Genomic DNA, 61,302 nt, shown 5'->3' with positions numbered 1-61,302 from the left:
TGACTGTCTGGAAAGACATCTGGAAGTTTAACCTGCAGCTAGGTGGCACCATAGTGCGCAGAGCGCCAGACCTGGCGTCAGAAATACCTGAGATTAAATCCAGCCGCAGACACTTCCTGTGTGATCCTGGGGGCAGATCTCTTAGCTTCGGTTTGCCTCCGTTTCCTCACTTGTAAAATGGATAAAATAACGGCACGTACCTCTATGGTTTGTGGTAAGCGTTAAATTAGATAGTACAGGTATCCCTTCCACATCAAAGTGTCCCGTCTGCCCCGCCCCCCCCCCCACAATCTAGAAAGTCCCTATAAAAACATTTGATCCTCCCTTTAATACCAAAGAAGTCTGCATTTTTCTTCTTTTATGGGGTGTGTACTGTGTGTGTGTATATATATACTTATATATATATATATGGGGTATACTGTGTATATATATATTATGGCATTAAAATATAAAAACTTGTTGCTATTATCCAATCATATATATATTATATATATATATATATATGTATATATACATATACATATATATATACATATTATTTGTTTCTGAGTTTCTAAACCTTTTCTGGGTCCTCTGCTGGCCTTTGGGTGTCATCTGTGGCTTGCACAAAAATCCCCTCCAAATTCCCACCCTCTCATTTCTTATGCTGATCTGCAAAATATGAAATCCTTGATAGAGAAAGTCACCATGTGGAAGGAATACCTGTATTTTATAAAGTGCTTGTACTTTATAACAGGATCAAGTGCTATACTTTATATAGTAGTTATACTTTTTTAGTAGTACACATAGCAGATGCTATTTACATGGTTATTTCTCTTCCCCTGATGCCCATTAAGGGGAAATAATTTGACCAACCTGCAGTCAAATAGCTAGAAAATAACAGAGCTAGAGCTAACACCGTGGGTTAATACAATACAAGCTCATTCTTCTCCATTTCTCTCAGGCTTGCCATCTCTAAAGGGGTTAGATTCAATTAGGTTCTTTTTAGCTATAATATTCTGACAACTAGGAGCATAGATTTTAAAGTAGAAAAGGACCTTAGAGGACCATGATCCAACTTCTTCACTTGAAGGATGAGGAAACTGAGTCCCAGAGAGAGTGACATAAGCAGCAAATGGCCGTATCAGGATTTGAACTTGGTATTTCTTTTCTTTTTTTTTTAACCCCCTATCTTTCATCTTTAGAATCAATGCTATGTATTGGTTCCAAGGCAGAAGAGAGGTAAGGGGCTGCGGCAATATGGGTTAAATGACTTGCCCAGGGTGACACAGTTTGAACTTGGGATTTCTGACTCCAAATCCAATGCTCATTCCATTATATGTTTGTTTTGATGGAAAATTGTGAATCTTGCTTCTCTTTCTTTAAGTGTCTCCTCCCAGGGCCTGAAGACCATCATCTTTCCTCCTGGATGGGAAACCAGAGGGAAAAATAAAACCAGGGTTAAGATGACTTGAGAAATTCCAAGCTGGCCCATGCCTTAGACTCTACACTCAGCCTAAAGCTAAAGCCAGTTTGAGGAAACCCCTGATAATCTCAGGAAGCTATTAAATGTTTAAACTCTTCTCATAAACTTTGCCAAAGGGCAAAGCACTTGCTGATAGAGATTAGTGTCCTGGACTCAGCCTGTACCACCCTATTTGCCACCCATTCGTCTATTGCGTGTCTAGGGCACACCCTTCTTGGCACCCCCTAGACTTAATACCCACAAAGCCACCCTGCCATTCAGCACAGTGGATAGAGTGTTGGGCCTGGAATTGAGAAGATCTGAAAAAACCTGGCCTGTGCCAATCGTAGGCAAGTCAATTCACTTCTGCTGTCTCAGTTTCCTCTGTCAGAGAGCCATGATAACAGCACCTGCCTCAGAGGACTGTGTTGAGAATTAAATAAATTAACTACTGTAAAAATGCTTATTAGAGGGCTTGGCATGTAGTAGGCACTTGATGAGTGCTTATCTCCTTCCCTCCATTATGCTCTGGAGGGCAAAGTCAACCTGTGCTGGTGGTTAATGTCTCCCAATGACTTGTGGTCATCTAATGTCCACTCATCGCTCTTTGGTTGGCTGTGGATCTTTCTTTTCATTTAATTTTAATTTTATTTACTGATTTGTTACTTTAAAATTCCCTGTTAACTCCCTGCACCCTTTAGAGAAGGCATCATTTGACAAAAAAGCTATTTGTCTATATAAAACTATACCTTATTTATTTCTATTTATCAGTTCTTTCTCTGGAATCTTTGTTAAGAGGACTGGGGCAGGGATTTTTAAACTGCAGGTCATTGTCAGTGTCCTTTGTGGCTGACTGTGAAGATAATTTTAAGGTTGTGACTTAAAATCTAGATTTAATTGACCTCCAGGGGAAATCCCAAATAAAATAACCCAAGTCAGTCTGGAAATTTATGGTAATTGAATTAATATAGAGGGAAAGGAATTTAAGGGGAAGGAGGAAAAAGGATATAGGATTTCTCCTGCCTGGCCAATGTAAAAAATGGAGACTTGAACCCAGGACTCCAGTCCCCAGAAGTCCTTGCTCACTTCCCAGAATGCTTTGTAATCACACTGAATTCTCACCTGGGTGAGATCACAAATTATTATTTAAAGGAGTTCTCCGCCTACTGAGGTCTCTTGCTGTTTCCACTTGCAAGCAGACAGGTCTCTTTCATGATGTAGGTGAGGTTGTGAATGGGCTCTTCTAGGCCTAGACACGTGCTTTTCTTACTTGTATATTCTTAATTTCTCAACCTTTAATAAACTCTAAAATTATAATACTTCTAGCAGAGAAACTAATTTTAACTGTCACAGTTATTTTAAATGATGATCTTTTTTACATTCCCCCGTGTTGTGGGTGTTTGTGTGCCAGGGGTGAGTTTAAAAATTCCCACCTCAAGGTCTCTGAAGAAGATTAGAGGCTTCTAAGAGGATAAAGTTGGAAAAGTAAAGGAGGGAAACTCAGCCAGAAACTCACCACCAAACCAGACAATAGCTTGTAGCAACGCTAAGATGCCTAAAGGCCCAGCACACTGCTATCAGCCAACTCTCAGCCGCAAAAGGTACCAGAGAAAGGGAATGAGCCAATATATAGACCTTTCACCCTTGTGTCCCCTCCTTTAAATGTCCATTCTTTTAGAGTTCTCATCTTCTTTGATTAGATTATATCTTTAGTTACTTAACACTTCTTTGTTAAGTTCACCTTTTGTGAGTTACTTAACCTTTTTGTGATTAATTTAACCTTTATAGTTACTTAACACCTTTTTGTATTAAGATCTTCAAATAGACTTATCTTAAAGTTCTAGCTTCACTATAAGGTAAGAGTTAAGTACCTTCATTGTTCAATCAGGAGATTACAACTTTATCTTCCCCTAAAGTACAGTCTAAGTAGGGTGGAGTAATTTAGAGTTCCCAAGACATTCCTGATTTTGTTAAACTAAGTATCTTCATTGTTACAATCAGAAAATAGCTAAATATAATCTTCACATAGCCCAAGCTTCTGCTCAGCTGAAAGTAAGTGATTTCTTTCTCCCTGAAATTCATAGAACTTTGTGGATCAAGAACTAACCTTGCAACAAGGAAGACACGGATTCCATTCTCCCTTCAGACACAGAATTGCTGAGTGACTTTGGAGAAGTCACTTAACCCAAGTACTCTAGACAATTCCAAATATTAATTGTAGAGAAAATATCCATCTGCATTGGCAATGGGAGTTTCCTCACCCAAGAGTGCCCTATACCAATTAAATCACAAGTCCAGAACTTTCATCTTTCCTGGAAATTTCCTCTGCCATACCAGGAGAGTTCTACCTGAGGACTTTTAAAATTTTATTTTCTTTTTTTAAACCCTTACCTTCCATCTTTGAATTAATACTGTGTATTGGTTTCAAGGCAGATGAGCTGTGAGGGTTAGGCAATGGGAGTGAAGTGACTTGTCCAGGATCACACACTTGGAAAATGTCTGAGGCCAGATTTGAACCTAGAACCTGCTGTCTCTAGGTCTGACTCTCAATCCACTGAGACACCTAGCTGCCCCATGAAGGCTTTTTTTAACCCTTACTTTCTGTCTTAGAATGAATACTGTGTATTGGTTCCAAGGTAGAAGAGTGGTAAGAGCTAGACAATGGGGTTTAAGTGACTTGCCCAGTTTCACACAACTAGGAAGTGTCTGAGGCCAGGTTTGAACCCAGGACCTCCCATCTCTAGTCCTGGTTTTCTGTCCACTGAGCAACCCAGCTGCCATCCCTTCTTCTTATTTTATTTTATTTTTTTTTTGACAACAGGTCCATCCCTCTTCCCACTGTACTATTCCCATGTTATATGCCTTAAGGAAATCAGTTGCATCTGTTTATTTTCTTTGCTACTCAAAGATAGTCCTTATTTTTAACACATTCCACCAATGTTCTAAGAGCCCATGTTTAGACAGAGTGTGATGATGGAATCACGTGCTCATGAGCTGTGTCAGTGGTCACAGGAGTGCATGCCAGACATTGAGCACAACCCATGAAAAGGCGCAGAGATGAAAGATGCAGTTTCTTGTGTAAGGAATAGAAAAAAGGGCCAGTGTGGGTAAGGAAGTAATATATAATAAATTTGGAAATATAAGTTTAAGCCTGATTGTGAAGGATTTAAAAAAGTAAATGAAGAAGCTTATAGCTGAACCTAGAGGCAATAGGGAGTCACTGGATTTTGAGTAGGGAGAGATTGCATGGTCAGATCATGGGGAAATCACTTTGGTAGCTAGGAGGGAGGCAGAGATTGGAAAGGGAAGTCTTGAGTCACCAAGGCCAATAAGGAGCTTATATTGAATGCAGGGAATAGGCAGAAAGCCAACTGAACTCTCTCATCATTCGCCTTCAAACAATTTAATTCCTCAAATCACATTTTGGAGCAACAAAGCCAAAAAAGGTCAAAGGGAGACATCCTTCCAGCATAAAACAACTTAGGAGGTCCACAAAAGAGTTCTGCGGGACTTCCGGTTAAGATGGCAGCTTAGAGAAAGCTCAAGTTCAGATCTCCGGAAAAAACCTTCCCGACCGATCTCAAACGATAAGCTCCTAAGGCGCCGAAATTCAAAACGATCAACAGCACAGACCCTGGGAACCCTCCTCCTGGACCTGGACCCGGTTCAAAAGGTACAGCTCCCCTCAAAAGCCAGAACCCGAGATCCCTCGGACCTCAGGGGTAGGAGCGCAGAGTCCAAGGCTCCCGGAAGCCGCAGCCCTGCCGGCTGGGCTCAGAGAGCAGAACCCTCAGGGCCTTCTACAGTCCCAGTGAAAGTTACTGCCTGGGGCTTCCGCTGCAGAGAGCTGGTCAAAACAACAGCAACCCTCAGGGCGGGCAAGACAGCCTCACGGGCTGGATCCTGCTATCCAAGTCTCAGTGAAAGTCCTTGCTCTCGGAGCTTGGGTTAGCTGCAGCCCATCCCCCGCAGGCCGACGAAACAGCCTCACGGCCAGCAATTCTGAAGGCAACTTCCTGAAAGCAACGTGGTCCGACCCTTCCATCCCAGTTCCAGTGAGGCATATTCAGTTTACCCCAGGGAAAGTCATAGAACCATCTGCCCAGGACTAAAGCCTCTGAACACCAGACAGAGACAAGAAAAGCCAATCCTCCACATTCAGAGATGGAAAACTCCACAGAAGCACAGAAGCCCCAAAATACCAAGAAAAATAAGAAGAAAGGGGCGACTTTGGACACATTCTATGGAGCCAAAATACAAAATACAGAGCAGATAGAAGATAATATAAAAGAAAATGCTCCAAAACCTTCCAAAGGAAATGGAAACTCTCCACAAACCTATGAAGAATTTGAATCAGAAATGACCAAAAAGATGGAAGCCTTCTGGGAGGAAAAGTTGGAAATAATGCAAAAGAAACTCACGCATCTACAAAACCAGTTTGACCAAACTGTAAAAGAAAACCAGGCTTTAAAGGCCAGAATCAGGCAGCTGGAAGACAACGATCGTGTAAAAGAGCAAGAATCAATAAAGCAAAGCCAAAATACCAAGAAATTAGAAGAGAACATAAAATATCTCACCGACAAGGTGATAGATCTGGAAAATAGGGGGAGAAGGGATAATTTAAGAATAATTGGACTCCCAGAAAAGCCAGAAATAAACACCAAACTGGACATGGTGATACAAGATATAATCAAAGAAAATTGCCCAGAGATTCTAGAACAAGGGGGCAATACAGCCACTGACAGAGCTCACAGAACACCTTCTACACTAAACCCCCAAAAGACAACTCCCAGGAATGTAATTGCCAAATTCCAAAGCTATCAAACAAAAGAAAAAATCCTACAGGAAGCCAGAAAAAGACAATTTAGATATAAAGGAATGCCAATCAGGGTCACACAAGACCTTGCAAGTTCTACTCTGAATGATCGTAAGGCATGGAACATGATCTTCAGAAAGGCAAGAGAGCTGGGTCTCCAACCAAGAATCAGCTACCCAGCAAAACTGACTATATACTTCCAAGGGAAAGTATGGGCATTCAACAAAATAGAAGACTTCCAACTTTTTGCAAAGAAAAGACCAGAGCTCTGTGGAAAGTTTGATACCGAAAATCAAAGAGCAAGGAATACCTGAAAAGGTAAATATTAAGGAAAGGGGAAAATGTTATCTTCTTCTTTTACTCAAACTCTCTTCTATAAGGACTACATTTATATCAACCTATGTATACTAATATGTGGGGAAAATGTAATGTATAAATAGGGGGTAAAGAAAGACCAAATAGAATAATGGTTCTCACACAAAGATTCATATGGGAAGGGGAGGGGAAGAAAACTCCTATAAGAAGGAGAGGAAGAGAGGGGGGGGGGGGGATTTACTTAAACCTCAATCTCAGGGAAATCAACTCTGAGAGGGAAAAACATCCAGATCCATTGGGATCTTGAATTCTATCTTACCCAACAAGGGTAAGGAGAAGGGAAAACCAAGGGGGGGAGGGGGAGAGGGAGAACAAAAAGGGAGGGAAAGAGAGGGGGGAAGGGGAGGGAACAAAAAGGGAGGGACTAAAAAGGGAAACATCAAGGGAGGGGACAAGGGGGACTGTTTCAAAGTAAATCACTGGACTAAAAGGTAGAGCCGAAGAAGAAAAGGTTAGAATTAGGGAAGGCAATCAAAATGCCAGGGAGTCCACAAATGACAATCATAACTTTGAACGTGAATGGGATGAACTCACCCATAAAACGTAGACGAATAGCAGAATGGATTAGAATCCAAAACCCTACCATATGTTGTCTTCAAGAAACACACATGAGGCGGGTTGACACCCACAAGGTCAGAATTAAAGGATGGAGTAAGACCTTCTGGGCTTCAACTGATAGAAAGAAGGCAGGAGTGGTAATCATGATATCCGATAAAGCCAATGCAAAAATAGACCTGATCAAAAGGGATAGGGAAGGTAATTATATTTTGTTAAAAGGGACTATAGACAATGAGGAAATATCATTAATCAATATGTATGCACCAAATAATATAGCACCCAAATTTCTAATGGAGAAACTAGGAGAATTGAAGGAAGAAATAGACAATAAAACCATACTAGTGGGAGACTTAAACCAACCATTATCAAATTTAGATAAATCAAATCAAAAAATAAATAAGAAAGAGGTAAAAGAAGTGAATGAAATCTTAGAAAAATTTGAATTAATAGACATATGGAGAAAAATAAATAGGGATAAAGAGGAATACACCTTCTTCTCAGCACCACATGGCACATTCACAAAAATTGACCATACATTAGGTCACAGAAACATAGCACACAAATGCAGAAAAGCAGAAATAATGAATGCAGCCTTCTCAGATCACAAGGCAATAAAAATAATGATTAGTAATGGTACATGGAAAACCAAATCTAAAACCAATTGGAAATTAAACAATATGATACTCCAAAACCGTTTAGTTAAAGAAGAAATCATAGAAACAATTAATAATTTCATCGAGGAAAATGACAATGGCGAAACATCCTTTCAAACCTTTTGGGATGCAGCCAAAGCAGTAATCAGAGGTAAATTCATATCCCTGAATGCTTATATTAACAAACAAGGGAGAGCAGAGATCAATCAATTGGAAATGCAAATGAAAAAACTGGAAAGCGATCAAATTAAAAACCCCCAGCAGAAAACCAAATTAGAAATCCTAAAAATTAAGGGAGAAATTAATAAAATCGAAAGTGATAGAACTATTGATTTAATAAATGAGACAAGAAGCTGGTACTTTGAAAAAACAAACAAAATAGACAAGGTACTGGTCAATCTAATTAAAAAAAGGAAGGAAGAAAAGCAAATTCACAGCATTAAAGATGAAAAGGGGGACAGCACCTCTGATGAAGAGGAAATTAAGGCAATCATTAGAAATTACTTTGCCCAATTATATGGCAATAAATACACCAATTTAGGAGAAATGGATGAATATATACAAAAATACAAACTGCCTAGACTAACAGAAGAGGAAATAGAATTCCTAAATAATCCCATATCAGAAATTGAAATCCAACAAGCCATCAAAGAACTTCCTAAGAAAAAATCCCCAGGGCCTGATGGATTCACCTGTGAATTCTATCAAACATTCAGAGAACAGTTAATCCCAATACTACACAAACTATTTGACATAATAAGCAAAGAGGGAGTTCTACCAAACTCCTTTTATGACACAAACATGGTACTGATTCCAAAACCAGGCAGGTCAAAAACAGAGAAAGAAAACTATAGGCCAATCTCCCTAATGAATATAGATGCAAAAATCTTAAATAGGATACTAGCAAAAAGACTCCAGCAAGTGATCAGAAGGATCATTCACCATGATCAAGTAGGATTCATACCAGGGATGCAGGGCTGGTTCAACATTAGGAAAACCATCCACATAATTGACCACATCAACAAGCAAACTAGCAAGAACCACATGATCATCTCAATAGATGCAGAAAAAGCTTTTGATAAAATACAACACCCATTCCTATTAAAAACACTAGAAAGCATAGGAATAGAAGGGTCATTCCTAAAAATAATAAACAGTATATATCTAAAACCAACAGCTAATATCATCTGCAATGGGGATAAACTAGATGCATTCCCAATAAGATCAGGAGTGAAACAAGGATGCCCATTATCACCTCTACTATTTGACATTGTACTAGAAACACTAGCAGTAGCAATTAGAGAAGATAAAGGAATTGAAGGCATCAAAATAGGCAAGGAGGAGACCAAGTTATCACTCTTTGCGGATGACATGATGGTCTACTTAAAGAATCCTAGAGATTCAACCAAAAAGCTAATTGAAATAATCAACAACTTTAGCAAAGTTGCAGGATACAAAATAAACCCACATAAATCATCAGCTTTTCTATATATCTCCAACACAGCTCAGCAGCAAGAACTAGAAAGAGAAATCCCATTCAAAATCACCTTAGACAAAATAAAATACCTAGGAATCTATCTCCCAAGACAAACACAGGAACTATATGAACACAACTACAAAACACTCGCCACACAACTAAAACTAGACTTGAACAAATGGAAAAACATTAACTGCTCATGGATAGGACGAGCCAATATAATAAAAATGACCATCCTACCCAAACTTATTTATCTATTTAGTGCCATACCCATTGAACTACCAAAATACTTCTTCACTGATTTAGAAAAAACCATAACAAAGTTCATTTGGAAGAACAAAAGATCAAGGATATCCAGGGAAATAATGAAAAAAAACACACATGATGGGGGCCTTGCAGTCCCTGACCTAAAACTATATTACAAAGCAGCAGTCATCAAAACAATTTGGTACTGGCTAAGAAACAGAAAGGAAGATCAGTGGAATAGACTGGGGGAAAGCGACCTCAGCAAGACAGTATACGATAAACCCAAAGATCCCAGCTTTTGGGACAAAAATCCACTATTCGATAAAAACTGCTGGGAAAATTGGAAGACAGTGTGGGAGAGACTAGGAATAGATCAACACCTCACACCCTACACCAAGATAAATTCAAAATGGGTGAGTGACTTAAACATAAAGAAGGAAACCATAAGTAAATTGGGTAAACATAGAATAGTATACATGTCAGACCTTTGGGAGGGGAAAGGCTTTAAAACCAAGCAAGATATAGAAAGAATCACAAAATGTAAAATAAATAATTTTGACTACATCAAACTAAAAAGCTTTTGTACAAACAAAACCAATATAACTAAAATCAGAAGGGAAACAACAAATTGGGAAAAAATCTTCATAGAAACCTCTGACAAAGGTTTAATTACTCATATTTATAATGAGCTAAATCAATTGTACAAAAAATCAAGCCATTCTCCAATTGATAAATGGGCAAGGGAAATGGATAGGCAGTTCTCAGATAAAGAAATCAAAACTATTAACAAGCACATGAAGAAGTGTTCTACATCTCTTATAATCAGAGAGATGCAAATCAAAACAACTCTGAGGTATCACCTCACACCTAGCAGATTGGCTAACATTACAGCAAAGGAAAGTAATGAATGCTGGAGGGGATGTGGCAAAATAGGGACATTAATTCATTGCTGGTGGAGCTGTGAAATGATCCAACCATTCTGGAGGGCAATTTGGAACTATGCCCAAAGGGTGCTAAAAGAATATCTACCCTTTGACCCAGCCATAGCACTGCTGGGTCTGTACCCCAAAGAGATAATGGACACAAAGACTTGTACAAAAATATTCATAGCTGCGCTCTTTGTGGTGGCCCAAAACTGGAAAACGAGGGGATGCCCATCAATTGGGGAATGGCTGAACAAACTGTGGTATATGTTGGTGATGGAATACTATTGTGCTAAAAGGAATAATAAAGTGGAGAAGTTCCATGGAGACTGGAACAACCTCCAGGAAGTGATGCAGAGCGAGAGGAGCAGAACCAGGAGAACATTGTACACAGAGACTAATACACTGTGGTATAATCGAACATAATGGACTTCTCCATTAGTGGCGGTGTAATGTCCCTGAACAACTTGCAGGGATCCAGGAGAAAAAAACACCATTCATAAGGAAAGGATAAACTATGGGAGTGGAAACGCCGAGAAAAAGCAACTGCCTGAATACAGAGGTTGAGGGGACATGACAGAGGATGGACTCTAAATGAACACTCTAATGCAAATACTATCAACAAAGCAATGGGTTCAAATCAAGAAAACATCTAATGCCCAGTGGACTTACGCGTTGGCTATGGGGGGTGGGGGGGGGAGGAAAAGAAAATTATGGAAATGATCAAATAAAATATATTTAAAAAAAAAAAAAAGAGTTCTGCAACACCCGGATGGGAGCCAGCACACCAGCAAGAGCAGTAGCCAGTGGCCTTGGAGGTGCTCAGCAACAGCAACTTCAGGAGCTCTTAGGTCAGAGATAGTAAGGGGTCTTATAACTGGTCAGAAAGAGATTAGAGAAGACCCTTTGCTATCACTGGGTACAGCTGGTACTGCTTGGCATTTCTATTGTCCACATGCAGTTCTGAGGCCCAGAGGAGCACCAGTGGTCAGTCAGAAGGGATCAGGGACCCAGGTCCCAGGCAAAGAGCAGTCTAGCACTTGTGGCTGCAGGAGAGCAGGAGACCTGGTCACAGTTCCAAATCCAAGAGGAATACTAGTGCTTTTGGCTGCAGAGAAGCAGGGGCCTTTTCTAGGTAAAAACCAGAGCACAGATCAAGAGAGCAGTGACCATACCTCTCCCTGGATCAAACCATATTGAAAGCACTGAAAACTTATAGACCTCTAGAATTAGCTCTGAAAATAGCAGCACCAAAAAGTCTAAAGTTTGGGATAATGTCCAACCCAAAGTGAGCAGAGCCTAATTTTAACATAAAATTCAAAGTCAAGAAATACACTGGCATCAAACTGTACTATAAAGCAGTGGTCATCAAAACAATATGGTACTGGCTAAGAGACAGAAAAGAGGATCAGTGGAATAGACTTGGGGTAAGTGACCTCAGCAAGACAGTCTATGATAAGCCCAAAGGTCACAGCCTTGGGGACAAAAATCCACTACTTGATAAAAACTGCTGGGAAAATTGGAAGACAGTATGGCAGAGATTGGGTTTGGATCAACATCTCACACCCTACACCAAGATAATCTCAGAATGGGTGAATGACTTGCATATAAAGAAGGAAACTATAAGAAAATTAGGTGAACACAGAATAGTATACGTGTCAGATCTTTGGGAAAGGAAAGATTTTAAGACCAAGAAAGAGTTAGAAAAAAAAACACAAAATGTAAAATAAATAATTTTGATTACATTACATTAAAAGATATTTGTACAAACAAAACCAATGCAACCAAAATTAGAAGGGAAGCAACAAGTTGGGGAAAAAATCTTCATAACAAAAACCTCTGACAAAGTTCTAATTACTCAAGAGTAATTACTACTAATTACTACAAGAGCTAAATCAATTGTACGAAAAATCAAGCCATTCCCCAATTGATAAATGGGCAAGGAACATGAATAGGCAATTTTAAGATAAAGGAATCAAAACTATTAATAAGCATATGAAAAAGTATTCTAAATCTCTTATAATCAGAGAGATGCAAATCAAAACAACTCTGAGGTTATCACCTCACACTTAGCAGATTGGCTAACATGACAGCAAAGGAAAGTAATGAATGTGGGAGGGGATGTGGCAAAGTTGGGACATTAATGCACTGCTGGTGGAGTTGTGAATTGATCCAACCATTCTGGAGGGCAATTTGGAACTATGCCCAAAGGGTGCTAAAAGACTGTATGCCCTTTGATCCAGCCATAGCACTGCTGGGTTTGTACCCCAAAGAGATAATAAGGAAAAAGACTTGTACAGGAATATTCATAGCTGCACTCTTTGTGGTGGCAAAAAATTGGAAAATGACAGGATGCCCTCCAATTGGGGAATGGCTGAACTAATTTGTGGTATATGTTGGTGATGGAATACTACTGTGCTCAAAGGAATAACTGGAGGAATTCCATGTGAACTGGAACAACCTCCAGGAATTGATGCAAAGTGAAAGGAGCAGAACCAGGAGAACATTGTACACAGAGTCTGATACGCTGTGGTATAATCGAATGTAATGGACTTCTCCATTGGTGGCAATGCAGTGATCCTGAACAACTTGGAAGGATTTATGAGAAAATGAGAAAGAAAAACTATCCACATTCAGAGGAAAAACTGTGGGAGCAGAAACACAGAAGAAAAATAACTGCTTGATTACATGGGTCAAGGGGGATATGATTGGGGATGTAGATTCCAAATGATCATCCTAATGCAAACATTGACAACATGGAAATGGGTTTTGATCAAGGGCTTGTAAAACCCAGTGTAATTGTGCATCAGCTACAGGAAGGGATGAGGGGAGGGGAGGGAAAGAATATGATTCTTGTAACCAAGGAATAATGTTCTAAATTGACTAATTAAATAAAATTTAAAAAAAAAGAAATAGACTGGCACAATGAGTAAACAAAAAGAAAGAAAGAAAGAAAGAAAGAAAGAAAGAAAGAAAGAAAGAAAGAGAGAAAGAGAGAGAGAGAAAGAGAGAAAGAGAGAAAGAGAGAAAGAGAGAAAGAGAGAAAGAGAGAAAGAGAGAAAGAGAGAAAGAAAGAAAGAAAGAAAGAAAGAAAGAAAGAAAGAAAGAGAGAGAGAGAGAAAGAGAGAGAGAGAGAGAGAAAGAGAGAAAGAAAGAAAGAAAGAAAGAAAGAGAAAAAGAAAGAAAGAAAGAAAGAAAGAAAGAAAGAAAGAAAGAGAAAAAGAAAGAAAGAAAGAAAGAAAGAAAGAAAGAAAGAAAGAAAGAAAGAAAGAAAGAAAGAAAGAAAGAAAGAGAGAGAGAGAGAGAGAGAGAGAGAGAGGGGGAGGGAGGGAGGGAGGGAGGGAGGGAGGAGGAAGGAAGGAAGGAAGGAAGAAGAAGAAAGAAAGAAAGAAAGAAAGAAAGAAAGAAAGAAAGAAAGAAAGAAAGAAAGAAAGAAAGAAAGAAAGAAAGAAAGAAAGAAAGAAAGAAAGAAAGAAAGAAAGAAAGAAAGAAAGAAAGAAAGAAAGAAAGAAAGAAAAAAAGAAAGAAGGGAGGGAGGAAGGAAGGAAAAGAAAAAAGAAGAAATTGAGCACAAAAAGTTACTATGGTGGCAAAGAAGACCAAGACTTAAACTCTGAAGAAAATAAGCAAAGTCTTGAAGAAAATTGCTAATTAGACCCAAGTTCAACAAGAATTCCTGGAAGAGTTAAAGAAACATAAGAATGATAGAGGAAAAGTTGGGGAAAGAAATGAGAGTAATAGAAAAAACTATGAAGAGAAAATTAACAATCTGGTAAAAGACCAACAAAATTGCTGAAGAAAATAACATCTTAAAAAACAAAATTGGTCTACTGATAAAAGAGGCACATAAATTCACTAAAGAATATTTTAAAAAGCAGGAAAGGGGGACAGTTGGGTAGCTCAGTGGATTGAGAGCCAGGCCTAGAGATAGGAGGTCCTGGATTCAAATATGTCCTCATTCACTTCCTAGTTATGTGACCCTGGATAAGTCACTTAATCCCTTCTCCTAGCCCTCACTGCTCCTCTGCCTTGGAACTAATACACAATATTGATTCTAAGATAGAAGGTAAGGGTTTGTTTGTTTGTTTGCTTTTTTATGGTAGTGCCCTTGACAAAAATAGGGAAGTTTATAAAGGGAATGAGTGTGTGAGTGTGTGCTTGAGAGCTGTGATGCTTAGACTGCCCCTATTTCTTCTGGGCTTTGAGTTTTACTGAGAAGGCTTTGCTGGCATCTGTCTTATAAGGCAGGTAGTGCCAAGGTTATCTTGATTTTAGAGATCAATCCATATTGCTTACATATATGCCTGATCACCCAGAGACACATGACTACAATCATAACTTTATACACATTTTCCAGTGTGAATTTAATATAAATTGTGGCCCCTTGTTCTGTTCAAAAACCCCTTTTTGGTTGATATCAGCCCCATCCTTTGAGCAACCACACACATTACTATGGGAGGATGCCAGAGGGCTGCAGAGCTTCCTGGCTTAAGGAAGGAGCCGGCAGAAGTCCCCCCAGTGACAGATGGCATGTCCCAAAGTCAAGACCTGGATCTGGACTGAGGATGTGCCTGGTCAATTAGAGTCCCAGGAGGAGAGGAGTAAACAGGATTTATAAGAAAGTGGCACAGGAAGCCGGCTCTCTCTCTCCCTTTTCTGGAGCAGTTAATGCTTGGCATACACTGCCTTATCTGGAGTCCAGCCAGTCACTCAAGTGGATACAGCCCGGCCACTTGGAGCTCAAGCAGAGGAAGTGTGGAAGAGGTTTTTAGTTAGGTGCAGCCAGGTAATCACATGATCTTTCTCTCTTTCCCTCTCTGTGTCTCTGTCTGTCTGTCTCTGTCTCTCTCTCTCTCTCCTTTTTGTCTCTTCTCTCTCCTTTCTCTCTATCTCTCACACTCTCTGTCTACCTCTCTGTTTCTTTGTCTCTCCCTTTCTGTGTCTCTGTTCTGTCTCTCTCCTCTCGCTGTTTCTCTATCTGTCTCTCTCCTTTCTGTACTTTCTCTCTTTCTGTTTCTTCTCTCTGTCTTTCTCTGTGTCTCTCTCTGTCTCTGCCTCTCTGTCTCTGTCTCTGCCTCTTTGTCTCTCCCCCTCCCTTCCTCTATTCTCCTTTTCTACCTTTACTAATAAATAATTATAATTAGTATACAGGCTTCAGATAATTTTTATCATAACTGTACCTAATGATATATGGACACATGTACCTATTTACAAGTACACACACATGTGATTATTAATTTTTATGTTTTTAAATTTTTAAGTAATTAATTTAGAATATTTTCCCATGGTTACATGATTCATATTCTTTCCCTCCCCTTCTCCCAATCCCCTCCTGTAGCCGATGAACAACTGCACTGGGTTTTACATGTGTCATTGATCAAGACCTATTTCCATATTATTAATATTTGCTGTAGGGTGATTGTTTAGAGTCTATGTCCCCCATCATATCCCCATCAACACATATATGTGATTATAATGGAATACTATTGCTCCATAAGAAATGATTGATGAACAAGATGATTTCAGAAAAAATTGGAAAGACATATGAATTGATGCAAGGTGAAGGGTGCAGAACCAGAAGAACACTGTAAACAGTAACAGAAATGTTGTACAATGATCAACTGTGAAGGACTAAACTATTATCATCATTGCAAAAATCCAAGACAACCCCAAGGTCTCATGATGAAAAATGCTATCCACTGCCAAAGAAGGAACTGTTAAGAGTTTGAATGTATATCAAGCCATACCATTTCTTGCCTTATTTCCTTCATGATTTTTTTCTTACATGTGTGATATACCTTCTTTCACAATATGAGGAAAATGGATGTGTGTATTGTATGACAACACTGCAATAGCCTATATCAGATTGTTTACTGTCTGGGGAGAGGAGAGAGGAGGAAGGGCAGAAGAAAATTTGCGTTGCAAAACGTCAAAAAACAATTATCAAAAAAAAAAATTTGTTTCTACATCTAATTAAAAAATAAAAGGAATAGAAATTTTTAAGCAAGTACACAAACACAAATTAACTCAGAAACACATATATAATAATTACACCTTCTCTTCTCTCTGCATCTCCTCCTCACTACCTATGCACAGAGAGAAATTAAACTGCACTCCAATGCATCTCTTTCCCATCTCCCACCAGTGCCCAACATATAGTGACAAGCAGAGCATCTCTGTCACACAGCCCAGGGAGAATTTTGTCTCCTTAAATTGGTGCAAGCTACCTCAGGAAACCTCAGTCAAGCACTGCAATTTAACTACCACAGTTAGATGCAAAGTTTGGGGAAAACTTGGTCCAGACCAGGAAAATCTTACTCTGTCAAAGGTCTAGGTGGCTCAGATTCAGAAGGAGAACAGTAACAACTTGGGGAAATCAGGAAAGGCTTCATGAAGGTGGTGACCCTTGAGCAGACACTGGGAGGAAGCTAAGGATTCTAGGAGGTAGAGGTAAGGAGGGAGAGACAGCATTGCAGGGAATGGAGACAGCCTGTGTGGTGGCATGCTTAATAAACACCTGTTGGATTGAGTTGAATTGTTTTGAATTGAATGTATGCCAAGCTGGGTAAATGCCAGCTTCTCTTCTCTCTCCAAAATGGACCCACACCCTGAGTTATGGAACAACATTAACAGCTTTGTGAATCTGTGTGTTCCATCTGAGACCATCATGGGCCTTTCATCACAGATTAGTCATGGTTGTATAGATGAGACTGAAACCAATCCAGGATGCTTGGCATCTCCCAGCCTGTTCTCCATGCATGGCCTTACTCTGCTGGCTCTTTGAAGATGTTTGGGAAGTAGTATGATGCATTGAAAAGAGCATTAGCTCCAGAGTCAAAGGATCTAGGTTGAAATCCCAACCTGTGTGTCTTTAGGCAAGTCACTTAACTTCATGAACCTCAGTTTCCCCAGCTGCAAAAAAAACAAACAAACAAACAACAAAGGTTGGCTTCTGAGTCCCAACCCTGTAATCCCAATGAGCCTCCCTGGGCTGCCATCTCTTCATATATTCATGAAGGAACTGAATTAAATGACCTCTAAGATCACTTCTCATTCCAGATTTATAGGAATAGGCACTGAACCTGTGGTTTCATGGGGCTCAATAAATATTTCTTATTGATTTGTGATTTGTTTAAAGGGGGGCATTCTTTCCACCAACATAGTTAGAAATCCTTCACTGTCTTAGGAGGTTTCATGAATTTGTGGTGTGCCCCACACCATTTATCCTCTGTTGGCCAGTCTTTGATGATGAGCCTCTTTATACTTAGGCTGGTCCTTGAGTGATTGGCACAGTTTATGCTAGGCTAATAGTTGGATATTTTACAGACCATGAGGTCTTTCTAAGACTTGCCCCAGCCAATAAAGGATTCAAGAGCCCAGAGCCCCTTCTGCTCCATGTCATGATGAGACATTGGAGGATGACTTTAATGGAGGCAGTACATTTTAGTTGGATTTAATAGATTGATAATGATTGGATAAATAGACAGAAAAGATGGGCAGAAAGAGAGAAAGATGATTGGATGGCTAGATAGATGATTATGAGAAAGAGAGAGAACTTATTAAGCACTTAATGTTTGCCTGGCACTGTGCTGAACATGGGGAGACAAATACAAGGAAACAAGATAGTCCCTGCCCTCAAAAAAGCCACATTCTAATGGAGGAAGACAGCACATAAAGATGACCTGAATAGTGTGGTGGGAAGGAGGAATGCAAGAGTTAGAAGCATGTTGTGAAGTTGGCTAAGAAATGGCATGGAACCAATGTAACCAAAATTAGAAGGGAAGCAACAAATTGGAAAACAATCTTCATAACAAAAACCTCTGACAAAGGTCTAATTACTCAAATTTATAAAGAGCTAAATCAATTGTACAAAAAGTCAAGCCATTCTACAATTGATAAATGGGCAAGGGACATGAATAGGCAGTTTTCAGCCAAAGAAATCAATACCATTAATAAGCACATGAAATATGTGTTCTAAATCTCTTATAATCAGAGAGATGCAAATCAAAACAACTCTGAGGTATCACCTCACACCTAGCAGATTGGCTAACATGACAGCTATGGAAAGTAATGAATGCTGGAGGGGATGTGGCAAAGTGGGCACACTGATTCATTGCTGGTGGAGTTGTGAATTGATCCAACCATTCTGGAGGACAATTTGGAACTATGACCAAAGGGTGATAAAAGACTGTCTGCCCTTTGATCCAGCCATAGCACTGCTGGGTTTGTACCCCAAAGAGATAATAAGGAAAAAGACTTGTACAAGAATATTCATATCTGTGCTCTTTGTGGTGGCAAAATATTGGAAAATGAGGGGATGCCCTTCAATTGGGGAATGACTGAACCAATTGTGGTATATGTTGGTGATGGAATACTACTGTGCTAAAAGGAACAATAAAGTGGAGGAATTCCATGGAGACTGGAACGACCTCCAGGAAGTGATGCAGAGTGAGAGGAGCAGAACCAGGAAAACATTGTACACAGAGACTCAATCGTATGTAATGGACTTCTCCATTAGTGTCAGTGCAATGTCCCTGAACAACCTGCAGGGACCAAGGAGAAAAAAACACTACCCACAAGCAGAGGACAAACGGTGGGAATAAAAACAAGGAGGAAGGACAATTGCTTGACTACAAGCTATGGAGGGGAATATGAAGGAGGAGAGACTCTGAATGAACCCTCTACTATGGAAACCAATAGCATGGAAATGGGCTCTGGTTGAGGAAGCATGTGATACCCAATGGGGGGAGGGGGGAAAAAAGGTAATCTTTGTTTCTAATGAATAATGTTGGAAAATTACCAGATAAAATAAACACTTTAAAAAAAGAAAAAAGAAATGGCATGGAAGCCCAGTTCCCAGAAAGATAAGGCAAATAGTTCCCCCCTGGTTTCCCTAGTTTCCAACCTCATCCCACCCCTGATGGGAGGAGATGAGGATGATGGCCTGAACATAGGTGTCATGGTAAAGAGATGACAGAGAAGTATGCATGAGATTTTTATCTGAGCATAACTAGCTAGAGAAAAGTCCTGGTGACAAAGAGCTCTGTGTCCATTGTCCATGGAGTGGAAGGTCCAACTAAATTTGGATGCAGAAGAAAACTAACTGTACTCCTTTTTAGGGAAATTTAGTGGGAAACTCTGTATGAGAAAGTAAGGACTTTGTTATTCCCTTAATAGGTAAATTATAGCAATAGATAAGGAATGTCCTTAAAAATACCATAGCATGTTGTTTGTGTCATGCCAATTGTCCTGTCTTACCTTGTATTCCAATTATTTGTTTACTTGTCAAATCACCTATACCAGACTACCAGGACAGGGCTATTTTTGCTCATCAAAATAGGTCCCTTAGTACCTCTATTACCCAATAACATCGCCTCCTTTGAGGGTCATTCAATCTATATTTACTACCCAAACAAGATTCTGGTGGTTGTTATCTACCAGCCTCCAAGACATTCTCCTTCCTTCCCCAATATATTCAATACCTTACTCATAGTCTTTCTCACTTCCTCAACTCCTACCTTCACACTAGGAAATTTCTACATACTTATGTATATATATAAAACATATGTTAAAACATGTACATGTTGAATACTGTTGCAAGGGAATGCTTAGTGCATAAGAATCATTCACAAGTGCATGAGATCAGAATCTTTCCTGGAGCCTGGTGGAGTGGAATCCCTGAGGGACAGTTGAGCAACAGATTCTCTCTCTGAACCTGGGAGAGGAAGGAGACCGGTGTGTTTTTTCTGAAGCAGCTAGAGAATCATCTTTCAAGGTACAAGTCTGTGACTATCTTTTGCTGTGGATAAGAAGTCAGACTTCAGTCTTCTGATGGACAGACATTGAGAAGCTATACAACTGGGGAACTACGATTTGTGAACATATCTTCTGGGATTCTTGGATTTTGCTCACCAAGGACTCTTTTGTAAGATACTGGTCCCTGTTAGACTTTGCCTTTAGATAACTTAGAGATTAGATAGAATGAGTCAGATAGTATATATATTTATTGGGTAAAAGAAGTTAAGATTTCTCCCTTATCCCTTTCCTTCCTTTCTCCCTTCTCCCTCTCTACTAAATAAAATCAAAATATTTAAATGTTATTCCCCTTGTGTTAATTCCCTAAAACCCCTCCAAATCTAATTGTACTATTTCAATACATAAATACATCTCCAAATACCTCACAATTCTTTAATTTACTCATTTTCCTACACCTTCTTCTCAGCTACTCATATAGTCATTCCAATCAGCTCCATATTCAAGCTCTGAAAATCCTTCATTTGATCAAAATTTGTTGTCATTTCACTTCTCCCTCTGCCTTGCAGCTCTAAATCCTATTCTTCATCCATAATGTGACCTCTAATCCCTTGACCCTTTGGCTCTTTCTTGGGCCCTCACCTCTTCACTGGCCTATATTCTCCTCCCTTCCTCATTTTGACTTCTTGGTGAACCAGTTCAGCTCTGCATTGTCCTCCTCTTCTCTGAAATCACTTGACCCCTTCTCTTATGAAAGATGTTGCCCTGCCAAACCTCAGCCTTGAAGTACTCTCACTTCTCACTTTCTACTACCTTCATTTCTACCTATATATCACTAAATAAAATGAAGAAAAGAATGAACCCATGCTGACCATGTTCTCTACAAATTTATGTTCCATAATCTCATGGACTCTCACCATAATGGAATTTCCTTGCACTTCTCTAATCAATTCATTTTCCCACTCAGCACAGAAGCTTTCCAGAGATTTCTTATACTTCCTCAAGTTTTCCATAGTGCACTGTCTTCACATCTTCCCAGCTGAGAATCTTCAGGCTGTTTCCTGGTCTTCCTCATCCTCAAAAAACCACCTATCTCTGCTGTTGTCTCTCCTCCCTAAACTCCTTGAGATAATTTATATTAAGTATCTTTGCTTCTCGTCTCATTCTCTTCTTAATTCTCTGTAGTTTGGCTTTGAAATTGATCATTCAACTGAAACTACTCTCTCCAAAGTCAGCAATGATCTCTCTCTCTCTCTCTCTCTCTCTCTCTCTCTCTCTCTCTCTCTCTCTCTCTCTCTCTCTAAGTTACCAGTGCATTTTTAAATGAGTTTTTATTGATATTTTCTGTTTCTTACATCACAGTAGAATCCCATGTATCCTGCTCTGTCTCCCTCCCAGAGAACCACCCCATATCACAAATAGTATTTTTGGATAGGAAAAAGAAAAATAAAGTTAGTGAAATTAATCATTATATTGAAAAGGTTTGAAAGCACGTGCAATGTATAACACCTGTGGACCTCCCTTCCAGAAAAGGATAAGTTGAATGTCTTTCCATACCTCTTCATCTGAGATCCACTTGATCTTTTTTTTTCAATCTATGTGTTAATTTAATTTGGAAGATCTTTGCAGAATTTTTTCTCTTTATCTTCTAAAACAAATATTAGCACATAAGCTACCATTATTTTCATATATATGGGTCCTTTATTTTTGTTATTTTATGTGTAACATAACAATAATATAATATATATCATAAATTATCATAAACGTACTTATCCAAGAGAAACAAATTCTTACATTAGCTATGTCCAAAAAATGTTACTTATCTCTACTTTTCATCCCATTCTCTTAAAAAATCTCTCATCTTTTTTGATTCCCCCTCCTTCCCCTCCCTAAGAAATCAGGTAATATGACATAGGTTGTACTTGATCTCTATAATTTTGTTACAATTATTTTTTATTTTTTAGTATGTCATTTGTCCTTTCCATTTGTATTGTTGTAGTTACTGTGTATATTGTTTTCTCAATTCTGCTTACCTCACTTTGCATCAGTTCAAATAGATCTTTCCATGCATCTCCACTCATACACATATTTTCTTACAGCAAAGTAATATTCTATTATATTCACATACCACAATTTATTTAGCCATTCCCCAATTAATAGATATCTGCTTTTTTCTCATTTTTAGCTATCAAAAATGCTTCTATAAGTATTTTGGATAATATTGGGGCTTTCATCTTATCAATAGCTTCCTTGGGGTAAAACTCCCTGATGCAAAAGGTATGGATATTTTAGTCACTTAACTTAAACAATTCCAAATTTCTTTCCAAAATAGTTGTACTATTTCACAGCTCCACTAACAATGAATTAGTGTCTATCATTCCACAATCGCTCCATCAGAGACTGCTGACATATTTTGTCACTTTTGTGTTTCACTTCTCTGAATATTAGTGATTTGGGTCACATACAGTTGTGAATACTTTGCAATACTTTTGAGAACTATTTATTTGTATTCTTTGACCACTCATCTATTTGAGAATAGCTATTACTCATATGTCTATGAATTATTCCTATATCTTAGATACTGTTGCAATGGAAGTAATGCTTAGTGTATAAGCATGATTGGCAAGTCCTCAAGATAGAATCTTCAGAGTTGACAGGATTCCAAAGCTGTTGGAGAGACAGTTTGTCCAATGGAGTCCAGAAGAGAGAGACGCTTTTCCACTATCAGGTTTCCCTGATAGCTCCAAACCCTTTTCAGAGTAATTTGATTCAAAGATGTTTTTTACCCCATTTCTCCATATCTTTTCTTATCCTAGATGAATCAATATTGTCTTTTTCAGTTTTGTGTAATCAGAGTTACCTATTTTATCCTTTATAATTGCCTCTATCTCTTATTTGTTTAGGAATACATTTCCTACCCATACTTGTAAGAAGTATATGATCACCTTCTCTTCTAATTTTTAAGTTTAATCTTTAATATTAAGCCCACATATTCATTTAGAATGTATTATGAAGTGTGATGAAAGAGCTGTGCCTATTTTCTACCAAACTGCTTTCTATTTTCCTAGAAGTTTTTATCAAATAGGTAGTTTTCCCCCGGATGATTTATATTTTCCAAGTTATCAAACACTGAGTTATTGAGTTTAAGTATTTCTGAACCTCCCTTGACTAGTCTGCTTCATTGATCTGTCTCTGTATTTTTGAGCCAATACTGATGAGTGATGCTTTATAAAACAGTTTGAGGTCTAGAAATGCTGTTCCCACTTTAACCTTACTTTTTTTCACTATTTCCCTTGATATTTTAGATCTTTTTCCCCCCAAATGAACTGTTATTATTTTACTAAGTTCTATAAAGTATTTCCTTGGTAACTTGATTGGTATAGCATTGAAAGTGTAAATTAATTTTGTATTTCCATTTTTATTACATTTTATTATGTAATGGATGATATAGCCCTGAACACTATAGCTATTTACTAAGTTATTCTTTATTTTTTAAGAAGTATTGTGGTAAGTCTTTTGTGTGTTTTGGTAGGTTTATCTTCATATGTTTTATGCATTTTGTAGTCATTTGGAATAGTATCTTCCTTTTTATTATTGCTTCTAGTGTTTTGTTACTATTAAACTGAAATGCTGTTGATTTTTGAAGATTTATGAACCTTAACTTTTCTGAAGCTATTGTCTCAATTAGTATCTTCCTGATCCTCTTCCTTTTAGACCTCTCTATAGACTTTGGCACTGTCAGTCACTCTTCTGGATGTGCTTTTCTCTCTAGATTTTTTGTGCTACCGCTCTCTCTTATATCTTCTTACCCATGTGACTGCTCTTTCTCTCTCAGTCTCCTTCTGGATCTTCAGCTGGGTCATGCCCAAGTCTCCCCCAAGACTGTCCTGAATCCTCTTCTCTTCTTGTCCTATACTCTTTTGCTGGTTAATTCCATTAGCTCCCATAGATTCAACTATCATATCTATGCTGATAATTAACAGTTCTACTTATCCAGCTCTTGAATAACCGTTAGCACCACATCTTTGACTGTCTACTAGATATCTCCCATTGAATATGCCGTAGATGTATTAAACTCAAAAACTAAACTCTTCCCACCCCTGACCCTTCTCCCTTTCTAATTTTCCTATTATTCTCAAGATCAACGCCATCCCTCCATCGCACAGGCTCACACACCATATGTCATTCTCAGCTACTCCCTCCGTCTCATCTCCTCTATCCAGTCTACTGCCAAGTCCTGTCCATTTTACCTTTGCAGCACCTCTCATATGCTTCCTTTTCACTGATACTCCCACCACCCTGCTCAGCTCATGCCTGGACTATTGCAATAGCCTGCTGGTTGGTTCCCCTCACCTCAAATCTCTCTCCACTAGAGTCCATTCCCCACCTGGTTGTCAAATTGATCTTCCTGCCCATGTCACTTTCCATTCACTCCCTATTCAGTAAACTCCAGTGGCTCCCAATCAACTCCATGATCAAACATAAAATCCTCTGTTTGGCATTTAAAACCCTATATAACCTGGTCTCTTCTCACTTGTCCAGGGTTTTTACATCTTACTTCCCTATAACATATATATATATATATATATGTATATATATATATATATATAACAAAGTACAGTAGGAACTCATTTCATGCTACTAATATGTTCCAAAACTTTTTGAGTAAGTTAGAAATCATGCAAAATGGGGAGCCCCATTATTTAATAAATCTGTCTTATACAAATATACCTAGGCACATTATGATTTTTTTAGACTTATCAGAGCTATCAGCATTGTTCTTTGGGGCCATTATTAATAACGAAATAGGGCTAATGAAACAAAGAGAGGCAGTAACTCTGATGTGGACATGACTTATTATAAGCAAGAACTCTAAACAAAGACTAATGCAGAAGCTGATTGTCAATGTAATGACTCACACTATCACTTCTCAGAGTGAGAATGAGTGTGATTGAGTGAACTGTGGTGGAGATTTTTACAATGTCTGGGGAAATGGCATAGATTTAGCCTGTGATTAAAATTTTTTATTTTATGTATTTTTTCTTTCCTTTTTTCGTACTATCAATTGTGTATAGCTGAATTCAAGTGCTGACTTCATGTAAAACGAGGTCCTGCTAGGCTCTGAGATCCAATGATACCATCCTCCTTTCTCTCCCTTCGATTTCCCATCTTTATTTTTTCACTGGCTAGTCTCATACCTAGAATTTGCTCCCTTCTCTGCCTCCTGACCTTTCTAGCTTCCTTCAAATCCCAACTAAAATCTCACAGCCTTTACCAATTCTGCTTCTACTGGTACCTTACCTCTGTTGATTATCTCTTTCTTATCCTCTACACATCTCATTTGTACATGGTTGTTTGCATGTTGTCTCCCCCATTATAATGTGAGCTCCTTAAGAGCAGGACGTGTCTTTTGCCTTTTTTAATATTTTGGTAGCTTAGTACAGTTCCTGATGCATAGTAGGCCCTTAAAAATGCATGTTGGCTAACTGGTAGGTAGACTGAACTTAATTTTTAAGCAAGCAAAAATATGAAGAGCTAATTGCAGAGAAGTATTGTTGGAAATCCCAGAGAACCAATGATGAAGTCACCATTCGGTTCCAATCTAATGTTGCTCAAACCTTCAATAAGAGATTAGAGAGGAATAGGACCTGGCGTGGGTAGTGTCATGAAAGGAACATAGGATTTACTACAAAGATTTGGACTATTCTCCTAGTACTGCAACTAATTATCTCTATGACCTTGAGCTAGCCACCCTTCCATTCTGAGCCTCAGTTTCCTTCTCTGGAAAATGAAGAGGTTCAACAAAATGGCCTCCAAGAGTCTGTGAGGCTAAGGAAGGCAATCATAAATGGACATTTTTATCAAAAGAGTAGATAATATGAAGCAAAGACTATGAAGTCATTCCTTAAAGGGAATGAGTGAATCTATGTGTATCCTCCCCTCTGACTAGGCCAGGTGAGAAACATAAAAAGCCAAAAACAATATTTCACCATGAGTTAAGTAAAGTATGGGAAAGAAAGGACATTTCATAGGGAAAATTCCTGAGAACTTTACAAGCTCATTCTAAACCAAGGTAGAATGTGGCTGAAACAATATTAACTACATTAATAGCTGAGAGAATTGAATATATTTAGCCTAGAGAAGAGAACATTTATAGGCGACCACATTCAAATATTTAATATTTAGCTTATTCAAATATTTGAAAGGCTCCTTGCACAGCTGCAGGGGACAGAATTGGTGTTAATGCATTGAAAGAAGGTGGATTTCGGCTCTACATAAAACCTAAGGCAGAACTCTCTAGGAATGAGAACTGAAATGGCAGAATGGGATGCCTTGTAAGGCAGTGAGCTCTCTGGAAGTGTTCAAGCAGGGGCTGGATAACTATTTATAAAGGAATATAGAATGCTAAAGTTGGGCGGCACCCGAGACACCATCTAATCTAACCCTACTCTCCTCAATTGACAGAGGAGGATACTGAGGTTCAGGGGTGAAATGAACTTTCTTAGAATCACATAGCTCATAAATGGCAAAATCAGGCCTTCAACAGAGGACCTGAAAGTCTTCATTCCAGCATTCTTGCCACATTAAATGGGCAATTGTCTCTCTGATGTCCCTTCAGATTCTAGATTATATAGATCTGGGACAAGTTATCTAAGCTTTCTGGTCCACAATGTGGAAGTATGTTTTGCTTGATAATACAGCTTACCATCTCGGAGAGCAGGGAGGGAAGGGATCATATAATTCCTGAAAACATGCTGAAAATTATTATTACATGTAATTGGGAAAATAACTTATCTTTGAATAAACTTTCTGTTCTATAAAATGAAGAGGGTTAGGGAATGGCTAGGTGGATAGTGAATGAGAGCCATGCCTTGAAATGGGAAGTCCTGGATTCAAATCTGACCTCAGCTGTATGATCCTGGGAAGGTTACTTAACTCTTGTTAATACACAGTATTGATTCTAAGATGGAAGGTAAGGGCTTAAAAAAATTTTTTTTTAAATAAGAAGGTTTAGACTAAGAGGTGACTCTGAGATCCTTTTCAATTCTACACTGATAATCCTATGATGTCTAGTTTTTCAACATCTCTTCTAAAAAGTGATTCAAGAACTGAATGCAATGTCCATGGCAAACAACTATTATCTCTTCATTCTGATTGAATAGTGTTAATGCAACTAATTTGTTGGCCTCACTGGGAACTTCTTTTATTATTTTTTTCTGTTATATGTAGAAACAATTTTTGACAATTATTTCTGACATTTTAGGATTCAGATTTTCTCCTCCCTCCTCCACCAACCCCAAGCTAAGACTGTAAATTCTCTGATGTAGGTTACACCAGGGCTTTCATGTCATATATATTTCCATATTGCTCATGGCATGATAGAAGGCAGACCATGCATACCATTAAAAAATTTTTGAAGGAAAAAAGGTGGAAGATGTCATGTTTTCATCTGCAATCAGACTCCAACTCTTTGGCTGTGGATAGCATTTTCATCATGAGTCCCTAGTGGTTATCTTGGAAACTTGCTTTGCTGATAATAATTTATTCCTTCAAAGTTGATTTTTAGACAATATTTCTGTTATAGTATACACTGTCCTCCTTATCCTGTTTGCTTCACTTTGTGTCACTTCATATATCTTTCCAAGTTTTTCTGAACTCATTGTGTTCATCATTCTTTATGGCACAATAGTATGCCATTACAATCACATACTACAACTTGTTCATCCATTCCCCAAGTAATGAACACCCCTTGGTTTCTAATTCTTTGTCACTATAAAAAGAACTGCTTAAAATATTTTGGTACAGTTGGTCCATTTTCCCTATCTCAGATTCCTTTGGAATACAGACTGTAAGGGTTAAATTTTAATGGTTTGACTGAAATATATGCTCAAAGTTGAAAATTACTTTAATAGCTTTTATTTACAAAAAAGGTGGAAAGAGTGAAGGTAGAGAAGATATTTGTGCCTATGTAACTAAATATTGCTCTGGTGCTTGACTCAGCCAGGACTTGTTGATATTCAACTCTCCAGAGGTCAGTAAAGGACAGCCAGAAATTCACTCATCCAGGTTGCCTCCAAGAGGCAGGTCAAGACAATGACTGGAGCTGAAGGTGACTCCTGAGGCTGACTTTCTTCTTTGAACCAACCTTCTTCCTTAAGCTGACTTCCTTCCTGAAGTCGAACTCCTTCTTGAAGCTGACTTCCTTCCAAAGGGCCATAAAACTATGCACACTCTTTGATTCAGCCATACCACTATTGGGTCTTGTGAAAGGAAATTCTTGGTCCTCTTTGCCTATTCTGAATTTACACTTGTAAAAAGGGAATCTTGTATTCATTCTCTTTCCCTAGTTGGAGTTAACACTTTGGTTGGCAATAACTTAAAGTATCCCTACTTGGGCTGGGTGGAGGAACTGACAAACCACTTGGAGAGTTCACACCTCAGGCAGCCAGGGGTCTGTGGAGTCTTTCGATGGGTATTTACCTCTCTAGAAGGTGAGATTTGGAGGGTTCACACCCTTATCAAAACATCAAATTTTCATCAAAGGGTTCATAGCTAAGGGTGTGAACCCTCCAAATCTCACCCTCTAGAGAGGTAAATACCCATCAAAAGACTCCACAGACCCCTGGCTGCCTGAGGTGTGAACTCTCCACGCCCTTTGGACATGGTTCCATATTGATCTCCAAAATTACCACTTCACAGTTCCACCAATAGTGTATTAGTAGCCAGATTTTCCCACATTCCCTTCCACATTTATCATTTTCCATTTTGGTCATGTTAACCAATCTGAAAGGTAAGAGGTAGTCTCAGAGTTGTTTTGATCTGCATATCTAATCATTAGTGATTTGGAGTATTTTTCATATGATTATAGTTTTAATTTCTTCCTCTCAAAATTGCCTGTTCATATTCTTCTCATCAAGAACTTCTTATTCTCATGAAATCTCAGGTTCAGACCTCTTCTCATAGACAAGATCTTATTAGTTCTTTCAGCTGTCATGTCACACCATTGATTCATAGTAGTCCCTTTAATAGCCCTTTAAAACTTCCCATTTCTAGATATCATGAATAAGACACTCTCTGCTTGGGGTGTTCTCTCTGGCTCTTCTTCATGCCTTCCTCCTTCCTCCACTATGTTCTCCTTCCATGTTCTCCTTCCTCCACTATGACTACTGCCTTCCCTGTTTAAGCCCAAGTTAAAATCCCACCTCCTAGAGGAAGTCTTCCTGAAACCCTCTTAATTTCATTGCCTTTCCACTGTTAATTATTTCTATTTATCCTGTGTATAGTTTATTTTGTATGTGTTTGTTTGACTGTATTTTCCCCCCATTAAAGTGTAAGCTCCATGAGACTGTCTTCTGACAATTTTGTATGCTCAGCACTTAGCACAGTGCCTGGCACATAGTAGGTGTTTAATAAATGTATATCTAATTTAATTGAATATTGTTCAGAAGTCTGCGAAGGCATTAGCCTTGTGATATGACTTGTGGAAGAAGCAAGGAAAGATCTGGTGCATTGGGTGACATCCAGTGGGGACAATATGGTGAGTGGTCCAAGCAGCTGTGGGGCAACATAGAGGTACTAACCATATGGTTCCCCACTAGATGGTGATGATGTTCAGAGAATAAAGGGAGCCAAGAGAAAGGAAACATGGTATTAAAGAGTCTAAAGGTAGAATCAGAAGGACTGACTTCCAGTCTTCATTCCACCATCTTGTATATAGGTAATAATTTGCATCTTTTTAGAACGTGAGCTTCTTGAGTTCAGGGACCAGGTTTTTGTCTTCTTTTATATTTTAAATACTTATTAAAGAAGGAAAGTAAATATGTGTTAATTAAGCACGCACTGTCCTAAGTGCTTTATAAATGTTATCTCAGTCATGACACCCTGGGAGGTGCCTGGCACATAGTGAATGTGTAATAATTGCTTATTGACTAACTATTGTAAACCTCAAAATTTCTTAGACTTATAAATGTTGGAAATTTCACCATTGGGAAATTTCATACTTGAAAAATTCCCTATTGATAGTGGGTCTTGGCTATTGGAATGTGAACCCCATTGGCATGAGAGTTTCCCCCTCCTACCTTCTTAAGATTACTTTAGGACAGAAACCTTTTGCTGAACAATGGAAAGGACTTTGACCTATGCTTAAGCATAGAACAGGAATTTCTTTGAGTCATGATTGATTTTAGAATTGATACAATGGAGATACTTGGAATCAATCTCCACCCTATTCAGTCCTAACAGGATTGAGTAAGGGCTGCAGCCTAGATCAAAATTTAATTATTCCAATCTCTACCCTACTCAGGTTAACAGGATTTAGAAAGGGCTGTAGCAAAGGATCAAAGATTTAATTATTTGAAAATATGACCTACAACAGACATGTGCAAAGCCAGAGACCTCTGGGCGGTCCTGGGTTAAGCTAGAGCCTCCATTGGCACAGGGAAATTGATGGACACGTGATTGGTAGATGTGAGGACTGAGGGGAGGGAACTTGGATGGTTTCCTTAAGGATAGGGGGGTCTGGAGACTCGAGGTGGGGGTGGAGAAGTTGGTCGGTGTGGTTGGAGGGTGCTCTGAGAAGCTTGCTCTGAAGGAAGCTGAAGGTGGGGGCCTCTGAGACTGTTTCTCCATTTTGGTCACGTGAGTAATAGGGACTGATCTCTTTTCTTTGCCCCAGCTATCTAAGGGCTTGGGCCTTTTGGCCCAGCCTAAACAGAAGGGGTATTTAAGCCCTATTTCCTTCTCTCCCCTTTCTCTCTCTCTATCTCTAATTACTTCCTCCTATTGTAATTAAACTCCATAAAAGATTGACTGCTGACTTGAGTTTTCATGTAGGAATTACATAGCTGAATTCCTTGGCGACCTTAAATTAATATATATCAGTCTTTTAAAGTGATTCCCTTGTCACACTATTAACTGCCACCAGTTAACTATGTCATCATAGACAAGTGATTTCCTCCTTGTAGGCTCAGTTTCATCATCTGTCAAATGGGAATGGAGGAAATAAAGAAAGAGAAAGCTCTAACCAACAGTCATTCTATGGGAGTTACCAGGGAAGATCACTGGAAACAAGTGTCATTTGCTTCACTATTTTGCCCTAGGCTGTCTCCTTTTCTAAGGGCATAATACTCTTTAATAAATGTAAATGTAACTGTACTCTTTAATAATGAATAAATTAAGATTCTTTCATTACAAAGCAAAAGGGATTAAAGCATGGGGTCTGAAGTCAGGAAAATCCTGCTTATTAGATTTGTAAATCTGGGCAAGTCACCTCATTTATGTCTGTCTCAGTTTCCTCATCTATAAAATGAGGATATTAATAACACCTGCCTCCAGAGATATGAGGGGCAAATGCCATAACTGCACAGAGCCTTTTAAATGCTCTTTAAAATGCTAGCTAGAACCAAGGTCATGGAATTTGTAGAAGGAGGAGGTGGACGCAGGGACCGCACATTAAGTTCACAGAATATTCCTTTAAACTGATTAATTTCAAGGATGTGTGCATAAAAATGCTTCCCTTGAAAGGCTTTTGAAAATCATCATTTCCAGGCCTGCGATGCTCATCAAATGGGTCTAGCCCAGCCCCAGATCTATTGGAATGGGTTCCCACAAAGCCTCCCTTTTTGGAATGGCTGATCCCCCAAAGGGAGGCATTGGCCCAGAACTTAAAGAGAGTGGGGCCCCCCTGGGGAATGATTCTAAACCAACTTTTCTGCTGGGGGATCCAGATCTACATAAAACCCTTTGGAGGAGAGAAGCCCAGCTCATTAAAGCTGACCCACTGCTTCTTGTGTGGGCACCAAGGTGTTTCCCAAAAGTTGGAGATGAAATGATTTCCTTTCATATGCAGGGAGGCAGGAAGGAACTAGAATTAGAGCTGGGGAGGTGGGAGAAGGAAGTTGGTTTTTTTTAAGTTTTATTTTGTTTTGTTTTTTAAGGCACAGACATTTCACTGAAGGCCAGTTGCTGCTCATCACTTTTTATGTTGAGTTTATAAGGTGAATGTGAACGGAGTTTCCAAAGAGGCCAGGGGTGCCTGGGCTGTGGTCTTATTGGCAGAACTATCAGGCTTCCCCTAGACCTCCTGAACTGTGGCTCACTCAGATCAAAGCACACGCTCTGCCATACATAGATGTAACACCGAGTTACAAAGGTATCCCAATAGTCATCCCAACAGTCAAAGGTATCTGTGAGTTCATTAATGGTGTAATACAGATTATAAACATCCAAGTCCTCTCCCCATGGGAGATTTTTGTCCCTCTTCTTGCTTAATTCACTGCAGGAAGTTCATCCAATGTTCGCATCTTTATTTCTGGAGAGAATGCCTCCCTCCAGAGCTCATGGGCTCTCAGTTCCATCAGCTCTCCCTTGTTCCCACTGTGGGATCAGCCTATCTTTTTCAACATACATTTCTTCAGTGACACCCTTTACTTTAATTCCGCTTTGTAGTTCATTCTTCATATCGCTTGTGATATATTGCATTCCATTTATTTGTCCATTTTCCTCTGGATAGTTTAATTCTTCAACCTGGATAGGGGTGTTGAGGAAGAGCAAGCACCTCTGAGGACAACCCTTTCCGGAACTGTTCATCCACCTTTGGTGTCCACCTTTCACCCAGTTCTGTTCTTAATCCCTATTCCCAGGTCCCGTTATGAATTTCCTTAAAGGAAAAAGTCTAGAAAGGATTTTTAGTCTAGAGAAAAAAATGATTTCTTAATATTTTCAGTTTAAATTTTAAATATGCCTCCCTAAGAGGAAGAGGTTATTCTAAAGAAATATTGATGGGAGATTCAACTAAGAAAAGTCATCCCAAAGGCATTTACAAATGAAACCAGGATACCAGTAGAAAAAATATAAAACAAACCTGCAAAGATTTATATAACACATTTTTCACTATTAAGAAAACTGAGAACAGAGCTGGGGAGGAGTTGGGGGGAACAAGGTGGCTCAGTGGATTGAGACATAGGTCCAGAGATGAGAGGTCCTGGGTTCAAATATGGCCTCATATACTTCCTAGCTATGTGAACTTAGGCAAGTCACTTAACATCCATTTCCTATCTCTTAATCACTCTTCTGCCTTGGAATCAGTTCACAGTAATGATTATAAGATGGTGTGAAAGGAAATTCTTGGTCCTCTTTGCCTATTCTGAATTTACACTTGTAAAAAGGGAATCTTGTATTCATTCTCTTTCCCTAGTTGGAGTTAACACTTTGGTTGGCAATAACTTAAAGTATCCCTGCTTGGGTGGGGTGGAGGAACTGGCAAATCACTTGGAGAGTTCACACCTCAGGCAGCCAGGGGTCTGTGGAGTCTTGATGGGTATTTACCTCTCTAGAGGGTGAGATTTGGAGGGTTCACACTCTTAGCTGTGAACCTTTTGATTATGAGAACTTGACCTTCAGAAGGTGAGAACTGGTTCTCACAATCACTGCCCCCTGGGCAGTGCCAGACAATTTGGAAACTGTGATTGGTCCCTGTGAAGAGGGGAGGAGACAAGAAGCCACTATAAAAGGTCCTGCATTTCTGAAGTGAGGGAAATCAGCTTAAGGAAGAAGGTCAGCCACAGGAGTCTTGGAGGGAAATTGGGTGAGAGAATAGCTGGCTGTCCTTTACTGACCTCTCTGGAGAGTTTAGTTCCAGTTGAAGATCAACAAGTCCTGGCTGAGCCAAGCGCCGGAGCAATAGTCAGATAGGCTAATATCTTCTCTACCTTCACTCTTTCTACCTTTTTTTGTAAATAAAAGCTATTAAATTCATTTCAGGTGGGGGAGTACAGGGGGCACCTGCAAGCCTAAGTGCTGCCCTAAACAAGGTTTAGCACCATGGACTTCCAGGACATCCTGAGAGTGGCGTCTGAGCAGCAGGGACTCAACATCATCCCAAAACGATACAGTTTGGCAGTGGGTCCTCCTAAAAGAGATCCTAAAGTCAAGGGTGTGCAGTCAGCAGCAGTGCAGGCTTTCCTCAAGCGGAAAGAAGAAGAGTTAAGGAAAAAAGCCTTAGAGGAAAAGAGGAAAAAGGATGAGTTGGTGAAGAAACGCACAGAGCTAAAACATGATAAGAAAGCTAGAGCCATGGCAAAGAGGACAAAAGACAACTACTTTGGTTGTGATGGGATTCCTCTAGAAGAGAAAGCAAAGAAAAAACACAGAAGTGAGGGACCTGAAGGCCAAGAAGCAGACCAAGAATGTTCCAATGAGGAGGACTCAGAACCGCCTTCGGAATATCGTCGGACAGAGTTGAAGCAGGAAACACCCCTGAAGACTATATCGAAACCAAGGGCCCCTCCACCCATGAATTTCACGGACTTACTCAGGCTGGCTGAGAAGAAGCAATATGAACCTCTGGAGATTAAGGTAGTAAAGAAAATAGAAGAACGACCCAGAACTGCAAAAGAACTGAGAGAAAAGGAATTCTTGGAACGAAAACACAAAAACATAGAGAGAGGAAAGGAGAAAAAGATGCTTGAAAGAGAGAAAAGGCTAGTTCCTCCAACTATGTCTAAAAAGGCCCCTTCTTCAAAAGAGAATGTTAGTGAAAGACACGGAGGTCCTGAGGACAAACATTCCTCTTCCAGGGGGAGTCACCTTCCCCATATAGGTGCTGAGAAAAAATCTAGGTCTTTTGCAGCTAGTGAGAAGAGGACCAAAGCAGGCTCTGGAGAGACCTTACAGCACTCACCAAGTGAAAGTCCCAGCCTCTTACTCAATGGGGCAGGGAAGTCCCGCTCTAGTTCCCATTTTATGGGCACGGGGGTCTCAAAGACTATGCTTCCTGGGACTCAAAAATCTACTGAGCACAGGCCCTCCAAATCCCCTTCTTCCCATCCCAGCCATTCCAAGCCTGGGGTTGTCTCTACTCCGCATGAGAAGACAAGAAATTCAAGTGCCAAGCAGCCAGGGAACAATTCTAAGTCGACCTCCGGCCGGCCAGGTGTAGGGACTGCTCCGCCAGTCCAAAGCCCAAGCCCTAGGAAGCACAGTGGCGGCTCCAGTTCAGGACCTGAACAGCAAACCAGTGGATCCAAACGTTTGGTTGGTGGCTCAGGCCCCGGTGGACAACCTGTGAGTGGCGCAAGTGGCCGTGGGAGATCCACCAGTGGCTCTGGGAGACCTGCCGGCGGCGGCTCCGGGAGGACAGTCAGTGGCTCGGGCACCTCTGTGAGGCCCCGATGCACAGTTGTTTCAGAAACTATCTTTTCCAAGAATATCATCAACCGACCTAGCAATGGGATGAGACCCCCTCCACCTGGCTACAGACCTGCAGTGTATCCGCAAGGTACCCAGAGGCCCCCCTTTCCCCCTCTGGCCCGGAAACGCTATCTTGAAGACGAGGATGAGGAGTATGATTCCGAAATGGAGGACTTCATTGATGATGACGATGGAGAGCCTGAAGAAGAAATATCAAAGCATATCCGGGAAATCTTTGGATATGACCGTAATAAATACAAAGATGAGAGTGATTATGCCTTACGTTACATGGAAAGCAGCTGGACAGAGCAACAGAAGGAGGAGGCCAGGAGCTTGAGACTTGGGATGCAAGAGGACCTCGAAGAAATGAGACGTGAAGAGAAGGAACTCAAACGCCAGAAAGGCAAGAAAACGAAACTGCGTTAAACTACAGTTTTTTACCATTGGGAGAAAATACTTAAGAACTCTCTACAGACTGGGAAAAAACCCTTCCTCTCTTTGGATTATATTTGGGGACTAGAGAAGGAGATACGTAAAGGAAGCACTGGAAAACAAGGCTGTGGTTTGAACAGAATGGATTTATTTTTAATACTTGCCGGGGTTAAATCTGTCATGCAGATGAGAAGTAATATTCATTTGAATGTTTATATAAAAATAGCTGTTCAAAGATGCCAGCAATGATACTGATGAGCTATGCACACTAATGACCAGTTGTTAGCTAGTCACTTGTTATTTATTTGACACTTAAAAATCAAGTGAGGATTATTGTTTTATTTCCGTAGTTACTGCCCAAGATAGATGGGTAGGACACTTCCCTGAACCAATAAGATCATGTCATAGGCTTCTCTTAAGAATGATAACCTGTAATGTGAGTCTTTTTTCACAAATGTTGCCAGCAATAAAGGAATCTGCCCTGGCCTATGTATTTGAGAATCCTGGGGTCTTAAAATAATAATTTGACAATATTAAGTAGGCTTCATAATTTCAGAATGGCTGCTATTAATATGAATTTGAAGTAAAACTGTAATAAATTATCTTGGACTCCATATTGCCCAAGGATTGGAGACTGAGCATTTTCAATCACAAAATGTATGTGTTAATATTGGAGTTAAGCTATGCTTCTTGATACAAGAATTTTCTTTACAGTTTTCTTATGATTACCCTGGTTCTAAGCCAGCGTAAAGTAAAAAAGCCCAGTGTGTAGACTAATTTTATTTTTAAAAATCCACTTTTATATTGAAGAAAAGAGTATTCCTAAATAAAGGAGTTTCTTTATTCCATCGTTAGATTTGGGAGCATTATATCTAAAATAGAAAGTAAATATGGCTTGATTTTCCCCTCAGAGTTCCTCTAAGGTGCACTTTTAGTGCCTCTTAGTATTAAGGATTTGCATTAAGTATCTTAGTACTAATCATTTAATGGCATATAATGTAATGTAACATCACAGCTTTTGGCGGCCTTGCACCTTTATTTCAAGGTATGCACTATAAAGAAAGCCCTGTACAAAGCCTGTCCCCCAGCATTGCTTTCTTGTTAAGCTGAGGGGTGATTTAACTCATTTTTGTCCATCTCACCCTCAGCCTATTTGTTGTGTGCTTTGAGCCACCTTTCAATGTATTTCCAACAAGAAGACTTGGCTTCCAAAGAATAACTTTAAAAGTCAACAAGAGAGCGGAACCATGAAATAACATTATAGAGGGGAAAGCCTGTGCCTTCACTTGTTAACTGAAAATATTTAAACGTTGGTGGTACATCTGCTTGTTGAATACATTCTCCATTAACGTTTATTATCACTTGTGGGGTAGAGGTGGGGGAGGTCCTGTAAGGGTTCTTAGTCATCATTATGTTTGCTTCTTTGAACAAATTTCTGTGTACATCCTTTGGTCCCCACACCTTCCTTTTTTTAGTCTTCCTACTAAGCAAAGAGAATTTTAAAAACCTGTGTGTTTTCTCTCCAATAAATAAATAAATAAATAAAGATAAGTTGTTTTGACATTTTTGAGCAATAATACTTTGAATCGACAACCACAATTATTATTTATAATTGTTAGATATTTCAGTTAAACCATTCAAATTTAAACCTTACAATGGAAAGTAAAGGTTTAAAAAAAATGGAGTGGGAATTAGTCCCACCTACAGAGAGGAAATACTTTGATATCACAAAATGATCTCACATGTTGTGAATTGAAACACTAATGCATTGTTAGTGGAATTGTGAAATGATCCAATTGTTCTGGAGAGTAATTTGGAATTGTGCCCAAGGAGCTATTATAAACTGCATATCCTTTGACTCAGTAATATCACTACTAGGTGTATATCTCAAAGAGAGGGAAAGAGAAAGGGAGGAAAAGAAAGAGAAAGAAAAAGGGAGAGAAAGGATGAAAGGAAGGAAGAAGGAAAGACCTCTATATACAAAAATATTTGATCTCTCTTTTTGCAGGAGCAAAAAATTGGAAATTCAAGGGAACCTTTTCAATTGGGGAATGTCTGAGCAAGTTGTGGTATATGATGGTGATGGAATACTATTGTGCCAAAAGAAATTCTTAGCAGGAAACTTTCAGAGAAACCTGAGAAAACTTACATTAACTGTAGCAAAGTGAAGTGAGCAGCACTAGGAGAGCATTATACACAGTAAAAGCAATATTGTACAAGTGATCAATTATGAATGACTTAGGCATTCTCAGTATAATACAAAGACCAAAGACAATTCTGGTTGGCTGGTGACAAATGGCTATCCACCACCAGAGAAAGTACTGATGAAATCTGAATGCAGATCGAACCATATTACATTATTACTTCGTTTTTCTTGGGGGTTTTCTGTGTTTTCTTTCACAGCATGATTAATATGGAAATATATGGCTGCACATATATAACTTTTATCAAATTGCTTGCCATCCTGGAGAAGGGAGGGAAATATTTTAAAACACAACATTGTAAAAAGTTACTACACATAATTGAAAAAGCAACAAATTAAAATGTTTTAAAAACTGTTTAATCTGTAACTGTGAAAAAAATTAAATATTTAAAAAAGATTTTTAAGTGATCCTACTAAGGCAGATGGGACTGAGACAGGGATTTTGTGTTATTCATTGCAGGGAAGGGAAATTTCAAGAAAGCAGCTTCACCAAGCCAGGTTCCTAATTCTTGCTATGTGGAAGGAAGTAATGGGCACATTGAGATTGAAGAAGTCATAGGTTTTGTGGTGGCACCTTGAGATCATGCAAAGAGTGCTGAACTTGGAGGCAGAATACTTAAGTTCAGATCAACTATCCAGGTGGCCAGGGAAAAGTGAATTAACCTCTCTGGTTTCACTTTTCCTTATCTATAAAATGATGGGGTCAGACTAAATGACCCTAAATGTGTGATGTGATATAATAAAGTATGAATCTATAAAGGGAAGATAGCACAAGATAGAAAAGGGAAGAAGTTAAAATCAAGGAATAGGACCAGGGCTTGAGTGAACTTGGGATTGTGGAGGATAACAGGAAAGAGGGAATTGGAGGGAGATAAAGTTCAGATTGTTGTAATAAAATAAACCACAATACTAAATGACTTAAAAGAATTTAATGGGAAAATATACTTAATAATATAACCCTAAATATGAGTGGATTACATTTCCCAATGAAAATAAAAAGAATAAGAACAAGGATTTTTAAAACCATGTAAGAAGCATACATAGTGAAAACGAGGGGATGGTATCAATTGGAGAATGAAAAAATGAACTGAAGGTAAAGTATTAGAGCACTGTGAAAGAGAATTCTTTATTGTCTATCCTGAGTGAACGCTAACTTAAGTACCTCACTAGATTGTGAAGACAGGATTAACTCCCCTTTGTCTGCCTTTTGATTGAATCAAAACAAGCTTGAAGTAGGTGGAGGAGCTAAAAAACCACTCAGTGAATTCACACCCCACTTAGTGCTAGGTGAGAAGTCAGTAAGATACTTGGAAGAGCTCTGCCTATCTTTTTAAATTGGTGAGAAATTTGTGAATTCTTTTAAGAGTTCACCCCCTCAGAGACTCAGTCACAAGAGTTCACACCCTCTGGAATTGTTCAATCAGGAAACTGCCCCTGGGCAATGCTAGACAATTTGGAAGCTGTGGTTGGCCCCTGTGAATATGGAAGAGGAGACAAGGAGTCGCCATAAAAGCAAGCCTTGAACTCAGTCTGACATTATTTTTGAGAAGATGGTCTGAAGAGATTGTCTTCTGGAGATAGTCTTCTGACTGGGGAAGTCTTCTAGGGAGCTAGCTGGAGACTGTGGCTTGGATGGTTGGCTTGGAGCTCAGCTGCAATTTATATTCTTGACTCCTTCATTAGGCAAGGAAAAGGCTGACTCCTTTCCTAATTTCCTAAGAGACCAGCTTCCATCTTGGAGGAGGTTACAGGGTCACTCACCACCAGCCTTCCTGGTTAAGAGTTTTTAGGTTGCTATCTCCCTCACATTTCTCTTTATTATTTCCTCTCTATTTCTAAATAAATTTCTGACTCACAATATAATAAATGTTAGTGACCTCACAATTTCATAAGATTATTTTCCAACCATTAATTTTGACCCTTATAGCACTGTAATGAAAAATTAATATGATGAATATAAAGAAATGTAGGAAAACATATAAACTGATACTGAATATGTCATTGGAAAAATTAAATCTGACACATGACAAGTTCTCAGTGGGAATATTACAGATTTTATCTGTTTTTCAGCACATATTTCCTTTATAATTTGTCATTTCTTAGGGAATGAAGAAATTATAAAAACAAATTTTCTATGTGACACTAGGCAAGTCACTTTCCCTTTACCACTCTTCTGCCTTGGAACCAAAACACAGTATTGATTCTAAGAAGATAAAAGTTTTTAAATAAAAACAAATTTTAAAAGACAGGTGGTCAATACAATCTTTACAAATAACCCAATAAAAATCACAATTTTAATATAAATATAACCAAAATATATAAATCTAAAAGAGAGCCTTGGTCATGAAATCTTTAATAATGCCTATTCTCCGTGCTCCTGTCTGTAGCAGGAGAATTGTTCAATGTAGAATTTGTTCGAAGTTCAGTTTCAGCTAGTTATGATTCTGCTAATCCTTAGTTCATAGAGATCACTTTAAATGCTTTAGAACAGAAATCATTTCCCTTTGTTGAGTATTCTCTTCTTTAGGCTTCATTTCATTTCATCTTTATTTCTCTCAACCCAATCTAGTATAATCATCAGCATTATCCCTCAAGTTTACAATTTCCCACCAACCACCATAGTGAGCTACAGGTAGGATAGTTACCCCCATTTGAGAGGTCAGAAAACAGACATGAAATGGATTACTTGCTATTCAGAAAGTGTTAGAGCCAGAAGAGACCTAAAAGATCATCTAGTTTATTCTCATAACAAAATTAAGGTCCAGTGAGATGCACCCTTACAATTCCCTCCCTCATCCTCATTTTCAGTTCCCGTGCATTCATCTTGTTCCTACAAAGTCAGAAGACCATTCTCCTCAATAAAGAAAAGCTCATTTGTAAAAGAGAGAATTAAGCTAGAATATTTCTAAAGTATTCTAAAGCTCTATGCTCCTCTACCACATTGATCCCTATCTTATATAAGAAGAAAAAAGGAAAATGGCTTGCCAAAGGTCATAAATTATTTGCAGTAACAAAGATTTGAATCCAGGACTCCTGAATGTTACTACAGCAAACTACCTAAAATCCCAGGGCTGAAATTTTCCAACTAGTACTATATCTAACCATCCTCATTAGAGGCTGTGAAAACATCAGTGTTTAGAAACAAAAACAATTTAACAAGCATTTATTTAGGTCAGAGGTTTTGTGAAAAGTCTTTGAGGAAACAAAACAAAAAAAAAAAGAAAATAGCCTATCCTGTCCCTGAGAAACTGATCATTTATAGCAGAATATTCTTTTTCTTTTAAACTTTACCTTCCATCTTAGAATTAATACTAAGAATTAGTTCCAAGACAGAAGAACGGTAAGAACTAGGCAATTGGGGCAATTAAGTGACTTGCTCAGGTTCACAGTTAAGAAGTGTTTGAGGCCAGATTTGAACCCAGGATTTCTCATCTCTGGGCCTGGCTCTCCATAGACTAAGCCATTTAGCTATCCTTGTAGCAGGATATTGATAGGATTTAGAACTAGAAGGGGCCTTTTGGAGATCATGGAGATCATGTGGTTCAACCCCGAATGTTACAGAAGAGGGTACTTGACTACCAAACAAAATTTGAGATCCTTTGTGTGAAATTTAGATTACTCCACCCTACTTAGATCTTACTTTATGGAGAAGATGAGATGAAATTGTAATCTCCTGATTGAACAATGAAGGTTGTTCTTACTTTATAATGAAGCTAGAACTTTAAGCTGTCTATTTTAAGATCTTAATACAAAAAGGTGTTAAGTAACTATAAAGGGTAAATTAATCACAAAAAGGTAACTAACAAAAGGTGAACTTAACAAAGAAGTGTTAAGTAACTCAAAAGATATAATCTAATAAAAGAAGATGAGAACTAAAAAATGGGTAGTCCTGGAGAAAAGCCTCTGGAGTGCTTGGTAGATGTGAAAATTGAGAGGAGGGAACACAAGAGTAAAAGGCCTATATATTTCATGTCACTTACTCTCTCCAGTACCTTTGGCGGCAGAGAGGTGGCTGGTGGAAGTGTGCTGAGCCTTTCGGCATCTTGGCATGGCTACAGCTATTGTCCAGTTTGGTGGTGAGTTTCTGGCTGAGTTTCTCCCTCCTTTACTTTCCAAACTTTATCCTCTTAAAAGCCTCTAATCTCCTTCAGAGACCTAGCGGCAGAGATTTTGAACTCCCCCTGGCACAGGCCAGGCGGGAGAAATCCTATACCCTCTTCCCTCTTTCTCCTTAAAGTCTTTCCCTCTATATTAATTAAATTTACCTTAAAATTCCACACTGACTTTGGTATTTTATTTGGGATTTTCCCTGGTGACCAATTAATTTTTATTTTATGTCACAACCCTAAAATTATCCTTACATTTGCCTGACATTGGAGGCAATAATCCTCCATAATCACACATTAACCTAACTTTATGGATAGATTACTAACATGTGCACAGTCTATTTTCCAGTCAAACTGGATGATTATCTTCCTGATCATATATCTCCAGCATTCTCTTGCCTTACATGTCATTATACACTGTTTTCTATGCCTGGAATTCCTTCTTTCCTTTCTTTTTTTGTTGAACCCTAGCTCCTTCTTCACACTTGAGTCCATCTCCTCCAGGTAGCCTCATCCCAATCCAAAAAGTATCTTTGCAGTGTCTCATATGTGCAAGGCAATGTACTCTGCTCTGGAGAAACTGAGGCAAAATAAAGAATAGTCCCTGCCCCCAAAGGACTTCTGGTTCTACCTAAACATCTAAACAGGTATCTAAATATATATGATTTATTATTTACATATGTGTGTGTGTGTGTGATTTATATAATTATTAAGCGAGCATGAATGACTAAGCAGATCAGGAAAGATGTCCTGTAGAAGTTCACCCATGAGATAAACTTTGAAGGAATCAAACATTCTAAGAATAATAAAGGAATTCAATCTAGGAATGAGACATCCAAAGGCATGGAGGTGGGAAATAGTAGGGGAGCAGCAAAACATGCCAGTGCTCTTTGGATATTCAGCATGTGAAAAGTGGTCATGTACAATTAATTCATCTGGACTAGCAGACTGGAACCAGATGGTGAAAGGCTTTAAAATGCCAAGGAGGAGAGTTTATGTTTCATCCTAGAGCCAGTAGGGAACTACTGAGAGTTAAGGGAATGGCATGTTTGCACCTCTCTAATGAACTCATGTAGTGGAGAGGATGAAGTGCCAGGCAAGGAATCAGGAAGACCAGAGTTCAAATCCAACTACAGAGACTGGATAATTGTGTGACCCATAAGCAAGTCACTTAATACTATTTGCCTCAGTTTCCTCATCTGTAAAATGAGCTGGAAAAGGAAAGGGCAAACCACTCTAGTATCTTTACTGAGAAAACCCCAAATGGGGTCAATAAGAATCAGACATGACCAAAAACAATTGAACAACAAATGGACTTGTGTGTTGGTGCCTTCTACATGCCCAAGATCCACAAAGGTAGCGACTGTCTTATTTTATGTTTGATCCTGGATAGGACATCTACTCACCATATTAGTCTGTAAGCTTCAGCTTCCCCATATGTAAAATGTATATTATCGTATTGACAGCATCCCCCTCAGAGGATGGGTTTTTGAGGGAAATACTGAGAAATCTTCAGACACCTAAAAATGTTGGTTCTTATCTAAACCCTGTACCTCATCCAGCGCTCAGCATCCATATCTACAGACACAACACAGGAGACATTTACTAAAGGTTTATTTATTGGATTGAATAGGATTGAACCGGTCACATCATCAAAAGGCCTCACCGATAAGGGTCGGTTATCATCTACTTGGGCATTTTCCCAGGTGTGAAACCCCCAAAGCTCTGATCTTCTCCCACTTTGAACCTTTCCTTGGGGCAGGCACTAAAACCTTTGTCCCTGCTTCTTGGCATCAGGACCTAAAGTCTCAGGAGAAAGAGGAGAGAATAAACCTACATAGTTCCTTAAACTCATCCCTAATCCCTGGAGTGCCCTAAATCCCAATGTCTCACTCTCAGCTGCCATCTACTCTACAGGGTCATCTCCAAGAGGTCTGCCTTAACCACTCCATACAGAAGGGATCCTTCGTTTCCCAAATACAAAGCATTTACTTGTACCTTTAAGGCAAATAATCAAAAAATCAGCACGTATTTTTATTAAGTAGCTACTATGTATATGCCAGGCATTGTGTTCGGTGCAGGGGTACAAGTGCAAAATGAAACAATCCTAATTCCCCCTCTTATCACATTCTTTGTATTATCCTTATTTATGTCAATCTTGTCTATTTTTCTAAACTATAAACTCCCTGGGGGCTGGGATCACATCTTATTCCACTTATCAGCATTTTGATTATGTAAACATCTTGGAAATACTTTGTTAATATTGAGGCATAGAATGACAGAGAGAGTCAGAGGCAGAGAGAAAGAGATCGAGCCAGAAACAGATAGAGTGACAGGCAGATGGACAGATAAGAGACGGAGTTGGAAACAGCAGAAAATACAAATGTGTATTTCTTAGAAGAGAAAGTAGACATTAGGAGTTCCTGGCATGAATGAAATCCCAAATCCAATTCTAATATTCCCTATACCAAGGATCACTGGTTTTAGGCATAAAAGAAGAAATCAAGAAGCAATTAAAACTAAAAGACATGTAAGATACTAGCCAATTAACATGAGCTCTTGGAGGACAGGGACTATTGCATATTTGTCTTTTTCAGTCAGTCAATGAGAATTTGTTAAGCACCTACTATGTGCCAGGTACTGGCGCCAAGTGCTGGGTATACAAAAAGAAACAAAAAACAGTCCCTAGCCTAACTTAATGGGGAAGAAAACAAATATATACAAAGGAAGCTATATTCAGGATAAAAAGGAGATGAGTAACAGAGGGAAGACACTGGAATTAAGAGAAATTGAGAAAAGCTACCTGAAGAAAATGAGATTTTACTTGGGATTTTTAAAAAGCCAGGGAAGACAGTAGGAGGAGATGAGTAGGGAAAACATTCCAGGCAAGGGAGACAGCTGGGGGAAAGCCCTAAAGATGAGAGAGAAAGCATTTTATTAGTGAAACAGCCAAAGGGCCACAGTCACTGGATTGAAGGGAATAAGATATGAGAAGACTAGAAAGGTAAGAGAGGGCTAGATTATAAAGGACTCGATGCCAAATTGAGCATTTGGTATCTGATTCTGGAGACAACAGGTAGTCACTGGAGCTTATTGAATCCAAAGATGGCATGGCCATAGATGAGCTTTAAGAAAACCCCTTTGGGATATGGTTGGGGATGTAGACTCTAAATGAACATCCTAGTACAAACAACAACATGGAAATGGGTTCTGATCAAGGACACAAGTAATACCCAATGAAATTGTGTGTTGGCTGCGGGAAGGGTGGGTGAAGGGGGGGAGGGAGGGAAATAATGGGATTATTGTAACCAAGGAATAATGTTCTAAATTGACTAAACTTATTCAAATGAGGAAAAAAGAAAATCCCTTTGGTATATTCTATCTGCTCTACTTAATAAGTAAGTTGATTGTGATATATGTAAACAAAAATCAAGGGGCATAAAAAAGGATTGCACTGAGAAAAGAGGGAAGGAGGGGAGGGGAGTATGAAGGCAATGCTTAAACTTTAATAGTAACTGGTTCAGAGAAGGAAAAACAAATATACTCAGTAAGGTATAGAATTCTATCTTACCCTACAGAGAAGTGGAAGGGGAATAAGACAAGGGAAGAGGGAGGCAACTGGAGGGAGGGGGGAGCTGATAAAAAAAAAACAAACCACTGGTGAGGAGGAACAGAGTGAAAGGGAATAGAGCAGGATCAAAAAAGGAAAATAAGATGGAGGGCAATGCTTTAGTATTGTTAGTAATCATAACTGTGAATATAAATGGGATGAACTCATCCATAAAATGGAAGCAAATAACAGAGCGGATTAAAAACTAGAATCCTACTATATGTTGTTTACAACAAACACATCTGAGGCAGGGTGACACACACAGGTGAAATAACTATAATTAAAATACTCTTTAGAACTTGTAATTATAACTAATTATTAAGGGAAGAGAATTGGGGATCTAAACTTACACCCATAAAGTCAGTATTCTAACCCACTAATATTTTTCTATACTATTTTAATTAATTCCTTAATGACAATTTAAGATTAAGGGAGGGGCTGGTAGGAACAGGACCAAGGCCAAAGTAAGTCTCACAAAACTGGAGTCCTCTTTGGGTCTGGCAGAAGTCCCAGTATGAAGAGCAGGACTGCAGCAATAAGGATCATAAGGGGAGTGATGAATTAACACACACCATCCACCGGTGTAATGTTATCCACTATCTCTACTACTTCCTTAAGATGACTTTGATTGCAGGAAGGTCCAGTCTCCTGGCAGCTTCAAGTCTCCCTCTCCAGAGAGCCAAACTGTCAGTGAAACTGTGTCTCTCTGCTCCTGAGAGTTCTGGAATGTTGGCCTGTAGGATCTCCTGCTTTCAACTTGCTCCTGCTAAAATCCCTTACAACACAGGGTAAAGGTAAGAGGCTGGAGCAGAATTTATTATGCATCATCTAAAGTAAAAAAAGCAGGAGTAGCAATCATGAAACAAAAAAATTGATCTGATTAAAAGAGATGAGGAAGGAAATTATAGCAATGCAAAAGATCAAAAACAATCCCATGTGTAATATTTATAGGGAAAATGGGGGGGATTGAAAAAACAGGGGATACAGAAGGTTTGTAGCAGGGAATGGAGGAGTTGAAGGGAGAGAGGGAATATGGCTGCTAGTGAGGCAAAGGAGAGAGATGCCCCCTGCCAAGAGGCTATTTTTGAACAAAATGGGGAATCCAAGAAATGAGCCACTTATGATAACCTGCAGAGATGTCTTCTCTATGGATTAATGCCGAAGATGCCCTAGAGCAGTCCCTCCTGAGGGACAAGCCTTTCCCCAGATCTTGGTCACCCAGCAGGGGTCCAATAAGGACCATTTGTAGTTGGATGAATGAACTGAGGTTCAGCTCCCTCTATGCCCCCTTAAGAGATAGTCCACTTATCTGACTGTGATATTCAAATAAGATAAATTTTAATAACCAGTTTGGATTGGAGAGGTATCAGGGGAAAGGGAAGAGGGATGTCCTTAAATAAGGTTGGAGTCTTTCTCAGCTTTGGAGCTGAGGACAGGCCTCACAGGCTGGTGGAGGATTTCTCTTATTCCTGTCTACGCTATATTTGTGCTAGTTTTCTTAATTTCAAAATCTTAGCAGTAGACAGCAAGCAATAAGAAAAGTTTTGACCTTCAGAGCTGGTTGGGCCTGTCTTTTTGGGCTGAAGAAAATAGTGGCACTTCTATCCAGAAACTGGGAAGAAGAGCTCCCCCCACTTACCACACAAGGAAGGAAGTGCTAGTCACAAGACCCACTGCCACTCCCAGTTGCCCCTTCCCCCACCAACTGTCAGTCTTGTCAATTTCTTCTCTCTCTAATATTCCTACTGTTGCTTGTTCCAACACAGTGGCAGAAAGTCCAGAATTGTTTTAGTTTCCTTTCCACACATGGAACTTATGAAAAAGAATGTCATCTACATCTAGAGAAAGAACTATGGGAGTAGAAATGCAGAAGGAAAACATGTGATTTGTCATTTTAGTTATATGGGTATATGATCTGAGTTTGTGGTTTTCAAAAGATTACTATTATAAATATGAATAATATGGAAACAAGTTTTGAGTAATAAGACATGTATAAAACAGTGGAATTGCTTGTCAGCTCCAGGAGAGAACATGAATCATGTAACCATGGAAAAATATCCTAAAAATAAATAAAATAATGTGGAAATAAATAAATCCACCTTCAGAAAAGAAAACCCCTTTGGTGGCTGAATGGAGGATGGATTGGAGCGGGGAGAGACTTGATTCCAGTTGTTGTAATAATCTAAGCATGAAATGAAATAAGTGATCCTCCTAACTCCTACCACCAACACTTTTCCTCTTGCAGGAACCAGCAGGTGTAGGGAGGGATAGAAGGTTCCTGAAAGTGGAAGCTCCCTTTAGTAGCAGAAAGCTTGGGAAGATAGAAGGTGGTAGATTTCCAAATCTCCTTAGAGTTAGCCTAACCCTAAGAGTTCTATTCCAGCTGAGATTTCCAGGATTCCAGACTTGGAAGGAACTTTAGAAATGCCCCTCATTTACATGTGGGGAAACTGAGGCTTAGAAAAGAGAGCTGCCCAAGGAGCAAGTAACTAGAAACTACACCTGAGGATTGTGAAACTTTCCTCCTGAGCATCTGCAGAATAATAGCAAATGTCTCTTAAAAAATTAACAAAAGGGGGCAGCTGTGTAGCTTAGTAGATTGAGAGCCAGGCCTAGAGATGGGAGGTCCTAGGTTCAAATCTGGCCTCAGACATTACCCAGATGTGTGACCCTGGGCAAGTCACTTGACCCCCATTGCCTAGCCCTTACCACTCTTCTGCCTTGGAGCCAATACACAGTATTGACTCCAAGACGAAAGGTAAGGGTTTAAAAAAAAATTAACAAAAAACACCAGAGAGGTAGAAATATCAGAGGAGAGAAGGGGATATATTCAAGAAACATTGCAAGGGTGAACTTGACAGGCCTTGGAAGAAGATTACATGGTGTGAGAGATAGAGAAGAGTCCAGAATGACATTTGGTTGTGAACCTGAGGAATTATAATAGTGGAGCCTTTTATAGTAATAGAAAAGTTTGGAGGGATATAGTGGAAAACATAAAGAATTCAGTTTTGGATATGTTGAATTCAATGTGAACACCTAGCACCAGATGTCTGAAAAACAATAGGAAGACTAAAACCATATGCTGGCAGAGAGTTTTAGACTAAATAAGTAGATTGGAGCATCATCTGCCTAGAGATGGTCATTGGATCTATGAGAACTGATGAGATAATCAAATGAAGTATTATGGAAGAAGAAGAGAAAAGGGCTCAGGTCAGAGCTTGGGGGTGGGGTACCCACAGTTAGTGGGTAGGATCTGGCTGAAGATCCAACAAAGAAGACTGAAAACTAGCAGTCAGATAGGTAGAAGGAGAACCAGGAGAGAGTGGTTCACTGAAAACATGGAGAGAGAAGAGAAAACTAGGAAGAAGGTTATGGATAGTGTCAAAGGCTGCAGGAAAGTCAAAAAGAACAAGGATTATGAAATAGTGATTCAATTCAGTAATTAAGTGATCATTAGTAGGGTTGGGGTTAAATTAGGTGTTTTGAGAAAATAAGAGAGCAGCTTTTAATAATTTAAGTTTTAATGAGAATATAATAAAGTTGTAAATTAATATTATCCCTTTAAGCCAGAGAAAAGAAAACTTCTAGCAGCTTTTAACAATTGGCAATTTAGTTTAATTTAAAAAGATAGTAAAAGAATATCATAAAGGAGGGAAATATACGAAAGAGGTAGAGAAAGAAAATTTGTTAATGTCTATACTAGTTATCCTATAACTACCTATAATTACTACCTAAAACTGCCTATATCTGCCACTAATAACAACCACCCCACAAAGTTCCAATCAAGCCCAATCAAAACCAACCCAATCAGTGTTTAATCCAATCCCAATTAGGTCTGTCAATGAAGACCAACCACCTTCCAAAAATATCAAGAATGGGGAAAAAAACCTAACAGCCCAAGCCAAAAGCCAAAAATCCCTCTCAGTAAGCTCAGGTCAGCTTTTTATATTCCAGCAACTAAATGCCAGTCTCCAACCCAACACATTCCCAACAGCCAACTTCTCCACAACTGCCAGACCAACCAACTGACACTCTCCCCTTTTATACCATTTTTCTATCTCACTTCCTTTTTCTATGGTTCCTCCTTGTCTCTATGGTTCCTCCTTCCTGTCTCTATGGTATGGTAAATCCCTACACATCTCCATGATAAAAAGGACCTCCAGGTCCCTGGTTAAATTAAAAAAAAAAGGAATAAAGAATTCTTTTTTACAGTACCTTTGGAGAGAATGATTTCCATCAAAGGTGAAATCGGAAGCCAGATTATAGAGAGTTAAGAAAGTGAAGATAAGTAGAGGTATCCCTTGTAGATGGTTTTCTCAAGGAGTTTGGTCACAAAGGGCAGAAGGAATGATAATTGGCACAAATAGAAGGATCAAGTGAGGTTTTTTTTCAGGATGAGGGAGACATAGGCAGTCCCTTATGATCTCACCATCGGACTATTGCAGTAGCTTTGAGATTGGTCCTCCTATGTCAAATACCTCTCCATTTCAGTCTGTCTTCCATTCACCTGCCAAAGTAATTTCCCACTAAACTCTAATAGTTCTCTACTAACTCCAAAATTAACACTTTTTTTAAATCTCTGGCTTTTAAAAACTTCATACCCTGGCATCCTCCTACCTTTCCAGTCTCTTTATAATTTATTCTTCTCTGTGTACATACACTACAATCAAGTCACACTGGCCCATTTCCTTTTTTTTTCATCCCAATACTCCATCTCCCAACTCCATTTCTATAGTTAAAGTGTAGGAATGGTACAAATAAAATATCATGGGCCAAATGACTGTCAGTGATTGATAGTAGTGAGATATAGATATATTGATGTAAATGAACAGATATGCATAAGCTATTTTAAAGGTTTAACACTGCCTTAAGACTTTGGGGACTCCATATGTTTAAATATACAAGTCAGTCTGAGCAAATACCAATCTTTGTATACAGATGAATATATAAACACATTTATGTATGTCACTTTTATCAGTCACTAACACTGACCTACTGGGTGAATGTAGGTCTTTCTGTTTGTTGGCTTTTTTCAAGTATTTGATAAAAATACTGGATACAGCAGACCTAAGAACTTGGCTCTGGGTCATTTAGGATACAATAGGGATGTGATCTCATGAAGGCTAGGCTATAAATCACAACATGATGCAGTTGACAAAGCTTGCTCTCCTCTCTGAACACTGAACTGTCACATTCTCTCTAATTCAATATCAAAAAACATACCCTCAAAAGCCTTCTTTAAACTTCAAAAGATTCAGTTTCATCCCTGAGGGATCTTGTTCTGCTGACAGAGATCTCCATCCTAGCAAATTACTTCATGAGTGCATAAGTTAAATTCAGACTGTCTGGTTGGTGGTTTCTATGACTTTTCTTATGACATGTTTAAAGATATATTTGCTTCTTAAATTTTTCTAAATGCTCTCCTTCCTCAACCTAGGGCAATGTGAACAAATTGATAATGTTTGCTTGAAAATATATAACTGCTTCCTCAGTTTATCCATATTCAAATGGATCTCATCAGTTTGGAAGTTCCCTGGAAGGAAGGAAGGAAGGAAGGAAGGAAGGAAGGAAGGAAGGAAGGAAGGAAGGAAGGAAGGAAGGAAGGAAGGAAGGAAGGAAAGAAGGAAGCTGAATAAATGAAAGATCTTTGTAGGAGTAGAGGGAGAGGTGGGAGATATTCAGTATTTTTTAAGAGTGTAAAGAGGTCCTCAGACCAAAAATCTGAGAAATGCTGGCATAGACCAATAGGAAAAATTTACTTGTGGTTGTGTTTTAAATTGGGAAAACCCAAACCCCAAAACTGTTTGGAGATTATCAGACAAATGGCCATTTCCTGGTTATGACCTTGCTGGTAGTGCTAAAGGTTTGAGAAATGTACTGGACAGTCACCATAAATTGGGTTGAAATCTCTCATCAAGGAGGCCCATCCTTGAACCTAGAAGAGGTGTCAAAAGGAGAGGTTTAAACCTCAATTCTCCTACCTCCTACATGAAAGATGGAAAACCTCACAGAAAAGCAATGGGAGAACAGAAGTAGAGAAGCTCCTGCTATCCCTGGTTCATCTGCTCCTCCTGAAAGAGTACAAACAATAGTCCAGTTGGGGATTGCCAAGGAAGCCTCTCCAGATGGGCTAAGTCTAAGAGGACTCCTTTCCAGAAGTGCTATTACAAAAATGTCAAGAGGTATCATGAAAATTGGCCCAAATTCAAGGTCCATTCTTTCATTGCTATACAGCAAGGGGCACTGTTAATAAAAAAAAAAAAAATTAGCCAAGTTAAACTAATGAATCAATAGGGGAAGAAGTGAAGTTTCATAAACAGGGAAGTCAGAGAATCCTCCTTGCTGGAAAATATTTTCTCACAGGTGGGGAGTAGTCTGAAGGACCCTCAGGACAGGTCTGAGATGATTTCCCATTTCACAGAGAAGGAAACAGGCTTAGAGGAGTGAGGTCATATCGCCCAGGTCGCTCAGCAGGTTAGTAGGAGCAACACAGAGCCCCTGAGCCCCTTCATTTTCCAACAACTCAAGCTGAAGGCTTTTTTCTGCAGTTGCCTGCTCCCCTCCACAACAAACCATGGAAGGAGGAGAGGAGTCCAGCCAGGGCCCTCATAAAGCCTCAGGGGAGACTCTTCTTTATCCCTTATCACTTTGTTGTAAAAAGGGAGAAATTGTTCATCAAATGAAATAATATTTGTTACACTATTTACTTAGCACAGTGCTTGAGTTGAGTCCAACTCATTCATTTTACAGATAAGGAAACTGAGACTAGGATAAGTAACTTGACCAAGGTCATCCAACTACGAAATGTCTAAGGCAGGAACTGAATTCATGTTCTTTTTTTTAAACCCTCACCTTTCATCTTGATTGATTCCAAGGCAGAAGAACAGTAAGAACTAGGCAGTAGGGGTTGAGTCTTACCCAGAGTCACACTGCTAGGAAGTATCTGAGGCATGGGACCCAGAATTTCCTGTCTCTAGGCCTTGCTCTCAATCTACTAAGCCAGCTTAGTTGCCTGAAGATTTTAAATCTTCTTAACTCCAAGTCCAGTGCTCTGTCTCTTCCTTTTAGTCAACTAACAAGTATTAAGTATTTATTTGTCCAGAGCCTGCTAAATGCTCAGATACGGAAAAAAAAAAGACAAAAATTAGTCCTTGGCCTCAAAGAGCTCCCATTCTTTAACAAGATTAAGAAATTCCATTTTCAGGGTGTTTAAAGTTTTACAAAGTGAAAACAAGGCTCTGATTTAGGAGTACAAATTCTTCGTCCCCATTTTACAAATGAGGAAACAGGCTGAGAAAAATAAAATCTTGGAGTTAGTATTTAAAGAAGGACTCAAACTCAGGTCCCTTGATGCCAAGGCTCAGGTTCTTATGTATATCTCATAGTCTCCCCTTTGAAACTGGTATTTCTCTCCATGAACTCCTACACACAAACCTTACTCCTCATCAAGGGTGCCTTAAAGAATCCTGAACATTCTGAATTTGGGATTCTGAGTTCAAATCTGGTTCTGCCATTGGCTAGCTATGTAGTAATGAACCTCTTGTAGCTCCTTGGTGGTACAATAGATAATGCTGGTTCTAGAGTCAGGAAGACATGAGTTCAAATCCATCCTCAGAAATTTACAAGCTTATGGTCCTAAGCAAATTGTTTGTACAGTGACAATAATAATAATTCTATATATAATATTATATATTGATATGATTAATAATATATATAATTAATAACTATCCTCACAGGATTGTTGTAAGGCTCAAATGAGATGATATTTCTAAAGTTCTTAGTACAGTGCCTGGCACAGAGAAGGCATTTAATAAATGCTTGTTCCCTCCTTCCTTCCCTCTTATGGTGAAGTAAAGCTTTTTGTAAACCTTAAAGCTCTTCAGAAATATGAGCTATTATTGTGTCCCTGGAGTTCAAATTCTCTCTCATTCATCTACTGGCTACATCAAATAAGATAATATTTGTAAATAGTTATTTAAAGATTAATAAAGCTAATTTTTTAAAAATTTGTGCATAGCATGGTTGTTTTATTGTTCAATTATGCCTGACGCTTCATGATCCCATTTTAGTTTTTCTTGGCAAAGATACTGGAGTGACTTGCTATTTCCTTCTCCAGCTCATCTGATAGATGAAGAAACTGAGGCAAACAAATTTAAGTGACTCACTGGGATCACATGACTGGTGCCAGTTTGAACCTGGGAAGATGAGTCTTCCTGCCTCCAGATCTGGCACTCCTCCTACTAACTGCCTTTATAACTCAATTCTGGAGCTTTAGTTTCCTTTCTATTTAATTATGGGCCTGATCCCAAATCTGTCCTGTGAAATTCAGTTGTGGAAATTGGGAGAAAACCTTAGCTAGAAAAATGTTTATTGCCTTCTCTTCTCCCTACGTGGTCTCTCTAAGCCTCAAATTCCTTGTATTTAAAATGGGGATGATAATGTCTACCTTTCAGGGACAGGGATATTTACAAAGCACTATATACAATAATGTCCAACATGGAAGTGTGTTTTGTATGACAAAAAAATAAAGCACTCTATATGTGCATATGACATATGTAAAGATATCAAGCACCATATTAATATAAATGGGGGCTACATCAACAGAAACCAAGTTCCAGCAGGCCTACCTAACTTATCTATAATCTTTTATTGCTTACTTAATTAACACATACTTGTTACAGGGCCAACCTAATGAAGGGCACCAAGATTCATCATCAAGGATTGGCTACCAGCCAGTCTGTTTTTCCAGCCATGCCTCCCCACATGCATAGCCTACAAAGACATAGTAATGGAGGTCTCTGACAGAAGGCGTCTCCACATTGCTAAAAGTATGGGCTTGGAAGAATTTGTCTTCTTGTTACTAGTTATTCTCTCGCTTTTCCCTCCCTCTCTCTGCCTGCTGAAATCTTTCCAGGCCCTGCTTCAATGTCACCTCTTCCACGAAGGCTGCCTTTTCTGATAACTAAAGCTGGAGCGCATCTTCCTGGCTCTGAGCCCCCACGTCATGGGCCAGACTACCTTCCCCTCTCTTCCTCTCTTCCTCTATGTGATATCAAGTCTTTATCTAGAAACTGACATGATGTCCCCGCCATTAGAACAGAGGAAGGAACTCTGAAGGGTTTTTCTTTTCTTTCTTTTCTTTGTCATTCTAATGCATATTAGCACAGTTCAAAGGAAGGGAGAGGATTAGGAGAGCAAAGTACTAAATGTGGGAATTGAATGAACCGCACTGACTCCATCTTGCGACTCAATCTGAAACTTTAGTTTCCTTTCTATTCAATTATAGGCCTGATCTAAATTCTGTCCTGTGAAAATTCAGTTGTGAAATTGAGAGAAAGCCTTATTGTATTGTATGAACCTAACCCTGCATGGCTGGGAAACTGAATGACTTGTACATGCTGTTTAGAGAACCTTAACTAAGGATCAAGGTTATGTTGACCAGAAATATAATCAGAGGGGGCATCTGGGTGGCTCATTAGATTGAAACTAGGCCTAGAGACAGGAGGACATAAGTTCTAGCCTCAGACATTTCCCAGCTGTGTGACCCTGGGCAAGTCACTTAACCCCCAGTGCCTGGCCCTTACCACTCTTCTGCCTTGGAATCAATACTCAGTATTCATCCTAAGATGGAAGATAAGAGTTTAAATTTTTTTGTAATTAAATAATTTTTAAAATCAGATTGCCTAAGGCAGTATTGTTTTATTTTAATTCATTGGTTTTATTTGATTGTTTTTCACGTATAAAAGTATGTCTTCCCTGTATTTGGGTACCTGTCCTAATCTGAAAAAAGGACTTGGTCCCAATTTGTTTGGCAATTGGCATGCATTGCTTAATAATTTGATATTCTCAGAAGATCAAACATCTGTTTCCTCAGTAATTTCATCTTTTGCTCATTACACAAGCAATCAATGAATACTTGCTGACTAACTTATTGGAATTAATTAAATACTGGGACTAATTAAGATCTGGATAAATAGGAATAGACTAAGAATAGTGAAGTTTTACCTTAAACCCCAGCTGGAATCTTGGAGAGAGTTCCTAAAGGGAATTCTGAGGAACCTTAGAGACTGTTGGTATCCAGCTGCCAAGCACTCTTGGAGTGTGGGTACTCTGAGAGACTGGTTGAATCTTGCTCTCAGGAAAACTGTAGAAAATCAAGTGGCAGTTGAAAGAGAACAGGTTGGAATTTGGGGGATAAGTGTGTGAAAGAAAACCAGCTAAAAAGAGAAAAGAAAGACTGTTTCCCTCTGTGTGACTGCAGAAGGGAACAGGTCCAACTGAGGCCTACCAAAGCCAGCTGAAGCCTAACTAGGCCCAAAAAAGCTGACAGTTGGAAGAGTGAGCTGGAAAGAATACAAGGAGACACTAACTGTAAACTATATATAAGGAGATTATTAATTAATATAGGTTATTTAGAATAGATACTGGGGATTATTGATAGATTAAGGAGTTTTAAGGAGGCTTGAGTTTCTCAAGAAGTAAGACAGTTCTTGCAAACCAGCTGTGTGTGAAAAGTTTAGTTTCCTTTTAGAATTAGGGACTATTTCCTCAATCCTTTGTTTACCTCTCATTTCCTTCTTTAAACCCTTTTAAGAAATATTAAATACGTTTGTATAAGTTGTCTCCTTTGTAGTTTTCACTTAGCCATCTCTGAGTATGCCCAAATTATTACCAGAAGCCTCAGCTCAAACCAGCTGGTAGCCAGCTGGTTTTCAGACAACAACTAAAGTTAAGAAAAGATATTGTATTCCAATTTCCACCCAACAAATTCTAACCCTTATCACATCCTCACACTATAATTCATGTGTATCTTTTGTACTAGAGTCTAGTAACTAGACTATGAGCTGGTCATGATTATAGAAAGATTTAGTGGACTAAACCCCACACTAAAGCAGAAAAAAGAAGAGGTCCAACCCACTCCTATCTTATGGAGCTATTGCAGAACCTCGGAAGCCTATGTCTATCACCATTTAACGTATTGATTATAAAGAAAGGCGATGTTGGTGAATAGAGATAATATCTGTAATGTACAGTACTAGGCATTTAATAAATTTCTATTACCTTCCTCTTTTCTCATAGGCAGCCAGCCTTAGAGTCAAGGGGGTTCAAGGTCTCCAATATTAACTGGCTACATGTCCTAGAGCAAGTCAATCATTCCAACACCCCAACAATTCTTTGAGACTACAAGGCTGTTGATCTTTGCTTTAATAGGCAACACCAAATTTCCCCAATTAATAAACTCTCTGGTCCAAACAAAAAAAAATAATTACTAATAACATCATCATTATCTTCATTGTCATTGTTAAATGAGTATAGAAAGGACTCCCACTATTACACAATTTGCACTGCACTTACGTGGCTTCCTAGTATCCATGCTCTCTTTCCTTGAGCTTGTGGGCAAGAGGCAGAGGATTCTCTTTCCCACCCTAGAGTATAGGATATAAGATTGCCAATACTTGGTACCTAGAGCACCTGGAAAGTTTTGATATTGTAAACCTTCTGCTTCCATTTTCCAAACATCTATTCAGTGACTAATGGTTACAAGACCTGATATTCAATATAAAATAGCCTGACCCTATAATAAATATATTTATTTATAAATATATGGTATATGAAAATGATATATATTAAATATAATATATAAAAGATACTATATTAATATATTATATATTTATAAAAGATAACATAATACTTTGAGACTTGTAAAGGGTTTTAGGTATGTTTTCTCATGCTTCACTACTAGTGATGGTCCCACAGCAAGAAAGATGGGAAGGCAGGTTCAAACCCTGGTCTCATCTGACACTTTCTTCTAAGACAAAGAAAATAAAACAGCCTTGGCCTTCAAAGAGCCAAATGACCAGGTAGGAGGATAAATAGAGGACAAATAACAACAATAAAAATGAGGTATAAAGAGAGGGTTTCAGGCAAAGTGCTATGACAAAATAGGAGGAAGAAATCAATCTCAAGATGAAGAAATGTGCTTTCTCTTTTCCTAGAAAAAAATGAGTAACTGCTGGGAGGTATGGGGAACCATGAAATGTTTCATCCACTGTCAAATTAGTTCTAACATGTTCATTTTGTATAACTGATCCTCCCAGCTTTATTATAAGGAATTGCTTGCTATGGGGGCCCCTATGTGGCAATAATGGTGAAACAAAAGGCATCAGTATAACTTTTTAAAAAGAAAAATCACTTGTAATACAGGGAATCAGGGAAGGAAGGAAGGAAGGAAGGAAGGAAGGAAGGAAGGAAGGAAGGAAGGAAGGAAGGAAGGAAGGAAGGAAGGAAGGAAGGAAGGAAGGAAGGAAGGAAGGGAGGGAGGGAGGGAGGGAGGGAGGGAGGGAGGGAGGAAGGGAGGAAGGGAGGAAGGGAGGGAGGGAGGGAGGAAGGGAGGAAGGGAGGAAGGGAGGGAGGGAGGGAGGAAGGGAGGAAGGGAGGAAGGGAGGAAGGGAGGGAGGGAGGGAGGGAGGGAGGGAGGGAGGGAGGAAGGGAGGGAGGGAGGAAGGAAGGAAGGAAGGAAGGAAGGAAGGAAGGAAGGAAGGAAGGAAGGAAGGAAGGAAGGAAGGAAGGAAGGAAGGAAGGAAGGAAGGAAGGAAGGAAGGAAGGAAGGAAGGAAGGAAGGAAGGAAGGAAGGAAGGAAGGAAGGAAACGCTAGAGTTGGAGTCAGAAGTCTTGGTTTAACCAAATGTCCGGTAACAGTTCCAACTGTATTTCCCTAGGCAGTCCATTCTAACTCCTGTTGGACCAGTTTCCTCATCTGTAGGGTTAAGAGGGTTGAACTGTCTGATGACCAAGGCCTCATCCATCTCTGTGATTGTATTCATATGGCAGGTTGGAAGGGTTGGAAGGAGCCTACGCACCAAGAATTTTAGAGTGCCAAAAGGGAGCTTAGCATATTGAATGTGAGAGACAAGAGGGTCTTTAGATAGCATCTAGTTCAAACTTTAAAGAGGAGGAGAGGGTCAGCTAAGTGGATCTGTGAATAGAGAGCCAGGTTTTTAAAAGAGAGAAAAGAAGGAAGGAAGAGGTTTTATTAAGTTCCTACTATGTGTTAGGCAAGAGCTTTACAAATATCTCATTTGATCCTTACTTGGGGACATAAATGGACTTAGAAGAAAGCACTTAAATTTGGATCTTGAAGGAAGGGAAGGGAAGGATTTCCATTGAATTTGTTAGTTATTACACAAACCCTCAAACATAACTAATGTTTGCTGCCAATATCCTGATACCCTTTTTCTCCTCCACAAAATAGCTCTCTATAACCTGCCCTACAAGATTCCAGAGACTCCTCAGGTCCTCTCTTCTTAGGCCAAAGTGGCTGTCAGAAATCCCAGAGCTAGGAGACCTACTAACTCCATTAACAACTGAGTTTTCTGACAGACCCAGACTGGGCTAGCTGGCCTTGCCTCCTACCTCACCAGCCTGGGCTGCTGACCAACAATAATAGCCTCTAAGGTATCCTCCTCATTGGAAACTTAAGATCCTGTGATTGCCCCACCTTGTTGATTCATGGGTCTAGAAGAATTGGGAAGAAGGAGTTTTTGAACAATCCATTGTCTCCCATGCCTAAAATGTTCTTTCCATGCTACTTCTCAGTAGCTCCACCCTTAAAGGATTTTTTGGAGGATGTTTAGGGGTAGAGGGCATCCTTTCTAAGGGGACAGCTATGGGCAGTCAGTGAGTCTACAAGTATTTATTAGGCACTGGGCTAACTAACCATTGAGGGTGTCATTTTCTTTTGTTTTTAATTCCTTCTGAAATAAAAGCAGAGGTAAAAGTTGATGCTGAGGAGGCACCAAGTAGCCTTGGGAAGCCAGTGTTCACAATTTCCATCTCCGAATCTTTTCAGAGAATCCTGAGGCTTTGCAGAAGATGGATGATAAGGTGCTTTATTTGGGTCTGTGCCTGAAGTTGGAAATGATAGCTCCATCGATCAACATACATTTATTAAATGACAGGTGCTAGGCATGAGTTGATTTTTTTCTCTCCTATTTCTATTTGCACACTGAGAAGTTTGTCCAGGACCATGCTCATAGATGCCAAGAGAGCTTGAAAAGTCTTGTTTCATTTTAGTCCCAACTTCTCTATACTTTCTGCCAGGTCTCATGGGAGTGAAAGAGGAAGCAGCATTCTCTTAGTGTAATGATCCTCCTTTGTGGTGAAAGAAGGGAAAGGAACAAGTTATTGCCAAGGAAAACAAAGAAGCACGAACTGAAAGATGGTCTCTAGCAGGAAGGTTGGGTTTGTCCTTAACTATTGTGTCTGAATTATTTGTAAAATGCCAATCCCTTGTGTATTTGAAATACCAGAGGAAAACAGGATACATGAATATGGAAGAACTAACTCAGTGTGCGTAAGTCAAAAAGCATTTATTTGTTGTTTACCATTTGCCAGACACTGGGCTAAATTAATCCGGATGGAGGAGAAGACTTGGCTTCTAGACTATAGCTACCTAAATTTGTTCCTAGGCAAAAGTTTCTTCTCTGCCCTGAACTTTGGCTTCCCAACTACAAAATAAGAGGTTCTACCAAAATGATTTTGCAAATCTCTTTTAACTCTGATAGGTTCTCTATGTTCAACGGTTCTTTCTGGCTCTGACATCAGATCATAATAAGATTTAGAGCAGGAAGGGCCTCAAGAATAAGAAATGTTTTGTTTTTGGTCTTAGTATCCCTGGGCCCGAAGACACTGCTCCACAAAGGGAAAGCTCTCAGTAAATATCTGTGTTTTTAAATTATTTTCTTTCAGTTAAGAAGCTTTTATTCTCTCTCTTCTACCTCTGCCATCCCACCCATGAAAAAAGAAAATCTTTGTTACCATATTAAAAAAAAAATTCTATAAAGGTTATTTCTGAACATGTTGGTTTTTATTTTACTTGTAGAATCTATTGCTTCTGTGGGCAGCAGGCTTCATCAGTCCTCTGGAATGGTGGAGGTCCACCAAATGAATAAGAGTTCTTAAGTCTTTCAAATTTCTTACATTTTCATTTTTACAATGTTGTAATTTCACAAATTGCAGGAGCAGCTAAGTGGCTTAATGGATTGAGCACCAGGCCTAGAGACAGATTCAAATCTGGTCTCAGACACCTCCTAGCTGTGTGACCCTGGGCAAGTCATATAACACCAGTTGGCTCCCCCTTGCTGTTCTGCCTTGGAATCTATAGTCAACATCAATTCTAAGACAGAAGGTAAGGGTTTAATATATATGCACATATTTGTTCTCCTGGTTCTGCTTATGTCATTCTGTATCCATTCAGTTATATCTTCCCAGGTTTCCCTGAAACTGTACTCTTCATTATTTCTTCCAATACCATAATGTTTTACTTCATTTAAATATGATACGTTGTTCATTTGCTCATTGAGAAGGACCACCTTGGTTTCTAGTCCTTTGCCACAACAAAAGAATTGCTATAAATATTTTGTATATTTTAAGTTTCTTTCCTCTTTCTTCATTCTCTTTAGGTTATAGTAAGTCTAATGAGTTATATGGATGTAGATATAGTAGCTATAGTAGGCTA

General features: G+C 39.1%; 1 protein-coding gene across 1 annotated transcript; it reads left to right on the top strand.

Moving 5' to 3' along the window:
• Window positions 1–22,001: 22,001 nt before the first annotated feature.
• LOC100027866 (protein SPT2 homolog) lies at window positions 22,002–42,851 on the top strand. Its single transcript, XM_056794939.1, has 2 exons — window positions 22,002–23,004; window positions 34,007–42,851. The coding sequence occupies exon 2, from the start codon at window positions 34,067–34,069 to the stop codon at window positions 35,858–35,860; it is 1,794 nt and encodes a 597-aa protein (XP_056650917.1). The 5' UTR covers window positions 22,002–23,004; window positions 34,007–34,066; the 3' UTR covers window positions 35,861–42,851.
• Window positions 42,852–61,302: the final 18,451 nt, after the last annotated feature.

This window comes from Monodelphis domestica, chromosome 4, assembly GCF_027887165.1.
Source record: "Monodelphis domestica isolate mMonDom1 chromosome 4, mMonDom1.pri, whole genome shotgun sequence".
NCBI classification, from domain to species: domain Eukaryota; kingdom Metazoa; phylum Chordata; class Mammalia; order Didelphimorphia; family Didelphidae; genus Monodelphis; species Monodelphis domestica.
This window is presented reverse-complemented; position numbering and strand designations above follow the sequence as displayed.

Excerpts from the sequence above, each read along its gene's own strand:
- LOC100027866 (XM_056794939.1), top strand. The coding sequence starts at position 34,067 with ATGGACTTCCAGGACATCCTGAGAGTGGCGTCTGAGCAGCAGGGACTC.